The sequence below is a fragment of the Lethenteron reissneri genome, chromosome 23 (assembly GCF_015708825.2).
Source record: "Lethenteron reissneri isolate LAM-NWPU_2019-01 chromosome 23, ASM1570882v1, whole genome shotgun sequence".
NCBI classification, from domain to species: Eukaryota; Metazoa; Chordata; class Hyperoartia; order Petromyzontiformes; family Petromyzontidae; genus Lethenteron; species Lethenteron reissneri.
The window spans coordinates 12,473,955-12,541,850 of NC_083801.1; the positions used below are offsets into that span (position 1 = coordinate 12,473,955).

General features: G+C 42.7%; 2 protein-coding genes across 8 annotated transcripts; both read left to right on the forward strand.

Annotated features, from left to right (window-relative positions):
• Positions 1-4,154: 4,154 nt before the first annotated feature.
• LOC133345997 (sugar transporter SWEET1-like) lies at positions 4,155-12,563 on the forward strand. Of its 6 annotated transcripts, XM_061557222.1 has the most exons (8): positions 4,201-4,546; positions 5,317-5,355; positions 6,046-6,767; positions 7,212-7,289; positions 7,429-7,552; positions 7,679-7,840; positions 8,677-8,796; positions 11,230-12,563. In XM_061557222.1, exons 3-8 carry the CDS (start codon positions 6,685-6,687, stop codon positions 11,347-11,349), a joined length of 687 nt encoding a protein of 228 aa, XP_061413206.1. In that variant the 5' UTR covers positions 4,201-4,546; positions 5,317-5,355; positions 6,046-6,684; the 3' UTR covers positions 11,350-12,563. The 6 variants fall into 6 exon arrangements, with proteins under 6 accessions (XP_061413208.1, XP_061413207.1, XP_061413206.1 ...); XM_061557224.1 differs by lacking the exons at positions 4,201-4,546; positions 5,317-5,355 and adding an exon at positions 4,155-4,173; XM_061557223.1 differs by lacking the exons at positions 4,201-4,546; positions 5,317-5,355 and adding an exon at positions 4,176-4,194.
• An 11,146-nt stretch (positions 12,564-23,709) lies between these two features.
• Positions 23,710-39,212, forward strand: KCNJ3 (potassium inwardly rectifying channel subfamily J member 3). 2 transcript variants are annotated; one of them, XM_061557228.1, is made up of 4 exons: positions 23,867-23,897; positions 24,026-24,771; positions 29,721-29,937; positions 33,712-39,212. In XM_061557228.1, the coding sequence occupies exons 2-4, from the start codon at positions 24,094-24,096 to the stop codon at positions 34,359-34,361; spliced, it is 1,545 nt and encodes a 514-aa protein (XP_061413212.1). In that variant the 5' UTR covers positions 23,867-23,897; positions 24,026-24,093; the 3' UTR covers positions 34,362-39,212. The 2 variants fall into 2 exon arrangements, with proteins under 2 accessions (XP_061413210.1, XP_061413212.1); XM_061557226.1 differs by having other exon boundaries at positions 23,710-24,771.
• Positions 39,213-67,896: the final 28,684 nt, after the last annotated feature.

The following is a 67,896-nucleotide window of genomic DNA, read 5'->3' on the forward strand; positions in this document are numbered from 1 at the left end:
GAATGTGAAAACCAATAAATTGTTTTATTTTATTTTATTACTCAAATGTCCTCGATGGGGAGTGTTTATTGAGGGCGGCATGGTTATTTGGGCGGCAGGGTGGCACAGTGGTAGAATGTGTGCCTCACAGTAAGAAAAATGTTCTCCCCCTATTTTGCAGGGGTTTCCTCCGGGTCTTTCGGTTTCCTCCCATAGCGAAAACAAACATAACATGTAACTGGTATTGGTCAAACACTTCAATAATAATAATAGTAATAAAATACCTGTGAATTATTCAATTGGGATTGCACAAAACATTCAGACTTTCATTGGTATAGAGGTGTAATACTAATGATGATACAATACTGTTTACATTAATAATTCACATGTGTTATTGTCGACACAATTTCGACCAATATAATGGTAAACATGCGTGGATAGAGAACTGTTGCCTCGTTTATTTATTTATTACATATTCCTACTCCACGCATATGAGACCCGAGGCTAAAATATCATAACAGTAACAGTTTAACGAGTGCAATAAAGTGCACATTCAATTACAATTGACTAATTTTCATGGTCCAGCACACAACGCATTATGAGCAGGGGTGAATCATTTGATGGGTGCTTCTGTACAAAATTAAGTCCCTGTGCGGAGCTGGAAAGGAAGGTCAGTCTCCAATTCAATCTGCCTTTGGCAACGCTGTAATTGGCAATATACAGACAAATGAAAAAGTGAATGCAATGGAAATGCAACACAGTTGTGCCAAAGTCTTTTTCCATTCGATCTAAACAAAGCGCGTTATAACAACAGAGGCGGAGGGTGAATTAATGGCATCACAATAAAATCAATGCAAACTGGCCAATGTTGCTTTTAGATCCGGTTAAGTTGCCTGTTTCTTCGATCCCTGCTTTTGAAACAAAAGTTAGTTTCGTTTAATAGATCTTATTTTTTCATAGTCTCCAAATAAATGTGCTGTTCGAGGAAGTGCAATTTAGACCAATACCAACTTTACGTTGCCTATCAAAAAATCGATTATGAATATTTAGTATTTCTGTATCTAAGATGGGGATATAGTTAAGTGAACTGGTAAACAGATCCATCTATCAGGAGATGCGGGGCCCAGGGCAAATCCTACTGTGTGCCCCCCCCCCCCGACGCCTTCAAACTAAACCGGAGGTATTACACCTGATACTGTGACGTCAAAGCGCATTCCACAACCCCGAAAACGCAGGACCCGCGGCGGTTGCCACGATTTGCCTGATCCTCGCAACGTCTCTACTGGCAAATTATAATCACGCAAACAGTAGCAGCGCTGTATTTACAGCAGGCACATTACACATCTTGGTTGTGTATTATCGGTAGCCGGTTTGCCGCACGCATTGCTAGGTTGAGCAATGAACACATTTGTTTTAACTGAGAAGCAAGTGGTTAGCACACAGGACTCGCAATCCAGAAGCCGCCGGTTCGACGGAGCAGTGGAAGCAATGGGCACATTTCTTAAATACCACCCTCGTTTTCCCAGAAATACGCATGTTTACATTGCAGATATAATCTCTTGGCAGGTCGTGTGTGTGGTCGGTTTGTGGGTACTCCTACCTCTTCCAACAATGTCTGCTCAGCGTGGAAAATTAGACCAAATAAGCTCTAGAGCTCTCTCCAGTGGAAGCCCTTCGGAAAGAAGTGGCGTTAATAAATGCAGGGTTTCACTGCTCACGTTGTCACTTAAACCGCCGTGCCGTTTGTACTTTTGGGCGTACCTACCAATCATTACCAACATTCCACTGGAATCGATTCCGAATCATTATTAATTATGCTGGTTATAGTCTTTAAAAAACACTCCAAACATTATCGGTTCTGAAAACGATTAACGGTTTAGATTCTCGTTTAAACCTAATTTAAACATCTACCACAATGCTGCATTCCCACACGAAACCCAAAACGCGTTGTCCAACGCGCAATATGCGCCGTCGTTAATGAAGGAAAATACTTCTAATCAACCTTCAGCTGCACGGCTGACGAGATGATTTTTTGTGAACTTAGGCACAAATACTTGGCTAAATAGGACGATGGCCAGGGGCTAGAATATCGACGGAGTGGCAGCCAAAGGAAAACAATACCGAGTTGGATGTTCATGAAATGCTTTTGGGACGCCTTCAGTCAAGTACTATAGTAGAGATCATAGCTGATTATTCGTCTCTATGTTCGGCTACGCCTTTTGTTGTACCACATTTATTTAACCCCAAGCCTACCCTTGAATAAGCAACTCTTTTTACACAATTTTGTGACATTGTGCGTTGACAGTGGTGCGTGCATAGGCACACACAAAACAAAAACAAGTTTGTCAATAACGCTGTCTGAAAATGAAATTAAAGCAACGTTTCGGGAAATAGCCCTACTTGTATATAAGTGAGTTCTAACCATACGCGGTCAACTCGCTTCAGAATATTTATACTGGACGAATCCGATGAACAATAAAGCTCTTTCACCACGTGCGCTGTAACATAATAAAATGAATCTGCGACGGAATGATACATTATGTTCACGTAGAAGAAAGCCATTCAGTGTCAAGGGGCGACCTCGTGTGGGCTTTTTCGACCTAGAAATCGTCTCTTTAGATCCCGAAATCATGTGACAGGAATAACTTTTAACGACTAAAAAAAATTCGTATAAAAAATATCACAGCTTGATCCATGTTCGATCACATACACCAACAATACTAACAATGTTATAGCTCGAACGCTGCTTGATCAGTGCTCGACTCGGTGTCGTTCAACATAATAACGAATCCAAACGCTCCGTGACACTCGCCACGTGGCCGAGCGAGAGGCGCCGTCACAATTGGACCAACGCGACTCCGCGTCACGTGACCGACCCTCGTCGCGTCAACGTCGCGTGACGTCATCATCACGTGCGCGCCGCAACGGCCGCCATCTTGGGTGAGGGTATAATTCCACAACGACAGCGTTAGCCGCCGTCACCGCGGCGCCTCTGTGCCAGGCTAGGTGCACTTTGAGGCCACGTGAAGGAGCTCACGGGACAGACCCGGGTGCCCATGGGTTGACTGAGGTGGAAGGCAGATGCGCACCACGTGTGCCCCTCCCGACTTTGTACATTTTAAACGCCCGTCGCTCCGCTCGTTGTTGTGAGCGTCCCCTCCTCTGCCCCTCTCCCTCGTTGTTGGATGGCGACTGCCTCCAACTACACGCGCAAGAGCGCTTCTTCGCGAGCCTCCTCCACAGAGGCCGACATCGAGACACCGCGCTGGTGCCGGCCCTCGGGCAAGCCCGCTCAGCTCCACGTCCCCTCCCGTACCACACCAGTCACACGTTTCATCTTCTTCTGCAGTCCTCGTGCCCATTTAGCCCCCACCCCCATAGGGCTCTTTGTAAACCCTCTTCACACACACACACACACCCCCATAGGGCTCTTTGTAAACCCTCTCTTCACCCCGTCCCCCTACGTAAGGTGGCCGCACCGAGGTGAGGCAAGAGAGTGAAGGGGGCGTGGCAAGAGCGTGAAGGGGGCGTGGCAAGAGGGTGAAGGGGGCGTGGCAAGAGAGTGAAGGGGGCGTGGCAAGAGAGTGGAGGGGGGCGTGGCAAGAGGGTGAAGGGGGCGTGGCAAGAGAGTGAAGGGGGCGTGGCAAGAGAGCGAAGGGGGCGTGGCAAGAGAGTGAAGGGGGCGTGGCAAGAGCGTGAAGGGGGCGTGGCAAGAGAGTGAAGGGGGCGTGGCAAGAGGGTGAAGGGGGCGTGGCAAGAGGGTGAAGGGGCGTGGCAAGAGAGTGAAGGGGGCGTGGCAAGAGAGTGAAGGGAGCGTGGCAAGAGAGTGAAGGGGGGCGTGGCAAGAGGGTGAAGGGGGCGTGGCAAGAGAGTGAAGGGGGCGTGGCAAGAGAGTGAAGGGGCGTGGCAAGAGAGTGGAGGGGGGCGTGGCAAGAGGGTGAAGGGGGCGTGGCAAGAGAGTGAAGGGGGCGTGGCAAGAGAGTGAAGGGGGGCGTGGCAAGAGGGTGAAGGGGGCGTGGCAAGAGAGTGAAGGGGGGCGTGGCAAGAGGGTGAAGGGGGCGTGGCAAGAGAGTGAAGGGGGGCGTGGCAAGAGGGTGAAGGGGGCGTGGCAAGAGAGTGAAGGGGGCGTGGCAAGAGAGTGAAGGGGGCGTGGCGTAGCCGAGCACGTGGCGCGGTGGGAGGAGCACGCGCAGCGTCAGTGGCGGACGGGTCGCGGTGAAGTCGCTTGCGGGAACTCTCCGCCAACAACACGAACATCACCACCAACATCACCACCAACATCACCACCAACAACACCAACATCACCACCAACAACACCAACATCACCACCAACATCACCACCAACAACACCACCAACAACACGAACATCACCACCAACAACACCAACATCACCACCAACATCACCACCAACAACACCAACATCACCACCAACAACACCAACATCACCGCTAACAACACGAACATCATCGCCACCCATCCACCCGTCGTCGTCTCCGTCGTTTCGCGTTGTCCCCGCGGTATTCGGAACGCGTGGCTGCGTTGTCGAGAGCCATCGCGAGCCAACGCAGTGAGTTGTTGTTGTTGTTGTCGTGGTCGTGGTGGTCCGTGCGCCCCACCGAATCGACGCTGTCGAAGTTACCACCGTCGCCAACTCTCGCACAGCCGGGAGACTTTTGATTAAATCAATAAAGTTACTGGATATACGAAAGAAGGCAAAGTGCCCGGCCGTAACGCGAGTTTGACGCTTTCCAATTCGCGATGTAAGTGGCATCTAAAGTTACGATGGCGATGTCACCAATGTTGAATTGAAAACAAAGCAATTTACAGACATCTGTAGAGACGTTGCCGGATTATGTCGTCCTCTCAAACCGGGTGGGTTTGTTGGGATGTGATTTGTTCTGTAAAGATATTATAGACGCTGGTCAGTGCGGCTATGCACTGATGTGGTTTCAATTGACCACCGACTGCGATGTTTGTTTTCTCATTCATTCACACCTGATGACGGTTGCTTGTGTTGCAATCGAAACGTCGTAATTCTATTTATTTTATTTCTACGTGACTTTACCGAAACAACCAAAGAGTATGGGATAAGGGTGGTTATGTATGTATGGGTGACGATAGATTCAGATGTACATCGCCGCTGATGTTTGCCCTTGACTGGGAATCAAGCTGGGGTCACCTGCTGTGATATACTCTGCCCGTATAGTACTTAAAGAACACGGGATTAACGTCGAGATGATGTAACGATGACCCCCCACCACGCCAGAGAGAACGCTTGTGTATATATTGTACAATGTTCGTAATTGAAATTCTAATTGAAATTCTGTTTTAATCAAGGACGCTCAGTGTCTCGCAAGCCCGGGGCTCACGACCCAGGTGCATAGCGACCACAACCTCGGAGCAATCACAATTGTAGCTGTCTTTTATCTTAATTAATTGCATTGACAATGTAATTGTGAATCCAGCTGACAATGCTGCAGTGATTATAATTGAAATGAACCGCTGTAGTCGTTTTCGGAATCATCACGATTCGTGGGACTGATGGGCTCCGTAGGTGTCAATTGTTTTATACCATCGAATATTTTAAGTTGTGATGCAGGACAATAACGTTTTATTGCTATTATGGCTATTTGTTTGAAAATGTAATTGCTATTTCGTAAATGTCAGGAAATCAGACGTTTAAACAAATACAATGAGCAAGGAAATTTTCCAAAATGCACTCTGATTAGTGTGAACATTTACGATGTCTCGTAGTAGAGAATATCACTAATTCGCTGCGACCCAAATATTAAGTGAACACATAAGTGAGGCGATCCTATGGAGACCAAGCTTCTCTGGCCCTGGCGTTGTCGGGGTATGTATAAATACTAAGATGTACTGTTGACCGACAGTGGTGCAGATTAAGAGATTCGTTTAATCCGCGGTTGAACTTGTAAATACCGCGCAAATAGCCACGTTTATTTAGGTTATTCAGGCGTGATGTAATAAAAAAAGCCTTTTTGCAAACGTTTTTAACTTTTCAAACGCTGTCATAATTTCTACCATCCCCCCCCCCTCTTCTTACAGATCAACTACTGTACTTCAAGTTTACGTCCGTGATCAATGACTTAATGTTGACGTCCACCATCCAAGGAAGCTTTAGAGAGGAGTGCAGTCAGGCAAACACTTGACCACAACTAATTCATGTCCCCATGGGCTTACCGTGCGTGACGCTTGCCGAACGAACCACTTGCCTTAAATCCTCAAAAAGGATATAACTCAGCCAGGCACTTGTATAACTTGACGGTCTGATCTGCTGCGTTTCAAATAAGATATGGGTGAAGCTGTAGCCTGCTGTTGAGATTTAGCTTGCTGAACATAGCTGCATGCAGCCAGCAAGGTAACAATCCGGAGATCGTACAGATTTGAGGTCAGTTTTGGTTTAGAAATTTTTTTTAACGAATTTAAAGCTCTTTAGACGGATGCTTAAGACTGAAGTGGAATTCATCATCTACATTTGTGAAAACGAACAGAGACTGAATGGGAACATGTGCCCCCATGACCTCGAGTGGTGTGTGCAAGATTTCATCACGTGTGGATTTTTCAAAAATCCTCTTTTATGTTAGCCTGCATTTTGCCCTTGGAGCTTGGCATATTTGTGTACTATATACATTATTGACGAGAAGCACATAAGTGAATACTTTATTTTTTTAAACATAAACAGTCATGATATTGTCTTCATATTCAACACAAGACATCGTGTCAGCCGTGGCCACCTTTAGTACCATCGCATTTTTTTTCACCGGAATGTAAGTCATTCATTCACAACACATGTTTTACAAAAACACTGAAAGCTTTGTCATTTGTACGGCTGCAACACTGTTCGCATCGTCGTTTGCAATGTTTAAAATATATGTCATCCATAACAGAGTTTTTGGGTTAAGTCGCGTGCGTAAATATATAAATGTGTCGTTAAACCTGCCACCACCCTGACACAGCCAATTCGTAAGGTTTGTCACGTAAACAGATTGGCATGTTCTGTTTTCGTGACAAACCTTACTAATTGGCTGTGTCGGGTGGTGGTGCGTTTAACGACACATTTAGAACTTTACGCGATCTAACCCAAGAAAACCTGTATTATGGATGATATTGGCCGCGATAAGCCTACGTGTTAAACTTAAATATATTGGTAAAAAAGATTGTTTAACAAATTTTTTCGTTAAAGCAAGTCTTGTTTTTTGTCTGCCCCGCAGTGATATATGTTTGAAAATTAAAAGGAAGGGGAACACTAATGGATTATCAATGTTTCCTTTTGTCGCATGCACTGTCTGGTAAGCCGCATCTGATGCCTTGATGACTTTCAGATTCAATTTTTTCAATTCGACGTCATAACCAAAGCATTGTTGCAAATGTTTCGTTCCAAATGTTTGGTGATTCACAATAATACATCATGCACTCATTGTCATTCAGTTCAGTGCTGTGGTTGAGGTATGGATTACTGAAGACTGACATGACATTAATATACGTCAATGCTGCTGGGGCTTTTATAGAGTTCCTGTACGTCCTTTACTTCTATAGTCACGCCGACGAAAAGGTATGGCACGGTATCGTATGCACTTTTTACATTACACCATTACAAACAGCATTTATTGTTGCGTGGTGTTGTACATTCATGAACGTGACGTGTCGAGTTTTTAATTCGGCATACCTGTGTTGCTAGAAACCACTTCACAGGATGTTGTTAGGCGCCACGTGCATCCTATTCGCGACGCTTGTTTACATAAAGTTCTTGGCGGAAGATGTGGAAACTGCAAAGTATCACCTGGGTCTGCTCTGCACTTTCGGTGCAGTTATCAATTTTGGCGCGCCACTTGCTTCCATTGTAAGTCAGCAAACACATTACAGCTGTTGACATCTACGCAGTTTTCAGAATTTTTAAATGTAATAACATTGGTTAAACAAACAGTTTCGTATGCTTAATTTGTAATGTGTTGCTGTGTGAACATGTTTCAAATACAGCACTGTTTCATAACTTGCTTTAGTGTTTGGCCAGGAATAAGACGCTATATGAATAAAAATAAGATTTAAAAACGATAAATATAGGAAATGTAGATTGTGGTCTGCTTTTGATTACATTTTGTTTAGAAAAAATCTGGCTTGTGTAGAGGGTTGGACTTTGTTGGAATAATCACTAGGTGGCAGTCATTCCACATAAACATCATGGCTGTTGACATGGAAGGACTTAAAATGAAAACCATTTATTTTCTAAGCCATAAAATACTATCCAAAACACATCTGCCTATTAGCATGCTCAGTGCCATTACTACACTGATGTGAACCAGCATGGTTTTTGGAAAGTTAACTGTTGGCAGGCATACGTGTTTCTTTGCTCTAAACTGATGTATGATCCACATGGGCCCAATACAATTCGATCAATTCAACATTTAATAAAGCCATAGTCTGAACAGGACAACATTGAGCAACTTTTTTTCATTGGCACCATTAAGGGTGTAATGTTAATGTCATGTTCATAATTACAAGTGGACAAGTTTGTGGAGATTTATTTTGGGGTGGCTGCCAATGTTGAAATTGACTGGCAAGTGTCACCAAGAAAAATAAGACATGGATGGTGTTCTACACAGTAATGGACATTTAGCTTCTGAATAAAACGTGTGCCGTTTGTGTTGATAAAAACAAATAGGGCTGTGTGTGTCGCAGGCTGAAGTGTTGCGGACCAAGAGCACGGAGTGTCTGGCCCTCCCCTTGTGCCTCGCTAACTTTGTCGTGGCTCTGGAGTGGTTCATATATGGAGTCATCATTCATGATAGCTTCGTTAAGGTTTGTTTTTGCAAAATAATTACGATTTTTAGAAACCCTGTCAATTCACTGCTGGATAGAGGACTACTTAGTGTAGGAGGTTTAAGGAAAAATGTATAATGCATGCTGGTGAGTAATTTCTTAAATATCAACGTGGTGCTGATTTATAGCAGAATAAAAATTCAGCACCTTGTTATTGTTTAATAATATATGTAACAAAACCATAGTTTTAATGTAAAGTTGGTGTAAATTAATTTAAAACGGTTTTGTAAAATTGGCTTGTATATTGGTATCTACATTTGATCTGGAACATTACATTTTTTAAAATCATCTAGACCTACCTTGGTCTAGATGAATGCAGTGTGAATATCTCGGGAGAAATTAGAAAATCACATTGAGGAATATAATTTTTAATTGTAGTTTAGCTGGTTATCGTCACACATAGAATGCAGCAGTACCATTGTGTTCTATGCGTAAGAATACATAGTTACATTCTGAGGTCAATATACATTCTTCAGCAATTTCCCCATTTGGTTTGAAGTACACATAAAATACCCTGATTTGGCTGTCATCCAGATTCTTGATAAGTGAAAAAGATTCCACATTGCAGATAAAACTGCTTCTCTATTTGAAAATGTTTCACAAGGTGAAGCATTTATTCAGGCAATAATTTTACAGTATACATTGTAAAGTTTGTACATTCCCATTTATGCATATTTAATGTTTGTTTTTGCCTCTTAGGTGATATGGCTTATTAAATATAGATACAAATACAATTAATACAATTCTAAATATACATTTTGAGCTGCCTGTAAGTGAAACTACATCGGTCATCTTTCAAATGTTTATGCTTAATTATTAAAAGTGTGTCTTAATGCATCTATAATGCACAAGTGGCATTCGTATACACATCAATGACATCTGAAGTGCTGGTGGTCACAGTTTGTCATTATTGATATTTATGACAATTTAATGCAGCAGTGTGTGGGACCTTTGTGCAGATAGATGTCTGTGTTGGTATAATTCCACACGGACCATTCTTTATTGAGGCCTTTTGCAGTGAATGATAAAATATGCCCATTTAGATTTCATTGCATGATAATATCTATCAAGATTTTGTGTAGAGGACGAGAACTGTCCTAGGACTTTGTGAGCCTCCAGCAGCAACCAATGTCAGTGGATAAAGCCATGTATTATTGCTTGTATTATTGCTTCAGAGAATACTCTGTGCACAAATGAAATATTGGTGAGATAACTGCCTATTAATTCACCCCTTCACCTCATTTGGATCCTTCCCCCCCATAGCAACGGGGACCCCTACTGTTTTACGTTCTGCTGGCATGTAACAGAAATTCGCATGACATTGGATAATGAGGGGTTTACCTTGGAGACAGTTGTGTGTATATTTATGCTGAATGCTTTCAACCTTTTAGAAAATGTGACTAAATCACAACGTGGCAATTTGACGATGGAGCCATTGTTTTCCACTTTCAAAAATATGCCGCAACTATGGTCACATCGTTAAGCAGGAGGGTAATTACATTAGGCATTATTATAATTTTGCACAGGTTATCATGTTACAAATGCCATACCTTAATTATTCTATCCATGCATTTCATTGTTATATTGCAAATGAGATTACATACCATTTGTAGTGGTCCAGTCCAATGCTCTCAGATTACATATGTTAATCTGTACATGGCCGTATTGTGGCCATCGCAAAACGATTTAAAAATAGTTTTTTACATTATATAGTACTCCATATGCATGACAGTGGCCATGCGGGCCCTTTGTAATCAGGCTTTGAGGTCAAGGTTTGATAAAATAATTTATTTGATGGCAGATTCATGCAAAGTTTCAAAAGCATCACATTGTAAAATAAACAAAAATCTGACAATTCTATTCATTTCAGGGTATCCCTTTTTGTTCCTAATTGCTTATAGGCTATTGTACACAAAGACATTGTATGTGCAATATACTGCAGATAAAATGTAAAAAAGTGATGAAATATCCACTTGGGCATGTAATTCTGAAACATCACTTCTTATCTGCCTCTCGGCTGATGTACCAGAAGTAATGTATGGCTTTTTACTGAATAAGTGTGCCCTGCATGATCATAAGAGGCATTCCCATCAGGGGCATCCTCCCCAGAATTGACATCAGCCGTGAAATGGAGTTTTGAGATATTCCACCAATTTACAGTTACGCAAAGGATTGTTTTTCTTTGGCTTGCTTAAACCACGATTATGTTAACAATGAGAAAAAACAATGCAAAAATATATTTAAACATTACGGTATAATTACAATTAAACTAGACAACGACATTTAACTACTATGTGGTATCCTTAATTATGAATGTGTGGTATGAACGCCACATGTCTGAATGCTCTAATAACAGGCTACGGAGAGAACAACAAAACAGTTTTTTTTTTCGAATTTTCTTCTCCAATACAGATTCCAAATGTGCTGGGATCGATGCTGGGAGTGGCACAGCTGTCGCTCTTCGTTATGTATCCAAGGACTGAAAACCCTCCACGATATGATATGTCGTCACCCACGCTGAAAGCTCCATAAGTGCATACGTATCGGTGGCTTGGACATTGAATTACACAACATCTGTGTTGTACTATCAGCATTATACAAAGTGTTTGGAATTTTAAAGAAAAATGGATGAAACTTTATCAATGGATATGGGTGTTTTTTTTTACCTTGACAAGTAAAATTGTGGGTTTAGAAACCTTGTAACAAAAACTAAGGCAACAGGAAATGTGTCAGTATTTTAGAAGTCTCAATTCTTTTTCACCTTAGCTGCCTTAGGCTTTAAATCAGTTTTTTTATGAAAGTATTTTTACAAATGCGAACTATATATTCAGACCTGAATGGGATTGTTGCATTTACACACCGTCGTGCATGATGATATATATTGCTACATGCATGGTAAAGAACTCCACAGTTCCATTTGATATGTTTCATAATGTAGCCAAAACACATTTCTGCTCGCATTGTATCGGGGTTGGTGGAATGTTAGAGTTCACTTGACCATTGCACAATTGTGCCCTTTTGATGCAAGTGAATAAATCACTCGGTGGCCACATCACATCCGCATTTGGATGACATTGTCTCGGCATGCTTATTTGAGGCGTGATATCGATTTATTTACGTGTTGAATTTCTTTGGCACCGTACATAGCCAACCGTATTATTCGGAGGTGTGGGGGGGGGGAGGTCAACAAACTAAATACAAAAAGGAGTTGTAATGAAATGAGTTTGCAATCGATTTAAAAACAGCTTCCTAATATCGGAAGGAAGAGCATTCCAGAAGGTCGCAGATGAGCATCTGAAAGTGCGCGATGCAGTTACCGTCTTTGTTCGATAGCCAAAAGCCAATTCCAGGATGACCGGAGTTCACGTGATGGTTTATGCTCTTTGACGAGATCACAAAGGTATTGTGGTTCATTTGTGGCAAGCACTTTGTGCGTAATGTTAATGCTAAATTACAGTCCTTTTTCAATCCACTACTGGATGAATGCCTTCCGAGACATTTTCGGTTATGGGGGGTTTACCCATACTTCCACAACGCTGGTCAGTGTGTTTTGATGTAAAGGGGGTCCAGGACTGTTGTTGACACGTATTCACTGTGAAACGGGATGGGATGCTAGGTTAGAGTAGTGCAATAAACATTGCTGGAACGCTCCTCACATACCTTTAAGTGTTTGCTTTTTTGATGAGTTTGCCCCGAGGCCTGTTTGTGTTTCAAATGGATTATAAAAAAACGTAATTGGACCAATATGCTTGCATGAGTCTTTGTTTTTTGTGCGCGAAAGATCACTCAATTTAGCAATCTGCACTGATTGTGCAGCATTATATTCAGCCACAAGTTTCACCGTTCTCTGCATTGCCATTTGCCTACGAATGCATTTAACAGTCTAAATGTACACGATTCCCTTCAATATACTTTCAGTTGGAAATACTTTCAGTTGACTGAATCCAGCTGTTCAAGACTGTATTGGTGACTCGGGGTTTTCTCCCAATGCAATATCGAAACAAATTTCAAGAAAAAAAATATGTGCAGATACGTTTCATTTTCGTAAGGAAATGCCATTGCTTTTTTAAACGAACAAACAGCAATTGGTTTACAATGTTAATATAATCGCCTTTACTGTTTGTGTATGCAAGTTTTGCATTTATCTCTTCGAATCTAGAATTATCTCTTACCCTTAAGAGGACTCGTTGGTCACAGAAATTAGTTCTGACCAATACATAGGATACAATCGGAAATGGGAAATACCTTCAATGCAATTTGCAGATCAATAGCTTGGCAAAAGCAAAATTGAGTTTGGGAAATATATTTGCTCGGTGTGTATTAACACGAGGCCAATTTCAAAGTCGCCTTGTAGTTGATCCCAATAGACTGTTGAGTGTACAGTAACGCTGCATAATCTCACCGTGACCTTGAGCATTTCAACAGTGACTTTAGTCCTTGGGCTTCTGCAATGTTAAGTGTCTAGGTCTTTTCATGCCCCAGTGTGCCTATAAGATGTCCAAATTAGATTACATTATTAGCACATCTGCATCTCAATAAGGCACACGTTCCTACTTGCCTTTTCGAATTGTTTTCTCTTTATAGTGTCTTTACAATACGAACAATATCAACACGTGTTTGCGGACCTTCTATCTTGTTGTAATGTGTTGATTGGACGCTGTCCCAATCTGTTTAACAAGGCATCATTCAATCCGTATTTGCATGCAAATATGATTTTGCCCCAAAACACCAAAAACCATACTTAGTGCTTATGCAAATGCAATGTCCATTTTTTTCTCTCCAACGCGTGTCTCTTTGAACGGATGAAAACAAAAGCCAACAAAATTAACGCCTCCGCTTTCCATTCCCCGCGAACACAGCGTGATAATTGGCGTCGCTCATCGTGTCGTGCTATGTCAGCACCGCTGTCTTCATGTACATTCCGTGGAAGGGCCGATTGCGCAACTGGCGTCGGGACTTGCACAGAAACCACCCATCAGCAGCAGCAGAAAGGGTGGTTTTTGTTGTTGTCAAGATTTAACCCCGCCACCTCGATAGCCCCCTTATGACTAAATCGGCGGCAATGCAGCACCCGACCTCGTCAGATCTCGCAAGCCAAGCAGGTGGAACCCCGGATGGAGTGATTCGACGGGGGACCACGGGGCATTAAAACAGGCTGCTGCGGGATTGCGTTAGGGGCCATCCATTTAGTGCGCACGCATGGGAGGGGAGAGGGGCGGTTAACCCAATCGAGTACGCTTGCGATGTACGCATAGGAAACGGGGGGGGGGGGGGGTGAAGCCTCGATAATAATTTTTCTACATTGGCCTTCAAATGAGTTAGATCGTCCGGCGGTGGACTATCTGCTTAAAAACGTTGATATTATTAATCCTTGATCGTGTCTGCGTGGATTAAATATCGGTTGTTTTATAGGATTCAGGGGGGGGGGGGTCCGTCGGGCATAGGTACGCAGGTGAGGGGGGGGTGTAAAAAGTCCGCGTGCGTCCAGGGGGGGTCAAGTTTTGACAGATTTTTGCGTACCTACTCAATGGATGGCCCCTTATTGTCAACAAGGGGCAATGCAGCAATTCCGTTATTGTACAATACTATGCATGCCCCCCCCTCCACCGTTGATGCTCCTCCCGCCTTCATCAAACCCGGCACTGAGCAACCTCGAGTCAAGACCAAACAACTCCCACGACCCGCACGGTGTCGAGAGGTCTTCATCCAGCAGTGGAGTTATTGTGCGTGCCGCATTGTAAAGCTCTATTCCTCTGCATCCACGTGATACGCATTCACGGTGTGGTCCGTTGAGCGTTTTAGCAGTGGTTTGAAAACGTTCAAGGTGGGGGTGGTGGTGGTTGCGGCTTGCACACCCAGGGCTCAATTTCGGTCGGAGCTGCCCTGGGCTGAACTGGGGGGGGGGGGGGGGGACAACAATTCCCTGCCAACTCTGTCTACCCCCCCAAGCTCCACGTGGCAGGCGAGTGGGCACAGGTTGTGGTGGCCTGGACCGTTGGAGAATATTCCATGAGAAATGAAGCCCTCCCTCCCTCCCTGTGCGCGCGCACTTGGGGAGTTTTCAAGTGCGAGCGCGGATGGCGCAAACAACCCCCCCCCCCAAAAAAAAAGGGGGGGGGGGGGATGGTGATGCCAAAAATAGCCATCGTTTAAATGTTAATGAGCGAGGCGATTGAAGTCCGTGTTGTCCGTGCTTGAGATTTGGAGCCGCGCGAGATGCGCGCGTTGCGACGACGCGCACACGAGATGCGCTCATAAAGCCGAGATGATCCCATTATCTTTATAGGCTTGTTGGGGCAAGTGCTGTAAAGATATACAGGACTCCGTAGTAGGCACCCATTAACGATCGAAAACAGCACGCGAGGGGATGGCGGTTTGGCCAGTAGCACACCACGCCCGACCGCCTTTGTCTCCCCATTTTCTTCCGTTTACATAACGCACCAGACACGATACAGTACTCATTTGAGGCTGAGTCGATCTAAAAGAGGTCCAGAATGGAGTGAGATACAATTTGCGATTGATTATATCTTTTTGCCGGAGAATTGAACTCGGTTCGTAAATCTTCCGGTGTAGTGAATCATTGTGCCACCGATTCTCACACAGGCGCATTAATCCACCTGTGGCGTCGCATGTTTGGCAGAGGTCCTGGTGCAAGGAATCAATTGCACCCCCACCTCTCTCACCCCCCTAATCTAATGTCCCCCGTCTTCGTAACCCTGCGCTTGGGCCCCGACGCAGTCGCACCGCCTGCACACCCCGATGTCTAACGCCACTGTCCTCTGCGCTGTTCGTGGCAGTGAATGTAACGATCCACATTGACTTATCAATTAATGTCAATTCTCCAAGCCAACCATATGTTGTTACGTTTCGTGGATTTATACTACTTTATCGGTTCATAAATCTTAATATGGCCCTCTAAAGCCGCTGGAAGCCGCTCTCCAACATTACCGTGTTTTCAAAAATAATCGATTGTTGAATGTATTCGTGAACTAAACTCGCGACGGTTCATGGCATCTCGACGGAGGTGGCGGGGGTGGGGGTGTAATCGTTATACTCTAAATCAGGGGTCCTCAAACTACGGCCCGCGGGCCACATGCGGCCCGCCGAGGACATTTATCCGGCCCGCCGGGTGTTTTTGCCGCCGCTGCCTGTCTGTTACTTTTTTTCTACATGAGAAGGACGGTCATTGGTGGAAGAGGGAGAGGGGGCGGAGTTCCCCCCAATCAGACTGCATTGATGGGCAGTGCAGTCTGTATGTCTCTGTGTGGGCAAAGTTATTGCTGGTATATTGTTTTTGTAGCGCTGTATATATATTGGTATTTTACTAACATCAATTTTGACTCCCTAGGAAACAATGATGTCAAGAAAGAGAAAAATTTACTCGGAGTGTAGGATATTCAAAGAACAGTGGACTTATGATTACTTTTTCATGCAGTACAAGGAAAGAGCTGTGTGTCTGATATGCCAGAATATAGTGTCTGTGTTCAAAGAATACAATTTACGTCGACACTATGAAACTCAACATGAAGATAAATATGCTTGTTTGGTCGGAAAAGTGAGAAAAGATAAAATATTAAAACTGAAAAATACATTAACAACTCAGCAAAATACTTTTGTGAAGCAGAAGCAGATAAATATTTCATCACTGCGAGCAAGTTTTCAAGTTGCCAAGCTAATAGCGTGCACTGGCAGACCATTCGTGGAGGGAGAATTTGTTAAAGAATGCATTCTTTCTGTTGCCAAAGAGATGTGTCCAGAGAAGGCCTATTATTTAGTACAGTGAGTCTTTTAGGACCTACAATTACACGGAGGATTGAAGAAATGGGAGACAATTTGTATTAGCATTTGCAAAACTCCACAAAAAAACTTTCCTATTTTTCCTTGGCACTCGACGAAAGCAAGAGATGTTCGTGATTCTGCACAACTTCAAATTTTTATTCGTGGGACGAATGACTATTTCGAAGTCACAGAAGAGCTTGCTGCACTGCAAAGCATCAAAGGAACAACTACAGGAGAGGATATCTTTCGATTTAAAGCTTTCGTGACTGCAGGGATTCATCTTCTTGGTTCTTTCGGTAAAGTCACATAGAAGGGAAGTAATAAAATAATTCTCACGACGTTTCGGCCACAACGCAAGCAGCCGTCCTCAGGTGAAAACCAGGCCTGTTGGGGAGACAGCGTCTGAATGAAACAGCACACGAGCTTGGAGCATATATAAGCTGGGTTGGAAGCGGGGGAAAGAGCGCTTTGACAAAAGAATTTGCATATCAAGAGGAATTTAGCATATTTATGGGAAATTCAGGAATGTGATTAGTACTACATATGCCCGTGCTGCATATTTAGTACTAATAACATTCCTGCATTTCCCATAAATATGCTAAATTCCTCTTGATATGCAAATTATTTTGTCAAGGCGCTCTTTCCCCCGTTTCCAACCCAGCTTATATATGCTCCAAGCTCGTGTGCTGTTTCATTCAGACGCTGTCTCCCCGACAGACCTGGTTTTCACCTGAGGACGGCTGCTTGCGTTGTGGCCGAAACGTCGTGAGAATTATTTTATTATGTTTTATTTTTATTATTTTATTACTGCCCTTCTACGTGACTTTACCGAAAGAACCAAGAAGAGAGGATATCTATGAAAAGGTTTGCCAAACTGTGAATGGTTTGGAGCTGAACTGGGCTAAACTAGCCAGTGTGACAACTGATGGTGCTCCTAGCATGGTGGGGTCTAAGAAAGGAGTAATTGCTCGCATTAACCAAGAGATGGACAAACATAACCATTCTCATCCAATAGCCATACACTGCCTCATCCACCAACAAGCGCTGTGTAGTAAATCACTGAAGTGGGACTCGGTTATGAAATTAGTGGTATCTTGTATTAACTTCATTAGAGCTCATGCACTAAACCACAGACAATTTCAGGCATTTCTGTCTGAGCTAAATGTTGACTATGAAGATGTTCTGTATCACACAGAAGTCCGTTGGCTGAGTCGAGGGGGAGTTTTGAAACGTTTCTATGACTTACTTCCACAGATTACAGCTTTTCTGCTTTAAAAAAACAAAGAAGTACCAGAGCTCAATGATGCAGAATGGAAATGGCACCTTGCCTTTCTGACAGATGTAACAGAGCTACTCAACAGTTTCAATGTGCAACTTCAAGGAAAGGGGAAGCTCATCTGTGATATGCAATCACATGTCAAAGCATTTGAAGTAAAATTAGGCCTCCTCATCAAACAAGTGAAGGAGGAAAACTTCTGCCATCTCCCCACAACTCAAAATCTGTTAGCGGAAAAACCATTGGTTGCATTCCCAAACAAAACGTGTGGATTCACTGGAAAAATTGCAAAAGGAGTTCCAATTTGGATTTAAATAGCTTCATCTCCATGAACAGGACATATAGCTTTTCCGTAACCCATTTTCTATTGACATTGAAAATGTGGATACAATTTACCAAATGGAACTGGCTGAACTGCAGAATTGTGACTCTCTGAAAGACGCATTCAAGTCAAGCAGCCTTCATAATTTCTATGCATCTCTCCCCTCTGAGACATATCCTCATCTCAGGAACCATGCACTCAAAATGGCAACCATCTTTGGCAGCACTTATGTCTGTGAACAGACTTTTTCCTGAATGAAACATTTGAAATCTCCAACCAGAGCTAGACTAATGGATGCACACTTGCATCACTTGTTACGACAAGCAGTGACAAATATGGAACCGGACATTGACCATCTCATTAGCCAAAAGCAGGCCCATAATTCCCATTGAAATACTGCCAAGTTTGTTGATTTAACTTTACTTGTTCTTCATTTTAAATATTGTATTTGTTCCCGTTTTGTTTCTTCACTTCAAAATAAGATATATGCAGTGTGCATAGGAATATGTTCATAGTTTTTTTTAACTATAGTCCGGCCCTCCAACGGTCTGAGGGACAGTGAACTGGCCCCCTGTTTAAAAAGTTTGAGGACCCCTGCTCTAAATTATGAGTGGAGAAGCAGTGTCCAGAGGCAGCCCGCGACTTCGATATCAAACTGCCTGTGGCCACGCACTTTTAAACGGTGCGGAAACGACACTCTTTATCCGTCACTGTTAGCATCTTAGCCGAACTTGATCAGGTACTAGGGGAGAATATTATGGACCTGGCAAATGCTGTTTAAACTTTAAACGCAGTGAAGTCACATATAACACTGCAAGAAGCTCATGCAGTGTGACAAACGCGACTGCTGAAGCGTTTGTTCATGTGTGTCTTAGTGGGCCCTCAGTGAAAAAAAGGTTCCGTACCCTGCCCTAAAATGAACCCTGTCCTTAGTTGAAACGTGGCTTTTCGGGGTTAGAGCAGGCGCGACTTCTTTGTGAGGAAACCTTTTGTCAGGGAGACCTGGAGAAAGAAAAAAAATGTACGGACGATTATGTGTGGGATTATGTGGTGCATGCAAATGTGTAGTCAGAAAATATTTTTTTCAATAAAATGTGCCGTGAAACCGTTACACCTATTTTTTTTTAATCATAACGCTTTTTTGTATGTATATATGTACGATATAATGGTATATTATCAGTGTACTAATAAAACAAACTCAATCGACTTCGATGAAGGCCGTGTCTTGCCATCATATAGGGCATGTAACGTTAGCATACTGGTGAATGCAGGTTGGTGAATCGTGTCAGGGAGGTGAGGGGTTGGTCAGGACCCGTTTAGACGATCTTCTCGCCAATGAAGTTAGCCGTGGTCAGGAATACAACTTGACAATATTTGGTCCCTCGGGTACGAGAATTCAAACATGTCCTGACACGTACAGTTCTTCAATACCCGCGTGCATAACCTCGTATCATTATAAGCCAACGTTTGGGTTCAATAGGGGAAATGTTTACGCCTTTTCCAGCGAAGGTTTAAATCGTTAATGCATTAGCTCTACCCATCTGACTTCAGCGTGTGGTCATAATAATGATCGTAGAAGTGAAACAATACAAATACATGTTGATTACAAAGTTGCATTGCTATTGCGTTCAGGAATCCACACAAATGCATTGTTTTTATTTCATGTTAACGTATCGTAACATGATTTACCGTACGTGTCTGACTGACCAGGTCTGCAACAACTGGGTATGCAAGGGAAACGCCACTTGAAAGGGTACACAATGTTCTTACCAAATACCTACGGATCATTTTGTGAGAATATCTACAATCGCAAATAGCGTATCAATATAACCAAGTGCTTGGAATTGAGTCTTCATTAATCAAACGTCTACCCACTTCAATGTGGGCCATGCGTTTAATAGAAAAACTCGCGGGACTCCAGACGGCGAAGTAGAAGAAGGTCTACATCTATCTCAGCCTCGCCAATTAACAAGTCATCAGTGGCGTGGCCAGGCGGTTGTGTGGAGGGACTAGGTCCCTCAATTGACGCTGACGTCCGCCCGCCTCTCCGGCGCGATCGATGAAAGTGAGCCTTCACCACGGTCTCGCGTGTGGACCAGCAAAGCGATGAAATTAAATGATGGTAGTGTCTTACAGACTCCACTGCCCACACGTTACCCGGCTGGTGACACGCTCCAGTCCATTATCACAGTGAAAGTGGTGATTTTGTTTGTGTGATACCGTGTTTGCAGTGGGGCACAAATCACAAAAAACTCTACACATTCGTCGATAACGCTGCTCCCTAAAAGGGGAAAACGTCAACGATCTCAGACATTGAGACCCTTTTCACGACAGATAGATTTCGAACGCAGCCTTCTCAATCTCTCTGCTATAAAAAGGACCATTTCCCGAAACGTAAAAAAAAAATCCCTTTCGGGCAGTCAATAATTACGAATGTGGTGGAGAACACGCGCTAAGAAGACGTCAGCGTGCCGCCATTACGTTAAACATGCGATTGTATTGCAACACATTTGTTGGCAAATTGCTGCGGGTATAGCTTATGGTGATTGGAATAAGGGGTTTCATCGCCCGGGTTCCTGCTTAATTGCACGCGGTATTTATGTACGTACGTATGTGTGTGTGTGTTGAACTTATTTCGCATCGTACGTAGCCAAGGGCAACAAACTAAACAGAAAAACTCAGTTCTCAAGAAAATCTTTTCAATGCAGATTAAAAAGCGCATAGCTCAATTCGCATTGAAATATCGGAAGGAAGAGCGTTCCAGACGACCGCAGAAGGGCACCTGAAAGCGCGCGATGCAGTGCCCGTCTTTGTTCGATGGTTCGCCAAAAGCCGATGCGAGGATGACCATTTAGTTGGAACGCAAGCAAAGGTGACCGCTGTTCTGTTTCCCCATGACACAGTATAGAATGACGGAGCTTGATGATGCCGCGATGAACAGTGGTGTCATCAACCCGCTCGTGAGCACTCCGCTGGCAGGGCTTGAACGACGCCAATTAGACCGCTGTAAAGGTAATGGCACAGCTCTGCAATGTATTGCGCAGTTCGCTGCTGGCGGAAAAGGCTACCACGATAACGACAAGAGGATGCTCTTCAGAGCCCCCTCTAGGCCATACGTCTTGGAAGAGTTGGCAGTACCCACACCCTACCCCACCACACGCCACCTGATGATCGATTAACTGTGGCGCATTCATTTATCCTGCTCCGTGGACAGAGGCATGGGTATTTAAGAAGCGTGCCCATTTTTGTTCCAACTGCCGCTCCGGGGAATCGTACTGGTGACCTGGATTACAAGTCCAACGTGCTAGGAATTACGCCACAGAATTGCGTACCCTTGATACGGCACTATACGAGGGGAAAATACAATTAACGCATGCGTGCAGACACAGTAATGCAAAACATACACGCGTTGGGCACGAATCCCACGGTCAATTGTTCGTGCAATCCGGGCGTGAACAGCATGGCTCATCTCCCACCACAGTTCCCACCTGCGCACAGCGCACACACCGGCATCTGGGGAAAAAACCAAGCTAACTCGCCATTAGCACTAGACAGCCCACCCACTGATCCTAGCCGAATCCAAAATAGCCAACTAGCCTCAAGCATTAACCCTCCCACCGACCCTTGCCCTATCCAACCAGCTAACCAGTCAACCAGCCACTCGTGCTACCATTCCCACTGACCATAACCCTGATACAACTAGCGAGTCAACTAGCCACCAGTACTAACCCTCCCCCTGACCATAACCCTTTTCAACTAACTCGCCAACCAGCCACTATTACTAACCCTCACACTGACAATAACCCTATACAACGCCAACCAAACACTGGTACTGGCCCTCCCCCTGACCCTAACCCTATATAACTAACTCGCCAGCCAGCCACGATTACTAACCCTCACACTGACAATAACCCTATACAACGCCAACCAAACACTGGAACTGGCTCTCCCCCTGACCCTAACCCGATATAACTAACGAGCCAGCCAGCCACTCGGAATGGACCTCCCGCTGATCGTAATCAGCAATCTCTGACCTTAACGCACATTTCGTTCCCTTTTCAGTTTTGGTGCTCACAACGTTGCCGTGACCGTGCAAAATGACATTTCCAAATTGCATGAATCATGTATCCAACCCTTATCATTCGCGTGCCATGTCGGCGCATGGCCGAACACCTGCGTATCGTTTCTGGCGCTTGCTTGCTTATTTCTCAGACTCGAAATGAACGAAAGGCGCAGCAGATCAAGAAACATGGACAGACACCAAGCCAAGACCGTCAAATGATCCTGATCCAATTATAAGAGCCGCTGTCCCCAGGTAGAATATGGCGCTTATGTGCGCGAGAGGCTGGAGTGACAGCTGATGAAAACAAATGGTGACAGAATGACAGAGAGAATACTCCAGGGGCCATCAGCGTGCACATTGAGCGACATTATCAGAGAACGTTGGATCATATTGACTTCAGTTGCATACGACTTGAAACGCAGAGGCGCCAGCACGATGAATTCTTTATGCTACCGTCGATAGAATGCACGGCTGACGGCGATAATGATGATGATAATTACTCACTAATGATACTCTGTAATGCACCTATACACGCTAACTATTAATCTTGCCAAATAGAACATCTGTACACAAGCTTGTTTACGCACGCCATGTATACAGACACGTGCGCATAACCTTTTGCTGGAATATCGCGTTATCAATGTATCAGGAACAAATATTGACGCTTGCATTTTAATGGGGGTGTATAGATTTAATGCACCACAACAACGCCGCATACTAAACATTCATTATTTTTTAACTCTCATCAAAACAGTGTGCAATTGTTCATTCGGGCAAAATACCAATCGCTGCAATGCAAAGCAAAATGTCAAAAAATATCTCTGCATTCGCGGTCACGAACGATGCCGCGTGACAGCCGGTAGCACGTGGGTCCCGCAGAAGCTTCTCGCGATGGGGACACGAAGGTTCGCGTCACGGTTCGATTCCCCGCCGAGCGGTGCACACCGAACAGGCGGCGCGCGCACGCCACGCACATCTCGACTCCACCGCAAAACCTTGCACAACAATCATTGGCTCCGGCTGTTTGCATCGCAAATCCCCCTTCTTTTTTTCTGTACACCCCCCCCCCACTCCTCCCGTGAGTGAGGCACCCGTTTTTCCTTTTCGAGATTTTTTTTGTTTGGGAATAATACCGTGAAAATTACGAGTAAAAATTATGCACAAAACAGGATGATTATTTAAATAAATAAAAAACCCCCACAGAACCCACGACACAAAAAGTCCAGTTTTATACCCATAGCAACCCGGCATTTATGAACAGAACATGGGGGTATGGAGGTGCTTCGGAGGAGGAGCGGGGGAATGGGAAGGAGGAGGAGGAGGGAGCGCTCACTTGCCGTAGCTTGTTAAGGACTCCGAGGCGAGAAGGGAGGGAGGGAGTGAGAGAGAGAGAGGAGGGAGCTCTGCTGGAGCCAGCATCAGCGCCCGTATTGTTTGAGGGACCGAGGCGTCAAGTCGTGCGCGACCACTACCCCCCACCCACCCCCACTCACAGTGGCGAGCTGATGCGTGGCCGAGGCACCGCGCGACGTTTCGCAGACGACGGAGCGCGCGGCTGCTCAATCGCGATCGTCTCTGCTGCGTAACCGTGGACGAGGAGGATTGCGACGTGCGATGCTTTTCACTTTCGCGTCGTCAAGGTATCGTCATGCCGCGACCAGAATGCCAGGGACGGGTGATATCGCTCATATGGAACGTTGCGTAATGCGCAACTCCAATTAATGAGACGAGGTCCGCGGCTGCCCTTGCCTTTTCACATGCAAAGAAGAGGCGACCCTGTTTCAGCGCGCACCGCAGCTCGATTTAATCGACTGAGACGCAACGTTCGCGCGAGGAATGTCGGCTCTCCGTCGAAAATTTGGTGAAGACTACCAGGTGGTGAGCACCAGCGGCGTGGGCGCTGCCACCGGCGACTCGGAGAGGGATTCCAAGAGGAAGCGGCAGCGCTTCGTGGAGAAGAACGGCCACTGCAACGTGCAGAACGGCAGCATTGGCAGCGACACGAGCCGCTACCTGTCCGACCTCTTCACCACGCTGGTGGACCTCAAGTGGCGCTGGAATATGTTCATCTTCGTGCTCACCTACACCGTGGCCTGGCTCTTCATGGCCTCCATGTGGTGGTTCATCGCCTACTCGCGCGGGGACCTGGACAAGACACACGATGGCAACTACACGCCGTGTGTCACCAACGTGCACAGCTTCCCGTCGGCCTTCCTCTTCTTCATCGAGACCGAGGCCACGATCGGGTACGGATACCGCTACATCACGGACAAGTGTCCCGAGAGCATCATCCTATTTCTCTTCCAGTCCATCCTGGGCTCCATCGTGGACGCCTTCCTCATCGGCTGCATGTTCATCAAGATGTCGCAGCCCAAGAAGCGCGCAGAGACACTCATGTTCAGCCAGAGCGCAGTGATCTCCCGGCGGGACGGGCAGCTCTGCCTCATGTTCCGCATCGGGAACCTGCGCAACAGCCACATGGTGTCGGCGCAGATCCGCTGCAAGCTCATCAAGGTAACTCGCGACCCCCCGTGCTCCTCGCCGCCCCAATTACTCGTGAGTGCTTTCAGGCACGCGCGGTGCCTCGAGCTAAGGTGGGTGGTAGCGAGCTCCAGCCTGAGTTTTTTTGATTGCAGGTGGCATGAGCAGGTGGTTCATCAATTGATTAGAGCACTACAGGAAATCGGTGGCTAAGGGCAATGCACCGTAGTGGGTGCTGCTGCTGCTGCTGAGCTGTCACCAGATCGTGTTCTTTCGCGAAGCTGCACCGTTTTCCTGGTGGGAAAATCCGAGAGGGAACAATACTGCTCACTTTTACTGGGACCACGGCACGTCCCTGGGTAGACTTGGTCATCGCCGCAACCGAATGTCGAGGTTCACGCGATACAATGAGACGTGGAATTGCACGGTTGCGCATTACGTAATTGTGTTGTTTGCGCGTTGAAAAGAGTTTCAGAAAAACGCGCTCCTGATGATCAACATTCGTGCGCAGCGCGAGCGCGCGGAGACGCGCACGCTGGTGTCGAACGATTAGAGATGGTGGAGGTTTGCAAATAATTATTTCGCAGATTTTGAAAAAAAAGAATTGGCAATATTCCAGTGATCTATTGATGCTAGAATTTTGAAATTACTACGGTTGAGAAAATAGGCATTAGAGTATATATCGAAATGTTGTGGACGACTACGCACGCGCATTGTACACCACCACAAAGAACATTTCATACTGTCGTGGCTGCCAGTTTCTCAAAACCCCCGCGAGTACTTCGGGAAGTTTTGGATTGCAACCGTAGGTGTGCCATTTGAACGCGCGCTGCGATGTGCAGCACGAAGGTCAAGTGATATCGGTGACCTGCACGCAATTTGAGCAGCTCTGTAGTGCTGCTTGGTCGGCAATCGCGCACCGAAGCGCAAGGGATCATTTCCAGAACGCGCCGCGACGCACGCGCGCATGAGCCGTTGTCCACACGGGGGAGTTGTTAGAATGTCTATCCGTAGCATTTGCTCTGATATGCGTGTTTTGGTCTCTCTCACTCCCTGCGTAACTGAACCGTAATGGCCTCAACATCATGAGAACAGGCATCGGTTAGTTACCATTCGCTCCAGAAACAGTCCATTCACGCGGTCCAGTATTGCACTGCGGCAGTTTGGTCCGGAGCTAACGACGATGCCGTAGGAAGCAGGTGCCCCACAGGTAGCATACATGGGAATTTATAAACTCGGTTCCATCTTCCCGTAATGTAGAGATTGTTGGTAGAATATTTAAATATACAAGCCGGCCTCGGCTTGCGAACTCCCGACTTATGAACACCCTTACTTACAAACCAGCTTCCGTGAAATATACAAAAAATTACGTTGACTTAAGACGCGAACTCGCAATTGAAAACTGAACCACGGAACTATTTTGTTCAGAGGAGCGATCTTCCGCGAGGTGTAAATAAGTCGGCCTCGCGCTGGGAGTGAGTGTTTGTGTGTGTGTAGCTTAGCGGTAGTGTCGTGGTTTGCGCGGTGCGCTACGAACCTGGCGACCCCGGTTCGATTCGCGCTCACGGCAAACACCGGTGACGATTATCTGAACCGGTCCTGGGCCTCCCCTAGGTCGACTCGACCTCAAATGAGTACCTGGTGCGGAGTGTAAACATCGCCACTGGGGATACAAAGGCTGCCGGGCGTGGTGATGGCCCTCGTGTGCCGTGCTGGCCTTCATAGGTGCTCGCTAACAACACTTGCCCCAACAGTCTGTTAAGGCTATACGGGGGTTCTTTGTCTCGTGTGTGTGCACGCGTTGCCCTGTGTGTGTGCAATTGTGGTGACGAATTGCCCCCCTTCCGACCACAAGCTAGCATTAGGACTCAAATCAAAATAAATGTTTTTTTTGTCAATTTATGTTACTTTATTTCATGTTTTATTTACTAGACAGCAATTTTTTATAGCGTTACATAGAAATGTCCAATATTTCTTCTTAATTATGAGTTCAACAATGCTTCCCTTTTTTTACCGTAACACATTTCATACCACTGACCGTATGGGCATTTAAATTAAGTGCATCAATGTATTCCGACTTACGAACCGTTCGACTTACGAACGGGTCTCAGGAACGAACTTGGTTCGTAACCCGAGCACTGCCCGTACACACCAAGTATAGAATACACACCGAGTATAGAATACATGGCGTGATAACGTGCCTCTTTGCTCAATGTCACACGGACTTTCAATATATCAGTATTAATTTAGAATCACAAGACTTTAATTTGAGATTGCCACAGAGTAACGGGACTCGGCCATCAAAGGCTGCTTGAAATAATGTCTTATTTTAATTGTAGGTGACACATCTTAGGTCATATCTCGCACAACATCCTACAGCAACAATCTCCAGAGATACAACCGACATCCCATTCAAAATGAAATGTTTATTTTCAGGTCAGAAACGGTTGTTTAGAATAAGTAGATCATACCCGTTCTGGTTAAGGTAACATCATATGCCTTCCGTTTATTGCATGCAATGGATGATAATAGAAAAAAAACAAGAATGCTCACGATGATAAATTGAGCGCCTGCGTGGATTTGCCTGAAGGGATGTGAGAAAATCACATGCAGATTTACACCGAATTGGACATGACAACGTGGTGGCAGGAAACACACTATCAGCTTTAACCGTGATGCTCCTTGTCTCATAAAATCCATCCGGGACCTCGGATAGGTGCGATGTTTCTAGCTGCACCTTTCAACAGCTTGCGGCCAAAAATGTAATTGGTCGTTGAAAAAATTACATTCTTCACGTGCTGTTATGTTGGCTGTTTTAAGAGCTCTTTATGTTACTCAAACATTAGAATACATAAAGGGAGCTTTACGTTGGAGAATCCATAAACTGCTAATCGTGAGTGCATGGAGCGCGTATATCGTCCACTTTAGACCCTCAGATGCAATCAATGCGGTAATTATAAAATTTATAATTTCATTTTGACGGAGATGTATGTAAGGATAATGGTCAGTTTTTATTGTGCTGTATTTAACAAGCATAGAAGGGATGATATATTTATTTTAATACCACCAACATTGGAATATTCTATGCCAATGCTCTGTGAAATCTCAAATGGCGCAAATACTTCATATTTTTTTACCTCGAATTTCTGCTTGGAAAAAAAAATGCTGACATCTGGCAAGCATCAATGCACTGAGCGATGTGACATGGTTGTATTTACAGCAAAACATTTATCATCGTCGGCCTCATTGTGAAGAATATAAGTAACCACATACATAGGCAAACAATGCTTTTTTCCATTTCTGTCCATCTTTATAAAGCATTTAAACAAAATTCGCATCCTATCATATGGCCTTCTGTGAGTTTTTTTTTCTTCTCAAAACATTGTTTTAACACAAGCAAACTCTGCACGGGTTTTTGACGGTCAATGTCTCATCAATGGAGTCATGTTTGCTTAAACGAATGCTGGTGCACTGGCAGTTGTTTATATGCAGATGTTTATTGACAAGGACTCTTTCTAAAGAGAAGGTGTATTTGCCTGTAAATATTTGACACATGCCCAGCATTGGTTTCAGAAAACCTAGCTATGTTAATCGCCACTGATTATGAAAACTGGTCCAGTGATTGCTTTTATTACACCAATGCGGCAAAAAAACTGGCAGAAGGCCATGTGGTGATGATTGGTGTAAAAAAATTGTATATATTTAGGTAGTGTTTCTATGTTTGTGGCATCCAAGAAGGATATTAGTGGTGCATGCTTTTATAGGAGCACGACATGCACACTTATTTCACGATGTCAATTGTCACAAAAATCATATTTTGTATAAAATCCAATATTTAAAATAATTTCAATAGAGCCCAGAATTCCAGAATAACTTGCCATTAATAGTATGAACAGCAGGTCTCCTTTGAAAATAATAGTACAAAATGCTGATTTCAAAGAGACTGAACTATGGACATAAACATACATGTAAACATATATACTTGTAAATCTGTAGCCATGCGATTAAGGATCTCGCCTTTGGATCAAAGATAAAGGTGTCGACAGTCGACAATACTCGGTAACTGCCCAGTAATTTTGGCGGAGAATTTTCCGAAGCACATATCTGCTTCTAGATTTGAAGCTTTCGTGACTGCAAGGATTCATACTCTTAGGTTTTTTCGGTAAAGTCACGTAGGTAAAAAATTTTAAATTAATAAAAGTAAAATAAAACAAATTAAAAAATTCACGACGTTTCGGAAGCGACACAAGCCTCCGTCTTCAGGTGGAACCGTCACAGCCACGACAGCTGTATCAAGTTAATGAGAGATCACAAGAAATACTACCCCGTATATATAATGGTTGAGGGGGGAAGGGCCAGGAACGGCACACTTTTTTTTATTTGTTTTATTTTACTTTTATTAATGTAAAAATTTTTTACCTACGTGACTTTACCGAAAAAACCTAAGAGCACATATCTGCTGTAAAAACGTGAATCAAAGGCAAGGGCAGCCCATTGTCAGCATCAAAGCTCAATACCCACACGTTCGTAGACCTCATAATAACTTAGCAATAGAGGTGATGAATCTCAAGTAATGAATCTCATTACCTCTTTGAGATCATTTAAAATGTATAGACTGTGCAATAGAATTGGCCAAACATCACCATGTAAGGCCCTTTTGAGAGAATTATCAAACTCAACGTAGGTAAAGGGCTTTTATTGTTAAGAGGTGTGTGGTTTTGAGTGCGCATGTGCATGCGGGGAGTCGTGGGACAATGGTACGCTCACTCCGTGACAAACCTGGCAATTCCTGCCCATAGCAAATATATTTTCTAAGTAATGGATAAATCAGTCCTGGGTCTACCCTATGAGGTCCCTGACACCACCGCACATGTGCCATGTCAGCCTTAATAGGTGTTCGCTCACAGCACTTTACACGCCAGTCGATACAAAAGTCTATATGCGTGGGGGGGATTTTTAGTTGTTGTCATTTTTGCCCGCAGTCTCGACAGACGCGGGAAGGCGAGTTCCTGCCACTCGACCAGCTGGAGTTGGACGTGGGCTTCAGCACAGGGGCCGATCAGCTCTTCCTCGTCTCGCCACTCACCATCTGCCACGTCATCGACGACAGAAGCCCCTTCTATGAGCTGTCACAGCGGGCGCTTCAGACGGAGCAGTTTGAAGTGGTGGTGATCCTGGAGGGCATAGTCGAGACCACGGGTATGGAGCACATAGTTACAGCTGCTGTAGCTTTTGGACAATCCAACATAATGCTTTTAATCCTGTTAGTGTATCACACACAGATTTGTGGTACTCCCCAGAACCGCTAGGCTGATGGTTGGCCAGGCGACGGTGGTACAGCATGTGGGCTTGTGAGCCCATCTGCGAGGACTCTTGAGTGTTATGCTCTCACATACACCGTTGGTTTTTCTGGGTATTCCAGTTTCCCCTTACATGCAAAACACTCGATTGAAATCGCCAAACTTCCCAATGCAGGATTCTCTTGAAAAAATGTCTTGAGACTCAGTGATGATTTGTCCAATTTACGAGATTAAAGCTGTTTATTATTATGCAAGCCCTAATATACAATTGATTGTGATTTAGTTGAAAGGCTATTTGCATGAGGATTATTTTCGCCAACATTTCCAAAAAAGATGATAAAATATCATGCCGAGCAAACGCTAGAATTAATAAGTTAAAATAAAATGTGAAATAATGTATCTCAAATTTAAAAATACATTGTATTGAAGATGGCATCATCGGTTATATAATTCTTATGAACAGTCTTTGAATGTTAATTCTTGTTGGTCGAGTGGACATTTTCTAAAGGCAAAACCCATTTATCGTAATATGAATGTTATGTCAATTTGAACTCAATTACAAGCTATTTATAACCATACTCTCAGCATAAATTATAATGTTAACGAATATGTAACTGTCTTTTTAAGTAGGGATAGCATCTGTTGTGCACTTACATGAAAGCATGTGGGACAATGAGGGTTCATGAAAGCTATGTTGGACAGTGCATGTGCATATCGTTTGGTTGGTGGTGACAGGTAATGATCAGGTAGTGGGATTCTCGGTCCGTCTGGGAATCGAAGATAGAGTACTTCAGATAGAGTAATCCAGCTATCATGGACACTGCAAGGAAATAAAAATGCATGCCCCAACAACAAAAAGCCTTGAAGATCTAGAAGTAGATGAAACATAAGAATGAATTAACTTCTAAATGAGGGCAAAATACACTGAAATATATACAAAGTTAAGCGTGTGCAGAGATGAGAGAATGATTGGTAAATGCATCATATGGGTGAGGAATGATAGGAGAATGTCCATTAGGGTTTTCAGCCAGTAGGAACACGAAGATAATGATCAACTTAAAAAAAGGAAAAATAGAATGGAAATGGAGGAGCGAAATGGAGCAATTACAAATGAACTTGACTTGATTGAGTTGTGCCTGTCCTGAGTTGTGTCTCTCCGTCAACAAATTTAACACAGGAAGTGATCACATGCCGATTAAAATGCAAGCTAATCTTCGACACTGCTAAAAACAGGCAACAAAAAAATCGTTAATGAGGCAGGTGAATTCATTTAAATTCAAATCAAAATTACAAAGGGCTTTAATCGCTTTCAGTCATGTCATAATAACACTGTGATGCACACCGTACACTAAACGTGTGGGGAAAGTGAAAACATCTGACAGAAGAGGTAATCTGACACCACCAAAGCATGTTGGAGAAAAACAGAGATATGAAAATGGATGGACATTTCCAACAAAATAAATAATAATAAATACTTGGAAATACAATGAGGAAAGTGAATAAGAAAACAGCACAAACATTATGGAGCATGACTGAGCAAAAAGGATGTTGATTGTTGGTGAGTCATAATTAGCAGAGCCCTTCTCGGGCAAGCTAGAACCATGATGCGTGACGTTGACAGAATCGTATACAAGTTCTCCAAGCAACAACAAAACACCGCATTGTTTGAAGAACATGAGTTTAAAAACATTTATACAGAGGCAATTATATAAGGCTGAACATGATTACCTTCATGAAAAATAATAATAGGATTAACCCTTTCTGGCAAAAAAACTGGTGTTTTAAGATGTTCAAACACTAAATAGATGCCTTTTTCAAGGAATGAAGTCTGCGTTTAGCACACGTACTTGCGGTGGTACATGTATCAGAGCATTTTAGCTTGGGATGAGCAGCTTTAAATGCTCTAATAGTGGCATTGTCTTTGTACTGGTCACCTTTTGGCGTTATTCTCTGCTCTGACACTGGTGAGACGAGGCCATAAAGAAAGCTGTCTCTGCTGCTGGCTAATCAGTTTCAAAGACAATGCTTTTGTTATCAGAGCATGTTTGTTTGCATGTTCACCACAAGTACTGCGGTGAATGCAGGCATGATTCCTTGTGTAATGCGGGTGTAAACGGCCCTCCGGAGGTGCCGTCATGAGGGGAGGAGTTAGGTCACGTGGGGGGGAGAGGGGTTGAGTATAGAAGGAGGGGAACCGGAAGAGGATAGGGAGTGACGGGGAACCAGGAACAGAGAGAGGCCACGAAGGGCGAAGCAGAGGGTGGCGAGATCGCCACGAACACGGGGGAGCGAGGATCGGCACCGTTGGCCAGCGGTGACCGACCCGAAGCAGCGAGGAGGCTGCAGTCAGCAGCGGGGCTGCATACAGAGTCAGCAGCGGGTCTGCATACGGTAGCAGCCAGAGGGTCTGCACATAGGGGTAGCAGCGGGAGTCTGCATAGAGGTAGCAGCGAGTCTGCAGGGAGGAGGTTACAGTAGATGAAGCGGAGAGTCAGAGGGAAGAAGGAGCTATAATAGCAGTGAATAGCCGGGGGCTACAAATACAGAGTTATAACAGAGTGCCGTGTGGGTGAGGACGAGAACCCAATAAAAGACACGAAGACAGAAGGAAGTGTCCGAGTCCTTTTATTACACTTGCAAAAGGTTTCTATTTGGTGTTTGAACATCTTAACACCTTTCGATTTAAAGCTTTCGTGACTGCAGGGATTCATCTTCTTGGTTCTTTCGGTAAAGTCACGTAGAATGGAAATAATAAAATAATAAAAATAAAACATAATAAAATCATTCTCACGACGTTTTGGCCACAACGCAAGCAGCCGTCCATTCTACGTAACTTTACCGAAAGAACCAAAAAGATCTTAACACCTGTTTTGTTGCCATGGAGAGTAAACCTATTCTTATTTGTCATACTTTGATACTGACACAAAGGTCTCAGGATAAAATTTGTAAAATAAATAGAAAAGGTTGGACATGTTGGAGTGCGTTTTAAAATTTTAATGTAATAAAAAAAAATAACATGGTAATGTGTCTGATGAAAAAAAAAGCGCCGACAAAGTAAATATATAAGCTGGACGTACGCAAATAAGCACAAGGAGATAGATGCTTGAAGCACACCGAGCAGCAGAGAATAAAGGCAAATGTAGTCATCATATTGACTGCAAAGAAACGTATGCCGAATTGGTAGCATACGTCATCAGAAGGGTTTGATGGTAGATGGACGAGAATTACAAAGGAGGGAACACACCCTGGAGGACGACCAACACAGAGATGGAGCGATGATCTTAGCTCATTGCAAGAGTACTTGGATTGTGGCATTGCAAGACCATGAGGGGTGGTGACGACTGAGGAGACCTTCATTCAGCAGTGTTTCGATCATGGCTGATGATTCGTGGCATTGTGGTTCACAAAGATTCTCGTTGTCAAGTGATATCTGAAACTAGCGTGTGCTTCCCTAAGGTCAGCTCAGCCTAAAATGAGTATGCCTAATCCCGTTGTGTCAACTAAGGCACTGGGGAGACAAAGTCAATCGATCAGGCGGTTGCTTTAGCCACACAGCTCCCTCATCTGTCGTTCCAGCCTAAATCCCGCAACAGTCTCTATTGTCGCTAACGAGTGGGTTGGGGCGGGCGCTGTTTGTGCCGGGGTGATCTTTCCATTCTTTGTGATGTGACAGGAATGACGTGCCAGGCCAGGACATCTTACACCGAAGACGAGGTGATGTGGGGCCACCGCTTCCTGCCAGTGATCTCGCTGGAAGAAGGCTTCTTCCGAGTCGACTACTCACAGTTCCACACCACGTTCGAAGTGCCCACCCAGCCGTACAGCGTGCGGGAGCTGGAGGATGCCCTCAAGCTGCCCTCCAGCCCTCTCTCCAGCCCGCCGTACAACTGCATCACGGGCAGCGTGGCCTCCGGCAGTAACCTGGGCCAGAGCAAGCATTCTATCGAGTGCCTGGACAATTCCGACGACATCTTGAGCACCCTGCCGGCCAAGCTACGCAAGATGAACGTGAGCCGGGAGGACCTGCCCAAGAAGCTGCTGCGCATGAGCTCCATGACAACGGAGAAGACCTGCAGCATGGGCGACCTGCCCCTCAAGCTGCAGCGGATAAGCTCGGTGCCCGGCAGCCACGGTGACCAGCTGGTGGACACGGAGCAGAGGACAACCTTCAAGGCGATTCGATCTGGCACGGACTCGACCAAGTCCATTGCGGAGCTGCCACCCAAGCTGCAGAGGATTAACAGCACATTTGGGACGAGGACGGTGGACAACCTGCCAGCCAAGCTGCGCAAGATGAACTCGGAGAGGAGGATGAATGTATAAGGTGAAGAGGCCATGTCTCGTGGAGCGGTTTTCTGTCCTTGATGTGCTATGAGCGCACATACTAAATTCATTGGAAGTGCCATTAAGGCTGTGTGTGGGCTGGTAGGGCTACGCACGTCCTTCAAGATGTGAACGTGTGGAGTCTATGGACGTATGGATGGATGCAAGAGGCTCTTTTGAAGCTGTGAAATGGGGTGGGTGCTTGCTACATTTTTGCTTAAAGCAGGTAATTATATATGTGCCATATACAGAGACTCTTGGCTGATTCGCAGCGTTATTCTAGTCAAAGTGACACAGATTTGTAGCATCTCGTCGCTACTGGCAGGACCACGTTTTCGCTGTGATGAAGTCTTTTGGTTTTACAAAAGTAGTTTTCTGCATATTCGTAAACAAATCAATTGCGAGAATCAAAATAGCCACGTGTGTGCATTAATAACGCACTTACCAGAGAATGCTACTGTGTGATTCTATTCATTCTTAGAAGTCAGCATGAAACGAATCGGTGGTGATATTTGATTCATGTCACCTGTGAACCAATCGGCGAACAATCACAAGCGAGAAAGAAAACAAGACTGACGTTCTTTGGGGAACTGAATGAAAACTATAAAGATATATATTTTTAAAAAATATATTAAACGTCCCACTGTTGGTACACGACTTGGGATACTGTATTTAAGTTGCAGTGTTTTGACTCATTGGCAATGAGTGATGCACAATGGATCAATGAGAGGGAAGAGAAAGGACTTGGCTCCATGTTGACGCTGAGAAGGTAAGACTCAACATTCAGCAGGGGGAGTCACAACTGTTCAGGTTACATTGCAGTGCCTGTATACCCCCCAAACAACACGGAATATGTGCCCACCAAACATTCATTCATCTTTATACATGCAGCCAGCTTGGTGACGTGGGCAAAAAATGAGCTTTGTTTTATATTTGACCAAGGTGTGTGTGTATGTATGTGTGGCTGTCTGTGTGAGCGGTAGTGTAGCGGTTAGCGCGCTGCGCTACAAACCTGGCGACACGAGTTCGATTCCCGCTCACGGCCAACACCCAGTGACGACTATCTGAACCGGTCCTGGGCCTCCCCTAGGTCGACTCAGCCTCAAATGAGTACCTGGTGCATAGTGTAAACATCGCCACTAGAGAGACAAAGGCGGCCGGGCGTGGTGTTGGCCACCCACCGCCGCCGTGCCGGCCTTTATAGGTGCTCGCTAACAGCACTTGCTCCTACAATCTGTTTAGGCTATACGGGGGATCTTTGTCCGTGTGAGCCATGCGAATGTCTGAGCTGGAGAGTAGGAGGCCCGGCTCCACTGTTCTGGCAGACACGTTTCTGTACTTATTTTTGTTTAAATCCAAGCTCTGGGATGTGGCCACCGGACGATCGATGTTAAGTTTAACACAGTGTTCGATGACATTTGTTGGGGTGTCACGAACCCCATCGGATGAAGCAAAACGTTTACACATTCAACACATTGAGACCACGCGTGGAGTAGCCCTTATGTACTGTGTGACCACTTGGTAAAACCTTTAATCGAGGGCCTTGTTCGGTCATTGTTGGGGCACACTTAGCCGACGTGCATTTAAACCGGAATGCGATTTCACATCCATCATTAATTAGCTTCGGGTAAATGTTATATCCCACGTATTTTTTTTTTGCCAGATTCGGTTGATGATAAAGGCTACGGTGAGGAGGTAAAGGAAGCTATAGATTTGACCAACCAGCCCTTTACAGATATTCAGCGTGTCTTGCGTATGATCCATTTCAATAGCGCCTATAACCCACTGAATACGGAACGTTGGACCAAGTGTTGAGCCAACGTTTGCAACCATGTACAAACTTTGGCCCAAGGTGGCATGTTTACTGGGTAATGATTTGAGTTGTATTCTACGACAAATGCTTTCATGTCAAATCGATGCAAATGACATCCACTATATTAATACGTAACATATATATTGCTGGGTTTTTTTCGTCTTTAGAGGTTAGGACTTGTTAAGCCACAGTATAATTACATTTATGTCACTATGGTTGTGATTATTTTGACCTGCTGGCGTTGTGGATGTTTTGTATTGAACACAATTAATATTATCATCATCGTCGTCATCATCATCACGTAACGAGTCTATATTGTGGAGTTTTTTTGTTATGGAATATCTGATGTGTATCACTGCCTTTATTAGCGCCATCAGATACTGAAGGCGCGTATATAGATATGTTCTATAAACTATATACAGAATATTGTTTTATATACTAATTGTAAATAATGATTGACGATAGCTAGATCATACCTTCATGAAAGTTTGTATATGTTGATTGTACTTATTTAGTTGAGTGCATGCCTTCAACGTGTGACACTTATTAACAAACAGTATAATGTAATTTAACTTGCATCAACATTTGTTTGGTCGTGGTTGTAATTTGACAGCATTGACACGTGTTATTTGTTCGAAGTCAATCTTCAACAGCACTTCATGTATTACAAATGTTGTATAAAACATTTAAACTTATAGACGTTTATATAATTTTCACGTCTTTGATATCTACATAATGCTGTTGTGTTCTGCATTGTGTATAGAAACTGGATTGTGCATTTGGTGGTACGAAAAATGTACAACAGGCCATTGAACAATTGGCTCAAGGGTTTCTTCTGATGAGAGTCCACAGGGGTGTTTGACCAACTCAATGAAATCGCAGAAAAATCAGGGATGATTAAATCGCATTGGTTGTATGTATGTTGAATTTTTTTTTCACACCGTACGTAGCCGAACTGTGTTAATCGGAGGTGCGGGGAAGGACAACAAACTAAACACAAAAGCTGTTCTAAAGAAATGCGTTTTCAATCTAGGTTTAAAATTGCATCGTTCCATTAGCTTCCTATTATCAGAAGGAAGAGCGTTCCAGACGGCCGCAGAAGCGCATCTGAAAGTGTGCGATGCGGTAACCGTCTTTGTTCGATGGCTAGCCAAAAGCCACTGCTAGGATGAGCGGAGTTGGTGTGATAGTTTATGCTCCATGATGAGAGTATTGTGGCTCCAGCAAACATTCATCGCACATTTTGTCAATCCACTGCTGAATGAGGGCACCCCACACCTTTGTCGACTGTAAGAGATATTATGACCATACTTCACCACGCTGGTCAGTGCGGGTTTGGTGAAGGTAGCGTGGTGGGAGGTTATACATAATCGTGGCTTTGTCTGCACTGCTTTCTTTCGCCTACAACGCCTCCCTACGACTGTCTGTCTTTTGTGCATGGTGGTCACCTGTCCAATCACTATCCAGACCAAACTCTGCTTAGCTTCCAGGATCAGCTGAGATTGGGTGCATTCGTGGTGATTTGGTCATAGGCCCACAGGAGACACTTGCATATAATCGTCAGCAGTTTGAAGCTTGACGAGCATTAGTCAACAGGCAGAACACAAACAGGCACGCCGATATCTCACATTGTATTGTACTGTAGCTGCAATCCTTTGCATGCACAGATCTTGGATATATTAGTTACCAAGACAGCCCTCAGTAATGGCATGTTTTTTTTTACAATTACATGCCAGTTATGGTGAATTTTATTGTAATATGTTTATAAGAATGATTTGGTACATATATATGGTAAGAACAGCTCTAACAATGTCAGACTTAACTCAATTGTTATTTTATGTTTCATTTAAACGACTGACGCATGCGTAATCAATACAACGATATTTTAATCATGAATTTCTTATTTTTCCACCATTAAATGTTAAACAGCACCCATTACAAATAAAGTATTCGTGGATAGTTAGCGAATTGGGGGTTTCTTTCCATAAGCAGGAGGCTGTGTTGTTGTTTTAATCTCATAACAGGATAAACAGTTTGTTTTGTCGTATTATTTTTGACGGAATCCGTGTACGGCAGATTTAATGTACACCCATCTGTCGAATCACCTTACGCCATGTTACAGTGCACGTGCCAAATGATGACGTGTTTACCACGATAAAAAGGTAAAGGTGCAGTGAAATGTCTTGCTCACTCCACTGCTTGTGAAAATGTCTTCACTAAAACACATCTGTAGATCACCTGTAGTGTATCCATGGCTCACTCCTCCACACCGCGTATCTCAATGGACTGCTAAACATTTGAACCGAGTGATTAGTGGACTTTGATTTTTGTGTGTTATCAAAGTTATCACAGCAGCCAAACACCGCAAGCAGTGATTGCAAACACCAGTCCTTACATATACCCGTGTAACATTTGTAGAACTTGCCTTAGAAAAGTGTGGTCAATTTGTCGTCATTTTGTGGGTTAACGTTTTAATTTGAGGTTTGTAAACGTTGCTTGTGATGAAAGCAGGGCAGGAATGAGGACTGGAAAATTGTGCACTGAGTGGGTCATGTGGAGGAGACCTTTGCTTTTGAAACCCCATTTTCTCAATTTTCCCCTCCTCTTTGATGTTATTTATTTACTGTATACGTGTCTTAAATTCTGTAAGCTGAAAAAGGTAGTACCGTACTGTAACTGATCTTTGGTAAATATCATGGGCATGTTTTTACCATGTGAAAGATTACATTGTAAATTGAGCACTGCGAAAACCCTGTTGGGAAAGAATATATTTGACCGAATCATTTCTTGCCAAAATCGTAATAGAGATGAAAATGAGTGTCGATGCATGATGATTATGTTCGGTGGCTCCACTCTCGTTCACTGCCACGAAATGAAAGAGCAAAAGGGGAGCAGAGGTGGTGAACAGTTGTACAATACAGTACTGTATTTGTTTTTTTGTTTTTTACAGTGTGTACAAACCACAGAGAAATCCTGTAAGCATGCAGTGTTGTTTAAAATCGCCACAGTAAAATCCAAACTTTCAGATCAGTAAATTACTCTACTTTGTTTGTTTTCATTTGTTGGCTGCATATATTCTACATCAAGCTGCATTACCAATTCCCATATTATGTATACTGTAGCAGGACTGTACAGTACACATGTACAGGAGATGTGTTCCCAGTTTTTGGATAAATACAAAAAAATCTGATAAATAATTTTCGATTGTTCGAATTTGAGCCTGTGTTTTCCATCGATTTGAAAACGTGAATAATAACAGTTTGGGGCATAACTTATCAGTGTGTGTTGAGGAGAGAAGTGATGTTATTGTGATGTCAATTTTGCTAAAACGTGGAAGACGTGTAAGTTTGTTTGAAAGTGCATGGGAGTGAATGAGTCTGTGTGAAAGTGACCGAGGCATGTGTGAATGTGTGAGAGAGTGAGTGCGTTCGAGGTGTTTTTCGGTGTGCGTGAGCAAATGAGTCAGAGTTACTCAGGTGTTGTGAGTGAACCAGTGCACAAGATGCTTCATGCCACCGCCTGCAGCCGCTGTACAGCTGGTCTTGGTAGTGCACGCCTGTAGTGCAGCGCTTTAGAGGCATTGGGTTGGTGCATTTTGTAGAGATTTGTGAATCTCCCAAAAACCTGCTGTTCTGTGAGTTGGTGGTCAAGAAATTCCAGTACAGCACGTGGATTCATTATCTCTTTGTATGAGCGGATGTTCTACGGAAGAAAAACTCTTCTTAGTTGAAAAAGGAATTTGACAAACATCGTGATGCAGGGGCTCTCCTGAAAGCGACTGTCAAGGCCAAGTCTTTCTTCCTTCAGTGAAGGGCATTCATTATTATGAATTTGGGTTGTATTTTGGCACAAGTAAAACTCATTGGTAAAATAAATGCTCATTTTAGATGGTTACACCGTATAAACCTGGTTACAGCAACAACAAAAACTTGAACAAAACAATCTAAAAACAACCATTCATGGTCAAGTTCTAAAACGGCAAGGTTGTTCATCAACACGGTACAATCAGCACACAGAAGGCTCATAGAACACATCACATACAATTTTTAAAATAATATATAACTTTATCTGCAAAGCTGAGCAATCAGTTGCAAGTGCACGTGAGAGAAAACGTATACATCGTTGGCAAAATTTATAAACAATACTATTTACACTACATGAACATTTTTACTTCATGATTAAAATACAAACATATTTTAAAAGGTAAAAAATACATTCTACAAATGTTAAATGATGATTCCAATTTTAAAATTTTAGTATGTTACGGGATAAAATTGATCATTGTGGAAATGTACTTTCACTGAACAAATAATGAGACAAAGATTTTAAATTGGGCTCAAAATAACCACAAATTGATTACAGGTAAATTAAATGCGAAACCTATCCATACTACATACATAATATATTACAGAGACATACAGTGAGGGAAAAAAGTATTTGATCCCCTGCTGATTTTGTACGTTTGCCCACTGACAAAGAAATGACCAGTCTATAATTTTAATGGTAGGTTTATTTGAACAGTGAGAGACAGAATAACAACAACAAAATCCAGAAAAACGCATGTCAAAAATTGTATGAATTGATTTGCATTTTAATGAGGGAAATAAGCATTTGACCCCTCTGCAAAACATAACTTAGTACTTGGTGGCAAAACCCTTGTTGGCAATCACAGAGGTCAGACGTTTCTTGTAGTTGGCCACCAGGTTTGCACACATCTCAGGAGGGATTTTGTCCCACTCCTCTTTGCAGATCTTCTCCAAGTCATTAAGGTTTCGAGGCTGACGTTTGGCAACTCGAACCTTCAGCTCCCTCCACAGATTTTCTATGGGATTAAGGTCTGGAGACTGGCTAGGCCACTCCAGAACCTTAATGTGCTTCTTCTTGAGCCACTCCTTTGTTGCCTTGGCCATGTGTTTTGGGTCATTGCCATGCTGGAATACCCATCCACTACCCATTTCAATGCCCTGGCTGAGGGAAGGAGGTTCTCACCCAAGATTTGATGGTACATGGCCCCCTCCATCGTCCCTTTGATGCGGTGAAGTTGTCCTGTCCCCTTAGCAGAAAAACACCCCCAAAGCATAATGTTTCCACCTCCATGTTTGACGGTGGGGATGGTGTTCTTGGGGTCATAGGCAGCATTCCTCCAAACACGGCGAGTTGAGTTTATGCCAAAGAACTCCATTTTGGTCTCATCTGACCACAACACTTTCACCCAGTTGTCCTCTGAATCATTCAGATGTTCATTGGCAAACTTCATACGGGCATGTATATGTGCTTTCTTGAGCAGGGGGACCTTGCGGGCGCTGCAGGATTTCAGTGTTACCAACTGTTTTCTTGGTGACTATGGTCCCAGCTGCCTTGAGATCATTGACAAGATCCTCCCGTGTAGTTCTGGGCTGATTCCTCACCGTTCTCATGATCATTGCAACTCCACGAGGTGAGATATTGCATGGAGCCCCAGGCCGAGGGAGATTGACAGTTCTTTTGTGTTTCTTCCATTTGCGAATAATCGCACCAACTGTTGTCACCTTCTCACCAAGCTGCTTGGCGATGGTCTTGTAGCCCATTCCAGCCTTGTGTAGATCTACAATCTTGTCCCTGACATCCTTGGAGAGCTCTTTGGTCTTGGCCATGGTGGAAAGTTTGGAATCTGATTGATTGATTGCTTCTGTGAACAGGTGTCTTTTATACAGATAACAAGCTGAGATTAGGAGCACTCCTTTTAAGAGTGTGCTCCTAATCTCAGCTCGTTACCTGTATAAAAGACACCTGGGAGCCAGACATTTTTCTGATTGAGAGGGTGTAAAATACTTATTTCCCTCATTAAAATGCAAATCAATTTATAACATTTTTGACATGCGTTTTTCTGGATTTTGTTGTTGTTATTCTGTCTCTCACTGTTCAAATAAACCTACCATTAAAATTATAGACTGATCATTTCTTTGTCAGTGGGCAAACGTACAAAATCAGCAGGGGTTCAAATACTTTTTTTCCCTCACTGTATCTACAAGTATATTTAAGGAGTTAAAACTCTTGTCCTTTTCACAAACACCCCAGTCTAACAATGTTTTGTGAAGTTTACACTTGTAGTAAAACAGTAAAATTCCATAATACATAATAATCGTATAAGGGTTTCTCTCGCTTCATGCGGTAGCAGATGCTTTGCCAAAAATAAAATGACGCAGAAAGCCAAACCGAGCGAGAGAACTGCATGCCGAGTAGCGCACACACGACACACAATGTTGTCTCAAGCCTGAGCCGAAAGTATGCGTGAATTCACGTCGCGCGGAATGAAATTTTGGGTACAAATTGGCTAGCCGCATATTTGTTAAAACCGCATAAAGCTAGGGAAACCTGTACAGCTCTTTGTCAACACTGCTGGGTGGATGTCTCCCAACACTCAAGGTTATGGGGTTTTGATCATACTTCATGACACCGATCAGTGGTGGGTTTGGAAAGGTGTTGGGTAGGTGGTGGGCCAATCACGGCCGGTTCAAATATCACCTCGTCGCTGATGTGAGCCGTGGTCAGGAATTGAACTTGGGTAGGGTTCATAGCACGTTAACCATTGGGACACTGCGGCTCAATATTTAATGCAAAATTCTCAATATCACTCATGCCTGCTATTTATTAGTCTTAATAAATGCATGATGTGAGTGAGTATACTCGAAAATGTGTTTTTTTATATCCTGTACTAGCGGAAGTACCCGGCTTTGCCCGGGTGAAAAATATATTTCTTAAAAACCTTACATATATACACACAGATACTAAGGTATTGTCAAAGCCCGGTGGGCTGTTTGTACATTTCTCCACCAACAAATATATAAGAGGCTTTCACAAGTCCAAAAAGTTGTAGAAAGTGTGGGGTAAATAGTTGATGTCAAAAGGTTTCCGAAAATTGCGGTCTCCCCCCCCCTCAAAAAATATCTTTACCCCTCGTAGGTATATATACTAACAACACCTTACATACAACAGAGGAAGTGGTATCTATTGACTCTGTAGTAGTATCTACTGACTGTACAGTAGTATCAACTGAGCCAGTAGTAGCTACTGACTGTGTAGTAGTATTTAGTGACTGTAATAACTACTGACCATAGTAGTATTTACTGGGCCTACAGTAGTATCTACCGACTATATACTCGTAACGACTAACTGTATAGTATCTGCTGACTCTATAGTTGTATCCACTGACTATAGTAGTAACTACAAAATCTATAGCAGTATCTACTCACTCTATAATAGTATCTACTGACTCTAGTAGCTACTCACCGTGGTAGTATGTACTGACTGTATAGTAGTATGTACTGACTGTATAGTAGTATATACTGACTGTAGCAGTATTGACTGACTGTAGCGGTATATACTGACTGTTTTAGTATTTACTATAGCGGTATCTACCAACTCGATAGCAGTATCTACTATCACTACAGCAATGTATACCGACTGAGGTCGTACCTGCTATCACTACAGCAGTGCATACTGCTGTGTTGGTACCTGTTATGATGACAGCAGTGCATATTGTGGTGGAACCTGCTATGATTACAGCAGTGCATACTGCTGTGGTGGTATCTGCTATGATGAGAGGAGTACATATTGTGGTGGTGGTACCTGGTATGATAACAGCAGTGCATATTGACTGTACTTATCATTCACCCTCACCATTCACCACTCACAACTCACCCTTACCACTCATCCTCACCACTCACCACTCCCACTCACTATTCACCATTCACCCTCACAACTCACCACTCACCAACCTCCCTCACCAATCTCCCTCACCACTCACCCTCACCACTCACCCTCACCACTCACCCTCACCACTCACCAATCACCACTCACCCCTCACTCTCACCACTAACCCTCACCACTAACCCTCACCACTCTCACTCACCACTCTCCCTCACCACTCACCACTCACTCTCACCATTCACCCTCACCATTCAGCCTCACCACTCACCCTCACCACTCACCCTCACCACTCACCATCACAACCACCACTCACCCTCACCACTCAACTTCACCCTCACTACTCACCATTCATCCTCACCAATCACCACTGACCAATCACCACTCACCACTCTCCACTAACCCTCACCACTCATCCTCACCACTCACCCTCACAACAACCACTCACCCTCACCACTCACCCTGACCACTCATCCTCACCAATCACACCCTCACCAATCACCACTCACCCGCACTGCTCACCCTCACCACTCACGCTCACCCTCACCACTCACCCCTCACTAATCACCACTCATAACCGCCACTCACCCTCACCACTCACCACTCACCCTCAACACTTACCCTCACCACTCACCGTGACCACTCACCCTCACTACTCACCACTCATCCTCACCAATCACACCCTCAACAATCACCACTCACCCTCACAACTCACCCTCACCACTCACTCTCACCACTCACCACTCACCCCTCACAACAACCACTCACCCTCACCGCTCAGCACTCACCCTCACCAATCACCACTCACCCTGACCACTCACCACTCATCCTCACCAATCACATCCTCACCAATCACCACTCACCCTCACTGCTCACCCTCACCGCTCACCCTCACCACTCACCCTCACCACTCACGCTCACCCTCACCACTCACCCCTCACTAATCACCACTCACAACCGCCACTCACCCTCACCACTAACCCTCACCACTCACTAATCACCTCTCACAACCGTCACTCACCCTCACCACTCACTCTTACCACTCACCCTCACCACGCACCCTCACAACAACCACTCACCCTCACAACAACCACTCACCCTCACTACTCACCTTCACCACTCATCCTCACCAATCACACCCTCACCAATCACCACTCACCCTCACTGCTCACCACTCAACCTCACCACTCACGCTCACCCTCACCATTCATCCCTCACTAATCACCACTAACAACCGCCACTCACCCTCCACCCTCACCACTCACCCTCACCAATCACCACTCACCCTCACCACTCACTACTCACCCTCACCACTCTCCCTCACCACTCTCCCTCACCACTCTCCCTCACCAGTCACGCTCACCACTCACCACTCACGCTCACCACTCACCCTCACTACTCACCCTAACCACTCACCACTCACCCTCAACACTCACCCTCACCGCTCACCACTCACCCTCACCACTCTCACCCTCACCACTCTCCCCCTCACCACTCTCACCACTCTCACCACTCTCCCCCTCCTAAAGGAATCTACAACCTTCGATTCGTCCTTTGTGCGATTCAAGGAATCGATTCCTGGCATGTTGGGGTTTACATTTTGAACGACAGAGTTTTATTTTCATTGATATGTTATGTTTTAATGTTTTCAGGAGTTTTTAATAACATTTTTGCCCCGGTCAACGCCGGATATTTCCCGTTCGTAGCAGTTTATATCGACTTTAACCAACTTATAGTAAACGGGAATCGTCCGAATCTAAAGGAATCTACAACCTTCGATTCCTTTTCGCGATTCAGAGAATCGATTCTTGGCGCGTCGGGTTTAAAAGTAATTACACACTTGTATTTTCATTGGTATGTAATGTTTTAAAGTTTTCAGAAGATTTTAAATGTATTTTCCCCCCGGGCAACGCCGGGTATATCGAGTTTATACCACAAAGTCGTCGCTTGACACGGGTGGGGTGTCGAGGCCTAGTACCGTGCAGAGCCTCCGGCCTTGCCTAGATTGCCTACCCAGCAGAGGCTCCGTACTGGGGCCAATACCGCCCCCCCCCCCGCGCTACAATAATACTGTCTAATCGCTATAATTTTATTATCTACCGACCCTATAATAGTAATTGCACACATTGGGGTGGAAGGGGAGTAAAGAGGACGTGAAACTTTGATGAATTTACCTCAGAATCGCGTGTTAATGCGTGCGCATATTTTTAATGGTAATTCAAAATGGCGTCCACCCCGCAGCGAACGCGTCTCTCTCTACCCGTTGTCAGGGGCAACCGCCGTGGTCCGCGCCGGCCGGCAAGAGTAAATAAATAAATAACGCGTTAAATAAATAAAGATAAATCGCACTAAATCGATAATCGGTCCGATTTAAAGTTTAGAGACGAAAAATCGGAAATGCCTAAGTTTACCGCGGGGCCGGGGGCGTGCCCACCTGCAAAATTTAATCTCGCCGAACCCCACGGTCCGAGAGCTAAATCCCCCGGTAGGGAGCGTACGCGGACGGACGGACGGACGGACGGACGGACAAAAAATGAATTATATAGGTTAGATAACAGAGATGCTAGATTTCGCATGGACACAAACGTGTGTGATGTATTCGGAAAAAAGGACGCTGACGTCAAGGGATGTTGGTAAATTCCAGGAATGTTCTCGCCTTGGGCATTTTATTCTCATTTCCTATGGTAGGTAGAGCTAATTAGGCATGTCACGCTTCACCCCCTGCGGAAATTCGACGGACTCGCATGATTCGAGACCATTAATCGATTTAAAAATCAATGTTTTGTCTAGTTTTTGCTGTCTTGATTCTATTTTCTTGATCAGTCTTGTTTGTACAGTTTTACTCCCTGCCCCCCCTCCACCTCACCCTACCTCCCCCCAGTCTCCACACCTCCAGGGATCACTCACGTTAGTGGCATGTAATTGTAAATGGTAAAGAAGATAAGCAGCACCGAGGTTGATAAGCCATGTATTGTGAATTAAAAGATAATGTCCTTGGGCAATTTCAACCTTGTTCACATAAACTACGTATCATGAGCTTGTGATTGGCACCTCACCCGTTCGATTCGGTGGAGTAGTCTGGAAGGAGGTCTCAGAACAAACATATAGCGATTATCTTCTGATATAAATAGGAAACCACACTTATACAAACATCAATTATCCACAATCAGTATCTTCTTTAGAAGAAGTGTCCAAGTGGATATTTATGCATTATTGTTGCTTAAGTTGATTCGTAACTTGATGTAAAATACATTCAAATCTGCTGCTTTACTAATTAGTCCATGTGGCCTGTTATGATGCATGTCATCTTTACGGACAATGGGCATGCAAATACTGCAGAGATAATTTACACACGTGGAGAGAAGTGTTGCACGTTTTGTATGACGCCAGTCACGGTGCTAAAGCAACCTCCAATACTTGTGAAGACCAATACATTATATTCTAATATAAAGACAATAAAATCATTATATTTTTGTTATTGATCACACTCAGAGCCATCCAAAATGCCATTGGCTATATTCCTAATAATGTGTTTGATGTGTTTCGTCACAGTGATTTTATTGTTACTTCTTCAGTTTATGGTAATTACAAAATTATGACAAATTGACTGGCATACATAGAAATTATTAGCTAATAATCCCAAAGGTGGATAGACGTGAAGTTGTCTATTGATAATGCACCCTGTTGGTTATGAAGCAATGAATGGGTCAACTTTAGTGTTTGAAGTATGGAAGGCGATGTCGTAGTGGTATTTTGAATGTTGGGATGTGCCGAATAAATATGTAAATCTCAGAGCTCTCATACACAATAGTTTTCTGTATGCATAATGACAAAGTCGAATGCATTGCAAATGGTATGGACAAAGTGTGAATTGTATTAAAAAAATCCCACACATTTAGTAACAACATGTTCACAGATTGATGGAATGTCATTTTACCATTGTCACATAAGACACAATGAAATAAAGGTTTATTTGATGTGATTGTGACATCAGTTTTTCAGAGAATAATTAACTCGTGTTATATTGATTTTTGGACAACCTGAAGCTGTAGGTGTATCGATTTGTTGGGTTTCCTTATTTTGCCAATATTTGTCTCTCACAGATTGACCACGTTTTGGCCAGAAGTCAGAATATAGAAATAAAAATACTCAAAGAAGGACAGGGGAGATCTAATAATGGGAACTGTAGTAAAGGTTAATCACAGCAGGTGTCATGTTGATAGATTGTAAGCTTTGGATAATCTTTAAAAAAGTGACGTAAAATTAGATTTGCTGAACCAATCCAAGAGTACCACAAGTTTTTTAGCACCTGGACAATTTGCAATTGATTGACATGTATCATACGATATATAGACAGCTACAATTATTGCTTTTGGATTTATGTAACAGATTCTTAGCACCTGAATTGCGGCAAAAAAATAGCTGAAAATGAAATGTTACGGTATTCAAAGACTCATCATCCGTATGAAATTGATGAAAGGTTTATAGACCACATCGTTTACATCAATATGTGGTTGTGTATAGTTAATTGCACAAATTGAGCAGGGTAACCAATTGGTACAGTTCTTTAAATAGTCTTTTTTAAAAATCTACACGTTCACATTTTTATTCTAAAATCTGTTGCCATTGACATATTAAATAATTCATTCAACATTTTGGACCCCCAAAGTATATCCAAATGAAGGTACGTTTTTTGAAACACGCATCAGATAAATGCCACAAGGATCAAGTAAATTCAAATTTTTTGTGCTCAATATCAAGTGATGTCTACCAATGTAACACGTCTGATTTCTCAGAAGACTGCAATGCACACATGGTGCTCCACAAATACTACTTCACCAATGCTCACACAATACGTTAAATGCATGCATGTCAGATAAATTGGTACTGTTTGATAATGCTCTGTTTAGCCGCCAGTGAAAATATTGGACCCATTGGCCAACCATTTATCAGAATTACCCATTGACAGCATTGAAACTATTTTCCTTTTCGTAAATTATATTTCAGCCGGACTGTCTCAAACTATAACATAGTGAGAGTAAGAATATGAATTAAGTTTAATTCGGAAACACGTTGACTAAGGAAATTCAGCATGTGGTGGTGAATTAGAGTAAAGTTAGCTGCTCACAAGTTTTCTGTAATTGTACATTTGGTCAATGGCAGTAAAACATAGTTTTTAGCTTTTTCATAGGAAATGATGAAGGTATTTTTGTCGTTACGCCAAAGCTGCTGTAAGAGGTCGCACAACTACACAAAAAACCTCCTCCTATGCCAGGAAAGGGGCAAAAGCAAAGGACCTTGAAAAACTCAGAAGCTTGAATTTACACAATCGCATTTTGGCATCCAGAGGTAAAACACTTGGAATTTTTACTTAAAATAATACAATGTATTCCTGTGTATGGTACAACAAAAGCTATTGTGGGAATATGTCCATAAACTGCCTCCTGTTTTCACAGATGCTCTGGCACTGGGATGTCATAGAAGGCGACTACAGTACAATATTTCTTCCTTGGCTGGAAAAAAATAAATGTTCCTCTGTGCTTTTTTATTTCATGGCTCCTGGAAACCTTTGACTCGTTTTGCCAAGAGCTACTTCTATATGTTTTAACAAATTAGATTTTTTTGTGTAGACAGGATTATGTGCAGTATATGCATTTTCATGTTTTATGAAACGTTGAAATGTGATTGCTATATTCAATATAGTTCCAACAGTTCAGTGTTGAGGCACCTCAATGCGTATTCTTGTAGCTTACTTATAGCAAAACTGCATTCACCCCCCTCCCCCGCCCACCATTTCAGGGCTTTTTCGTGGCTTAAGGCTCACATCTTGTGTTAAATTGGGTAAATTGTGTGTAATGAAACATTCTGAGGCTTCTGTGTGTCTTGCATGAGTGGGCACTATTGCTTGGCTGCTTGCTTTAATGGGCTAATCTACACATTATAGGTTGGTGGATTCAACTGGAGTTACTTAATAGCATTCAATATGGGTTTGTTTTATGATAAACTGCCCACACACACACAGGAAATAAAATATTAATAACAAAAATATGTGTGCAGAAGGCATACCACTTTTACATCCTCAGGCAGTTTATGATACAAACTGATCGATGGTCAAATATTTTCTAATATTGAAATAAAACCATCTCACGGACAAGTTCATCTAATTTTGAAGTCGTGTATTTGTGAATTGTACAACTAAACGTGCATTCGTGTAAATTCATGTTCATATAAAAACATGGTTATATTGGTTAAGAGCCTTCCTATGCCTTGCAGACGATCAGGGTTTGTTATCTGTTACCTCACCGTGCTCACCAGCGTGAGTTGGTGAAAGGTGTCCCAGGACCGATTCTGATATCACACGCCACTGATGTCAGCCATGGCTGGGAATCAAACTCAGGTAATCAGATTCATAGTGCAGCGCGCCAACTATTGTGCTTCTATTTCTCCCCATATGAAAAGTCTCCATATCCAAAATATAAAACATCAAGGACGCATTGAATTTTGTGTATGCGTATGTTGAATATTGAACAAAAAGTTACTTCTCTTGTTTACGGTTATTAAAATATATAATATTTCAGGATTATTGTTGAAAATGTAGTAGACATTATCTCTAAATATGATCCGCCATCTACACATGTGAACCGTTTTGTGAGCTTGTTTCACACAATTGGCCACTGTAGGAATTGCAGTGATTTTTTTTTAATGGTACAGTATTCCACACATGTATGCCTTGGAATTTGGTAATCCAGTTGTTTCACAGTAAATGATTAGCCTTGCATTGTAAAACATGGCAGCCTAATGACCGGTGATTTTAAAAATGGGAATCCTTTCAAACTTGTCATTGTATGTCATAATTCCGCTACACTGATCTTGCCGAATACAAATGATGAAATTGGGTGAGTGCTTGTGAGCATCTCACTTGTCAGCCTCTTGTGTTTTTACAACACTGTGTTACTTTGTTCCACGTGGAAAGTGGCAGTCTATTTACTTTTAAAAACACAAGGAAAAAGGAGCCAAACATAGGTGTTGGGGATTTACAAGCCTTGCTGGTATAAATTCATGTGAAATGTCAGACATTTTCAGTGTTTGTGATGTTCATTGCATAATTTATCTGATACTCATGCTGCTTGTCTGATGATTGGAGTGGTGATTTATTTCAGAATTTCTTTAGGGTCTTTTTCTCCTACAGAGTAAAAAACGAAATACAGCTCATGACTTGATTATGGCCAAATAGGATGATGGAGGTGGCTGGTGTGAGTAATAACAGGCATGATAGATGGACTGAATATTTATATTAACATGGAAATACTGAAGTCATGTTTTCTCTTTATTACATTTCTGTGAGTAGGGAAGTAATTTTACTTCCAAATTTAATTTGATTTGAAATTATTTGTAAATGATGAGTCGTTTTTTTAAATCAGGAAATTCCCCAATGTTCTTCTGGTAAACTAACGTTAAATGGAATGCCATTTTAATTTTACATACAATGTTTAGTTATTGGAAATAATGTTAACATTATAAAAGGCTCATCATGACCATCTGCTAATAAAATTTTTTTAAACCATTAATTGAGAACTTCGATGATAACCAGGACATTTTTTAAAAGCAGAAATGGCTTTTATTTGTGTTAGACTTGTGTGAATCTATGCAGGAGGGAATTCATTATGCTTTTCTGCTGCTGCTGTTGTTGAGCCTGACCAGGAGAGATAAACTTAGAGTAAATACACTCCACTGGCCCTGCAAAGGGTGATTTTCTCATTGATCAACACTTTGACAATGCAAGTGGCTTTAACTGGGTGACCTATCAGAAGAAGAAAGCCAGTATATTTAAGAATAAGGCTCATCTGCCTTGTTTGAAGCTAAACCAAGTTGTGAAAATTGCGTGCTTAATACAAAATATTGTGCCATATGATGGAGAAAAAATATTTGTTGTGCAGTTTTTATTAAAAAGAAAAGCAACCGTAAAGATAACGCAACCTGAACCATGTGTTCATAAAATGTGCTTTTGATGAGTAATTTAATGTTTCCTTCGCTAAAAAATATATGTTTCAGGCAATGCAGTTTTTAACCCAGTACATTGTATGGCTTAATGTTCAGTATATAATAAAGAGCATTTGATATACTTTACATTATGTGTGGTATTTTTGTCGCATGTAATATGTATATATTTGACATTTTGAATGCACTCATTGTGTAGTATGTAATGTGTATTAAATGCATGAAAATGTGTTATACAGTCAAGATCAGGGTAACATTATGGTCAAAGTTGTTGATGCCACCACACATCGCCAAAGCTTTCGACATTCCACCAGATCACACAGCTGCTGCACAGCAGACACGCGACCTCCAAGGTATGCTCGAACAATATCCCACCTCGCAGCTCTTAGGGCTTCCCCCTTGGTCACTGGGAGTGTGACGAACACTTTAATGCTCGTCACGGCAATTGGCCCTCACTCAACCGACGCACATGTCCCACCCAGCACAACCGTTTTGCCTAATCGTATCTAAAACACCCACCTCCCACGTTTTCTTTTGGACTTCTGCATTGCTTATCCTGTCTTGCCATAACATTCATAGAATCCAACTCATACGCCTGTACTGAAATGCCAACAACATATTTTTGAGCTGCTTAGTTAGGGTCCATCTTTCCACATCAAGTACCCTTGCTTTTACAGTCAAGACTTAATTCTCATCTCTTGCAAAGTGGTTTCCACTGCCCATCACACACATGGCCTGCCACTGCAAAGCGTCTCTTGACCTCCTTCTCTCAGCCCCCTTCCATTATGGACATTACGGCCTAAGAACTCAAAGTCCTCTACTACCGCAACCGTTCTCTCCTCCCACTGTGACTTGCGCTATGCAGTAAATAATGTATATTGAACACAAGCGTCCGTCATCAGGTGGGAAAGCTTTCCCACCTGATGACGGACGCTTGTGTTGCGCCCGAAACGTCGTGATTTACTTTATTTTCTACCTACGTGACTTTACTGAAAGAACCAAAGAGTATGGATTCCTGCAGTCACGAAAGCTTCAAATCAACATTTGAACATTTTATGTCAATATGTATTTAATTGTCATGCAATACTGTTACGGGGTATATTTTTTTAGCATCATTTTCAAACCACTTGAAACACTGCCCTTCGCACTGGAGTGGCATGTGGTGGGAATTGCCATCAGCCACACACCATTCCACACGCACAATGATACCCCCCCTCCCACCAACAGTGTAACCCGTGGGACCACTTGTGGTGGCAGTCTCTACTGGAGACATTAGTACAAGAGATGCGGTTCATTGGAGCTGCAGTTCCAGGATTCCCTGGGGCGGGGTGGGGGGTTAGTGAGCCCAGTGTCGCTTTGGCCAACCCACCCCCCCCCCTCCTTCAGGTCATTTTACCATGACCTCCATCTGGTCCAAAACGTCTAGAACTTCCAGCTGGGCCAGGTGGACACGGTTGTCCTTTAGAGGCCTTTACTTGGCCTGGCAAACCTTGTCGCCCAGTTTTCTTCCACGAGGTCCTCTTTTGTTTTTGGATCCAGAGCGAATGCTGCAACATTTGGGTAGGAGCCCTTGCAGTTCATCCTTATCTGCTTGGTGTCAAATTAGCAAAAATACTGCCAGGCTATAGAATAATTGTGAGCCTGAAGTTGGTTGGTTCATGCTTTTGAATATAATAATTATTGTAGCATCATTCCACGATTGAGGTATTTCTGCATAAACATTTAGGAAATAACTCTGCTAATTTGTTCAAAAATTGGGATTGTAGAAAGTAGGACTTGGGAAATTAGCGCATTAACAAAAACTGAGAAAATATTCACCTTCTCAGATATGGTGATGACTTTTTTTTTAGAAATATAGAAACCAATGATAATTAAATACGGGACATAATTTAGGAAATTAATATGAATAAATGAAGAAGGCTACAAAGTTGGAATTTGACAAAAGCAAAAATAATGCACAACTATTTTCCTAAATAATTGGAAATATCTGTGAACAGGACACAACTGGAAAACACAACAGAGTATGCATACCGAATACGAATACAAACATGATTGAAGATGGAGCAGGATCAAAATGTTGACGAAAAGAGGTGAGTGTGCGATAAAAAAATTGGAGTGCTTTTGGAAAACTGAACTCAAAATAAAAAACTCAGCATACCAGATTGCATAAAAAAGCCTTTTTTTAAATGAGTTGCTTGCTATGACATGATGAAGAAATCATGCAACACAATCGTTTGCCATAAATCATGCAAAAAGTGTATGCTCGGATATTATGCTGAGCTACAGAAAGAGGAATTACATGGGTGAGAGAACAAATGCTAGTTCGAGACATTATATTGACTACGAATAAAAGTAATCAAGGTTGGGCAGCACACATCACTAGACGGGATAATGGTCGGTGATTGGAGACCAATGATAGGATGGCAGGAAAAAATAATTTGGAACGGAGGAATTCGATAAGCCATGAAGTCATTTTTCACAGATGTCCAGTAAAAAAATGAGGGGACATACCTGAATGGATGTTCACTGCTGTACGTTGAACTTAGACGTTGAACTTCTATGGCACCGTACGTAGCCAACCGTGCTAATCGGAGGTGCATCATCAGCATTGCGGAGAAGACGCGATGAAAGTATGCACAGTTGGCAGATGGATTGTTATATTGCGAGAACATAAGATGTTTCGATTTAAAGCTTTCGTGACTGCATGGATTCATATTATTGGTTCTTTCGGTAAAGTCACGTACTGTAGAAGGGAAATAATAAATATCAAACATAATGAGATACAATTCTCACGACGTTTCGACCACATGGCTGCTTGCGTTGTGGCTGAAACGTTGTGAGAATTTGATCTTATTATGTTTTAATTGTATTATTTTATTACAGTACGTGACTTTACCGAAAGAACCAAGAATATAACACAAGATGTGGCAATCGCTTTGGGAGGCCTTCATCTAGCAATGGATAGAACAAGACCGATGATAATCTGGCAGTTGTGAAGCAATTAGTGTGAATGTCATTTTGTTTTAGAGACTACCACAGCTTTACAACGTCCAACAGCAATAAACATTTATTGCCGTAATATATTTTTATTGACGATCTTTATTGCGCTATACAAGGCTTTAGCTAACATATGTTCCCACAATCCATATAATTTTACTGTGTATATTATAATTAGTAATTGTATTCACGCTGGCAATGTACATAAAACAACACTAATTTAAAAGCGAACTAAATAACGATTTTAGCGTGGGTGTATATATTTATTTGAATATGCAGTCGCATTCTAAATAATGCCTTGACTATACTTATCCACCTTATAATTGAGCCGATCAAAGTAAATGTATGTATGTATTTATTGTCATTTTATAAAACATTAAGCCATGTCTATTGGGTCCACATCAGTGGAAAATAAATCGGATTCACCTGTGATGCACAACTGAGGTTGCTCACTGTTGGACAGCAACTACGTGGCTGGATACATTTAAACGTCAAAGTATTGGAAGAAATTGATGTTCACATAATTTATTCAGGCAAATGTATTGCAGCAGCAGAGGGGCAGAAGGTGAGACAAATCCATGCATAGGAAACGCATTGTCGGCTGCATTTAATGAAGCAGCCGATATTTGGACAAATGTGAATAATGAAACGCAGTGTTAATATTTCAATGTAATTATATTATGATGTGAGCGTAAAGCATAAATGTGGACAATGTAAGAGAGAAAAAAATGGGGATTTAAAGAACATGTTTTTCAGATATGTTTTTTGAAAGTAAAAACAATTATACGAACTAGGGCTTAAATTGTCATGTGAGACGTGACACTGCCTATGTAGCATCTAGACAAAAAAATATTTGTTGGGTTTCTCAAATATTTACAATGTGAAACACTATAAATTCCATGGTCATATTCACAATTTGAAAGAATGGAATTACTGTATAGAGAATGGTTTAGAAAATAAGTTACTGTTAATGTGATAGATTAGCACGGTTGGCTACGCACGCTGATTAAAGAAGTTCAGCAATACAAACGGGACAGGAGTTTATTTTTGTAAGTTTGTTGGCAATAACCAAAGTATTCAGTAAAACAAAACAATAATGAACAAACACGACATAATCATGATATTCAGCTATAGGCTAGAATATTCAAGAGCACATTTGTATAATGAATAATGTATAGTGTTAATCATTGGTTTACATAAATTAGAATATTACCATACTCTTTGTTTTTTACGGTAAAGTCACGTAGGTTAAAAGAAAACAGATAAATTAAATCACGACGTTTCGGAGGCAACACAAGCTTCCGTCTTCAGGCGGAACCGTCACAGCAAAATTACTGCATCAAGATTTAATGCATTTGTTTTCTTTTAACCTACGTGACTTTACCGAAAAAAACAAAGAGTATGGATCCTTGCAGTCACGAAAACCTCAAATCTAGACTATAATACTACTGTTCGTAAATTTTAAATGGTTTATATGTAGTTTAAATCTGACGACGAATCATATTCGTCAATAAGACTGCCTTCGTAGGAAAATATCTAATAGGCAACGTTTTCAGGCAGTATTCCTTCATAACGCATGTACGTTTCATCCATGTGATTGTACAGTAAAACCTTGGATTGCGAGTAACTTGGTCTGCGAGTGTTTTGCAAGACGAGCAATTTTTTAATAAATATTAATTTGATAAACGAGCGAGGTCTTGCAATACGAGTAGTACGTGTAAACGCTTTGTCTGCCGAGCGTCACGTGATCACAACTGATATACGAGTGCTTTGATATACGAGTGCTTTGGATTACAAACACGTTTTCGGAACGAATTATTCTGGCAATCCAAGGTTTTACTGTACTTCATTTTAAGGCAGTGTTATTGACGAATGAGATGCATTTTTTTTGTGCTTTGTACATCCCTGCCAATGCAGCATCACCAAATAATGTGTCTAGGTTAATCTTATTTGTCGTTCCAATTATGCAATGCGCCCTACTTTAGAGGCTTATATGGTTATGGTTATTTTGATTTCCTGTTTTTTATTCCTATCAAGTTGCTAAATGTTGTTGTTGTTGTTGAAGAATATCCTTAAACTTATCCGTGACAAACCTTTGATTAGCACGATTACGTACGGTGCGAAAGAAGTTTAACATACATACGTACATTTGTGTGGTTTTGTCAGGTGATGGAGGGTCTGAACGACACATTTGGCCAGATCATCACGTGGCCTAACACAACAATCTATTTTTAATTAAAACACTGCCTTGTTGAAAAATACAATGAGCCAATGCTTTGTGAAATGGTTATTCTTCAACACGGCCCCGTTTGTCGACGCTAATGTTCTGCCAATGCACTCCTTGAAATGTGATCGAGAGTGACAATCGAGGTTCACATTCCACCCGTCTCCACTGACTTGTGCTCGTGATCTTAGGTTTTTTCGGTAAAGTCACGTAGGTAAAACATTAAAATGAAAAATTATATAAACGGAGTGGTAGCTCCTGCAATCTCTCATTTACTTGATACAGCTGTCGTGGCTGTGACGGTTCCACCTGAAGACGGAAGCTTGTGTTGCCTCCGAAACGTCGTGAATTTTTATTTTGTTTTACTTTTATTAATTTTAATGTTTTACCTACGTGACTTTACCGAAAAAACCTAAGAGTATGAATCCTTGCAGTCACGAAAGCTTCAAATCTAGATTTGTGCTCGTGAGTTTTACTGCAGAGCCTGTAACACACAAATAGCGTTCGGATCGACTCAACTCGCAACAGCGTGACTGAGGCTGAGTTGTAAGTCGGTGACATTTAAATGTCAAAACATTGGATTATTTCCTTTGCAAAAGATAGTGGAATAATATAATGGGTTGTCATTGATATTTATTCTAAAGTAATGGACAGAGACATTAAATAATCATGATAATTACAAATGCATTAAGTCGTGCATGATATTAAATGCGCCAGTGTCATTGTTTGCAGATTATTGTGAGCAATGCCCTTATGATGGATTTCCAAAATGATAACAACCATTCTAGATTTGAAGCTTTCGTGACTGCAAGGATTCATACTGTTAGGTTTTTTAGGTAAAGTCACGTAGGTAAAATAAATAAATAAATACCCATAATAAATAACAACCATATCTGACTGTTGTCAGAAGAGCCCGCACAATAGGTTCATTTAAAGACTTGTGCTGTCAAATAGGAAAGGCGAATCAGATAGTGAAAAACATTTCTACGGTATGCCGTGATTTAATCTAGATTGACAGCATTGAGGATGTATTAGTTAATCCTACTTGCAGTATTCTTCGTTTCATCAGATTGTCCTCAAAAAAGCTATTTTAGATAATTGCGATAATGGTAGACAAATGATTTAATTCGCAACGGATTGCTGATTATATTCATTGAGTCATTTAACATGTAAAAACAAATATATAAAAATTAAATATACTATCAACATTGCAGCCATATGGCAGGGTACCACAACCCATTGTTTGGTCAGATATTTATTAAAATAATACTTCCAGAATCATTTTGGTTACCGACATTTTTCAAGTTTGACTTTCAGCCTCTCCTGTAATACCTACAATTCTGCCCTGGTATGTATTCCAAGCAAATATTCTGTGGGACACCTCACCCACTGAGCACAATAAGCCATGGTCCATAATCCAACACGAACATGATACCCCCGTCGCCACTGCGACAAGCAATGGACCTGTCTGCACGCCAGAAGCCCCACGGTGGAAATGACACCCAGCAGCTCCAAACTCATTCGGGTGTCGTTCTCATTTCCATGCCGTTCTGTTTGACTGCAAGGACTCTCTGTGCCCAACATCTCTTGAAGATCGCACTGGGGTCAACGGTTTTGATCAGCACTCCTCCCGACAGCTCGCAGTGGCAGCCCGTTTCTTGCACTGATGGCTCCACACCAAGAAGACTCGCTATTTGTGAGGCCACGTTGCAGTCTGGCAGACCTCACACATTCATTCAAACATGAGCAGCTATCGGTTAGATCGCGTAAATATATAAATGTGTCGTTAAAACCCGCCACCACCCGACACGTAAACAGAACGTGGCCAGCTCGTCACTAGTACAGCACACCGGCGTGTTGGAGAGCCAAGCCACAACATTTACAATCTGAGTACGACGTTTCGCCAGTAATTACAACTAGCTTCATCAGGCCACTGCCATATTTGTCGAGAAGTCTTACTGTTTCGTTACTTATATTGAGGCGTAGATGTTTTGACCACGCTTCTGCTCTCTTGCACAATGTGGGGGGGGGGGGGATTACTGAGGCAATGTACATTATGCGTGTGCATTATGCGAGTCATTCGAACTTGTCCTTCCTGTCTATTGTGTTTATTAAAATAGCCCTACCAACGGTAATCCCTATTGAAGTACGTTGCCCTTTGTAGGCATGCATTTAAATAATGTATTATTTGATTATTCGCTTCCACGCAGCCCTTAGACGGTAGCTATCCGAACGGTTAAAGTTATTTTGATTTATTTCAATTTCGATAGACTATCTAATTAGTCTTGGCCAATAGTAGCTAGTTTTGCACAAAACTTCACCATTATCAAAATCTATTTAGTGTCCTTGTTGGCACGCGTGTTCTGCTACTGCTGAAAGTTGCATTTGGGAGAATTTAATATTTATCTGATGTTCTTTTAGCCTCGTGCTGATCATTCGTCCTGTTTGCCCAACTTAACATTCACCACACGCGCAGTTAATCCAGTACACACCTTATGTTGATAGCTTCGGTAATACATATTTTGTACCAGATATTAATTTCTGTATTTTATGTACCGTGCCAAATCTGACTCAGATGTTTTGTTTTTCCAAACATCTGGCTAGTTTATCACTTTGATCGTTTTAATTACTGGGGCAGTTTCAATTCTCTTGTTCGTTGATTTGTTTTTGGTATTCAATGCCCTGTTGATTTGTGCATCATTGTAACCCTTCATTTGCAGCGCTTCTTTAACATGTTGAATTTCACTTCTCAGACTGTCACCATCTGACACTTTCTTAGCTCGATGAATGAGCGTCTTGATAAGAGCAGCTTTCTGTGAGGGGTGATGGTGTGACTCTGCATTCAGATAGGCGTTAGTATGCGTTATCTCTATGGGAACCTCGTGCGCCTTTTGGCGTCATCTGGTCCAACCCATGTGAGACTAGGCTCTAAGGAAAGCTGTCTCGGGTGTGGACCAATCAACTTCAAGGACAGTGCACATTATCAGAGTTATGTCTTTTGTTTGTATTATGACTGCAGGTATTGCGGTCTATGCAAACATGACTCCTTGTAAAAATGTGTCAGTTTTGTTGCCAGATAGAAGGGTAAAAAACCAATTATCATATGCGTTTTCTTTTGGTAAACGCTGTGTGTTATTTTACCATTTATAGCCCGTCCGAGCAGAATATACAGCAATGGTAAAGTTCTGTCAGCTTCCACTTCCATGGTGAACTGGATGGATGGGTTTTGCGAGTTGAGATAATTTAGAAATGCGTTCAGTGTATCTTTGCCGTGTGGCCAGACCACCAATGTGTCATCCGCATATCTAAACCAAGCAGATGGTTTTAGTGTGCTTGAAGCTGTTGCTTTTGTTTCAAAAGCTTACATATACAAATTCGCAATCACAGGAGACAAAGAAGAGCTCATTGCTGCTCCTTCCTTTTGTTTATAGAAGTCAGCTCGCCACAAGTAGGTGTTCTTTAGACAGTGTTCAGCTAGTCTTGGGATATCTTTGGCTAAATCTTTGTTCGTTACCAGAGTGTCGAGTAATGTAACTGACTCGTTGACCGGAACCTTCGTGAACAGAGATGTCACATCAAAACTTACGAGAATATCATGAGGATTAAGCTTAATATCTTTAATTATATTTACGAGATGTTCAGAGTTTTTGATGAACGAAGAGGTCCTACCGATGTAGGGCTGTATTTGTCTCTATTTCAATAAAGATATTAGGAATATTTCACAGCATGGGAGATTGCAAAGAAGGAAGTAGCAAATGCCACAATAGTGGAATTTGCTGAAATGTACAGGAAGCTTTAGATCAGTGGTTCTTAACATTTACTGCAGCCTTGCACCCCTTTGGTTCTCAATTGTATAAACCCTATATTGTTAATAAATACATAGGTTTGATGAAACAAAGTAGTTGTGCTTACGTGCCCGTGCTTAAATTGTGCTTTAATGTTGATGCAGCAAATCTGGCTGTGACGGTTCCACCTGATGACGGAGACTTGTGTTGCCTCCGAAACGTCGTGATTTTTTATTATTTTATTTTTATTAATTTGAATTTCAATTTTTTTACCTACGTGACTTTATCGAAAAAAACTGTGCTTTAATGATTTACCTTCTAAAAAGATCTGGCATGTCTCTCACTCCCAGAAAGGGCATCTCGCACCCCGAGGGGTGCGTACACCCCAGGTTAAGAACCACTGCTTCAGAGGAAGAAAGGTGAGAAGTCAATGTATAGGCGACCCAGAATGAGAGGCAAAGGAAAATGAGAGCTCTTCAGCGTAGTGAATATGATGAACAACCAAGATGGCTACCCAATCGTTTCGTAAGTGTGGATGAGAGTCAGCCAGGAGTGTTTCTAGATACAAGTTTTTCTACCAATTCCTGAACAAAGAAAAGTCGATCGGAAAACTGGTCGCCAATCAAGCCATGGTAAGTAGAGTCAACGCAGAAGAGGTCTAGAAATAAATAAAAAAGATAATGAACTATTGGTGGCACCATACGTTAACCAACCATGCTAATCGGAAGTGTGGAGAAGGACCACAAACTAAACACAAAGAATTAGTTCGAGAGAACAATGTTATGGTTCCATATCATTTGAACTTACCACCTGATATAATTTGCCATTAATTTGTAACTCTTGAACATCATATGTTAGTGGCAACCTATTTTCCTACAAGTGAGATATTTTTTCTGTTCTTGCAGTCTGTTGCATCCTGACTCGGAGAGAGATGCTCCGGCACAAGGCCTGAAAGGTGACATTTGGCAGTTGAATGATGGTGTTGTCAGTGTGAGCATCATTATGCGTTGTGAGTCAGAGCTGTGAAATTTCAGGGCCTCGTGGGGTGCACATTTATTTCCATGGCGAGTAGGAGCAGGGACTGCTTTCTCCACTAAAGGCCAAATCACCTAATTATATTGTACTAATAGGACCTAAGGCTGTGTGCAGAAAATACTATGCTTAATCAATTGATGTGGCACTCAATAGTTTAATAAGAATGATCAAAACTATTGGAAAATGCAGACATTCAGTTTCAAATAAATGTACAAATATACTAATTTTGGACAATTTTGTTTACAACGGATTCCACAGCATGAGACGACCATTTGAACTTTTTGTCAATTATAAAATAATGTATAAATAAATTGCAAGGTGAAGTATTTTTTGTCTACGTGAAATCTAGCTTGGTTTATAACTTTGTTCTCTATAAATTAACGTTACGTTCCCTCAAGGGTATAATGATTTTCCAGTGATAATACGTAGATCAGCTGGGTCAAAGAATGTACATCAAATGTGACACTGGAGGGACATAGTCAAATTAAATTTCCAACACGATGTGAATGATGTCTCTGATTATAAATGATGTGAGTTTCAAATAGTGATGTATTGTTTTGCTTCTTTATTAATTACGTGTTTAACAGTTTTTAAAAATATATTTGATTATGCAGCAAATAAGGTGTATGGCATCTTGCTAGATAAGGGCAATGTTAGGCATACCTTAAATAATATTAAAAACGCTGTTATCATTAACGACATTATTTTATATACTGTATTAAGCTCTATGATATGGGAGTGCATACTGCAGGTGATTTAAACATGTGTATGCTCTGCCAGTGGAAATAGCATATCCCCCCAAAACCTGACTTGCGTTATGAAGTTACTGTATCAGTTCTATGCACACTCGGCATGCAGTGATATGCCAGCTCCGTGACTCAACGAATTGTCATGAATCGGGTTCGTGATTTAATTTGGGAAATATTTCTGGCATATGGTGATGGTGTAATGTTTAGTGGCCACAGGAGTAAAAATGTACATCGGCCATGTTTTACCTACTGCTGGATGCCTCGCCAAATTGTCCTGTGGTGGTATAATCCTCACTCATACACGTGAGCTGATCCCATTGCTACACCTCCGTCGTGGTGGTAGCACTGACATTTTCTTGAGATTAATGGTATGAATTTGCACTAAAAACAAATAATATTTAGCAGCCTGTGATTAGACTTTATTGGGCAAAAAAAATCTGTCAAAAGGATTTACCATTTATTTTGTTGTTTGGTGTAGTGATTACATTGCCATCATGATTCTTTAGCATTCTAATTCTTTAGCGGTGCAAAAATGTGTCACTTGGTTTTAAGGAAAATATTTGACTGACTGTTATTGTTTTATTGTTGACTATCTTAAATTCCTTTCGCACTTCCGTGGGTTATAGTTTATTTATATTTGCATAACATTCACATATTAAAAATATATATAATTTCACTTGGTATAATGTAGTTTGAAGAAGTGTAATCATGATTAGGTTAAATTGCAACTGCCACAGTCAAAATATTTTTTGTCCAAATTATCTTAGAAATTAAAATACCTGTTTTGCATGTGGGTAATAATTCCACATTTGCGTGTGTTTGCTGGGGTGTTATGTGTGCAGGGTTAAGAGTGACAGAGTGCATTGCTCCTATCTGATATTTTTTAAAAGTGTTATTACACATGGTGACTAGATTGCCTGAAATGCTTGCATTCATAACTCCCGATAAACATTCTTGTTTAGCCACAAAGAAAAGTGTAAAAAAATGTGAATTGGACAGTTCAATATGGTAAGTATTTTTGTTGATATTGCAAATTACAACGTTGCTTTCAGAAATTCAAACTACTTCTTGGGAAACACATTTCACTTGTAATTATTCGTGATCACCCATATTTTGACCTCATTATTTTTACAGATTATGCAAACAGCATAAAATGTTATGTTTTATACAGTGTGTTACTGCGTTTCCACTGCTTGTGTTTGCTTGTATACATATTTATTCTGTCTATACAATGAATACATTAATATATTTATATATTTATAAATATATTCATGCATAATTGCATTTCCAAAACGGAAGGTTGACAAAAGGTGTCTGGTTGTAAAAAATATATTTATCTGCGTATGGATAATATGTAAAATCAAATTTATAATACATTTAAGTCACTCTCTTATAAGACAACTGAAGTTCTAGAAAAAATGAATCTGCTTAAAATACTTTCAATTATTCACAGACCCCTGCTTATAGCAGTCATCATTTTAAGGACCCACACATCAGCTTGTGCATTAGTGGGTTTATAATTCGGTACGTATATGGGAAGAAACAGCAGATCCTATTATCTGCAGGGTTATCTACAACATTATTCCACTCACAAATTGTGGACAATAGAATACATTTTCCATTTGACTCTCCTTATCTGCAAACAATTCAGAGATAATAGGAAGCAATTCTGGAAAGCAGGATGGGATATAAGTGGATAACTATGGATAATAAAACAAAAAATAGCGTCACACATAATTGGAGTTTTTATGGACTCAGTCTGATGGATACCAGGAGTTACCAGTTAATAGGGCTGCAGATAAGGGGAATTATCCTGTTATGCAATTGCCTTCACTACAATAATGCCGAATTGTGATTTTTTTTTCCCCTGTGTGCCTGGCTGACTCACGTGTCATAAAACATGGTCATGCTCATGGACATTTTCTGACCATTTCTTCTGCACTAATGGTGCATGCGTGCGAGTGTGTGCTGTACCGGAGGAATATCCATCTGGTACAAATACAATGGGAGGCTGATCGATACTCGGGTGTAGTCAAGGGATGGCTCCCTATTGGTCAACCATGTTAAGTATGCCGATTATCTGGTAATTGCTGCTCACTCAAAGGAGGGGTTGGAGGCGCTGCTGCTGAACCTGGAGTGTGCCACGAAGAGGTGGGGCCTTACCATCAACCCCATCAAAACTAAGCACCTGCGTGGGTATTTTGTACCATCGGACACTCCACTCCCACAACTCCCAATTGGTGATGGGGCAGTTGTGGAGAGAGTGGAGAGTTTCCCATACCTGGGCAGTGTGCTCATAACCGGCTCCGGTTTGACAGCAGAGGTCTCACTCCGAATCAGTCGAGCGGCATTATCTTTTCATTGGTTGCGTAACGCTGTGTGGAAGCTACCTGGTCTGTCGCTCCACACAAAGCTTCAGGTCTTCTCAGCCACAGCCATGCCCTCCCTTCTCTGCACTTGCGAAACGTGGACCCCCCCTAATGGAATATCTTTGCCGGTTAGAAACATTTAAGTTCGCCTGCCGACGATCCATCCTGGGTTTAACCAGGCTGGATTGTGTGAAGAGGTCACAAATCCTTGAAATATCTGGACAAAGTCCCATCGGTGAGCTCCTCCAGCAGGCAAGGCTACATTGGCTGGGTCATATAGCCCGCATGCCCAGCCACCGTATGCCTAAAGAGCTTTTGTTTGGCCAGATAGAGGGGGCTAGATGGGTGCGGCATGGGCTGGAGATGGAGTGATGTGGTACAGGAGGATGTGGAGCTGAGTAGACTTGCCGATGATTGGTACCAGCGGTGTCAAGATCGGCCTTCTGTGGAGGAGGCTCGTGAAGGATGCTACTGGGCAGTTGGAGACAGTCGCCCTCCAACAACAACGCAGGGCGGAGGAGCGACACTCACAACAATGAGCGGAGCGTTGGGTGACTAAAGCACAGCAAGTTGGCACAATAGGGAGCACGGGTGGCGCATCGGCCACTCATCTCAGTCAATCGACCAGTGGCACCTGGGCCTGCCCCGTGAGCTCCTGCCAGCGAGCGTTCGACACTTCACGTGGTCTCAACGTGCACATAGCCTGGCACAAGCATGGTGGTGACGTCACCACCAATTAGTGGTGAATGACGGTTGTTGTTATATGTACGTGTGCATGTGTGGGGGAATATGCATCTTTCAGCATGTTTTAGGATCCATTTACTGGCTTGTCCAATCAGCAGTATCTAAAGTTATTATTATATGATCCGAATGGCGGTACTTAAGTGTACCTAATAATACAAAATGGCCGAGGCATTTACATATTTGATTTGTGGGCACTATTTTTTCCAGGGGTGTACTTAACTGGGGTACCAATCAATCCGAAATCAGTGCTACTCCGCAATGTTGAAACGCAGCGAGGACAATTGCGCTGAAACCCTGAATGTTCGTATGCACCATAGTGCATTGTGTATAGCTCGTCGCGATGAGTCGATTGCCGCATCGCTGACCATCAACACACTAAAAATTATTGCATCACGGACATTATGCGAGAGCCGGGGTACTATGGTAACCCGGGGTATCGCCATAAGGTTTATATGTAGTGATGTATATTGGGTCACTATGACGTTTAGCGCCAGCTACTGATAGAAGAGTAGATCTGCGAGTGTAAGAACCTCTCTCTGACACCAGAGTATGTTATGGCATAAAAGGGGGGACCCTAGGGGGCATGATTCTGGTGACTGTCAGAGAGAGGGTAGTTGAGAACGTGACAGTCTGATTGAACCCGAGAGGGCACGTGACCAGGACAGGGTAAGAATGTGGGCCAAAGGTGGCAAGAGGGACACGTGGTGTATGGGCCATAAGATTCTGGGAGGATCCAGAAGGGGGCGTAGCTAAGGGCGGAGCCAGGCCATGCTCAGGGGCATAAAAGGGAGGTCCCGAGAGCCGATCAGGGCTGTCTTTTGGAATGGAATCCGCCGTGCTAAGTCTCTTCGGTATCCGGTCTTCACGCTCGGCAACGTGGGTCAGGCAGTGTGTTAACTGACCTGACCCGGTTATATAGTTACCCCGTGGTGGTTACCACTATATAGTTATCCCGTTGTACATGTATAGAGTTACCCCGTGGTGGTTACCACTATATAGTTACCCCGTTGTACGTTTATAGAGTTTACTCCGTTGTGGTCAGAGAATGAACGTGTTACCTCCTAAGTCAAATGTGTCTCTCAAATGAACCCACCAGATATATGTATGTCCTAACGATACAATTCTGCCTTCTGTTACATACTATTTTCCTACTGCGAAGGTTTTTTCAGTTATGATGTAAAGCTCTTGGGTGTCTTATCAGGCTGAGCCACATTTAAATTCCCAGAGAAGTTCCCAGTACGTGGAACAAAACAGCATATGGACGAACCCAAAATACACTGAAGAGCTAATATAATGTCCCTGTTTGTGTGTTTTTTCTTAATGGCTCAATTAAGCTAATAGATCTCCTTCATATCTTTTTGATATACATTCTGTCATATAACTTGGGCCGTTCTGTCACTAGAGTCAGTTGAGCAATCGTTACTCCATTGCTTTGGATAAATATGCTACGTTTTATTGATCCGATAAGGCTGTGTATTTGCAAAACGTATAGCTTTATTGTAGTAAACTATTATTTCGTTTTTGTTTAATGTTTATTAATATCATGTTTGTGAAAACAGAATAAAACTTGAAATGTATATTAAAAGTGTTTAATTTTTGAATTAACTGCAATAATTAAACTATCAATTAAAAAAACATCTCTCTTTGATCTCGATAGGAAAAAGTTCCAAAAGAAAACAACATTCAATGTAGAGGATAGAATACTGCTCTGTAAAGGATCGTTTCCATTAATGGAGTAAAAAAGGAATTTTGCTTCGAAAAGGGACTCTCATAGTTGAACTTCATTCCTCCATCGGCACACACATTTAAGAGGGCCTGTATGCTTCAATGTACTTGATTGCTTGTATTTCTTTTATCTAGAGAATAGTTTCGTGTATATATCAAACATGTACCACGTGTTATTATGTTAAAGGTTAAAGTAAAGTGACTGTATTTCTCCCTCGCCCGTTTCTATGACAGCAGGGTATTACAGAGCATTGAGAATGGTATTCCCGTGCAAAAGTCCTCAAGGCTCTCTTGCCTTGAAATGGCTTCGTCTCTCAGTCAGACAGTTGGCAGGGATGTTATAATGAAGGTAACGGCTGGATGTTGTTAGGTTTGTGGTGGCGAGTGATAGATCTAGAATACGGCAAGAG

Excerpts from the sequence above, each read along its gene's own strand:
- LOC133345997 (XM_061557224.1), top strand. The coding sequence starts at position 6,685 with ATGATATTGTCTTCATATTCAACACAAGACATCGTGTCAGCCGTGGCC. Across the intron at positions 7,841-8,676 it reads GCGCGCCACTTGCTTCCATT|GCTGAAGTGTTGCGGACCAA; the intron begins GTAAGTCAGCAA and ends TGTGTGTCGCAG. Across the intron at positions 8,797-11,229 it reads TTCATGATAGCTTCGTTAAG|ATTCCAAATGTGCTGGGATC; the intron begins GTTTGTTTTTGC and ends TCTCCAATACAG.
- KCNJ3 (XM_061557226.1), top strand. The coding sequence starts at position 24,094 with ATGTCGGCTCTCCGTCGAAAATTTGGTGAAGACTACCAGGTGGTGAGC. Across the intron at positions 24,772-29,720 it reads TCCGCTGCAAGCTCATCAAG|TCTCGACAGACGCGGGAAGG; the intron begins GTAACTCGCGAC and ends TTTTGCCCGCAG. Across the intron at positions 29,938-33,711 it reads GGGCATAGTCGAGACCACGG|GAATGACGTGCCAGGCCAGG; the intron begins GTATGGAGCACA and ends GTGATGTGACAG.